The sequence below is a fragment of the Eretmochelys imbricata genome, chromosome 1 (genome assembly GCF_965152235.1).
Source record: "Eretmochelys imbricata isolate rEreImb1 chromosome 1, rEreImb1.hap1, whole genome shotgun sequence".
Taxonomy (NCBI): Eukaryota; Metazoa; Chordata; order Testudines; family Cheloniidae; genus Eretmochelys; species Eretmochelys imbricata.
This window is the reverse complement of record NC_135572.1, coordinates 225,799,874-225,870,737: the sequence shown is the minus strand read 5'-3', so window position 1 is coordinate 225,870,737 and position 70,864 is coordinate 225,799,874. Positions and strand designations below refer to the sequence as shown.

The following is a 70,864-nucleotide window of genomic DNA, read 5'->3' as shown; positions in this document are numbered from 1 at the left end:
CTCAAGGAATCAATTCTGAAGCACTTAGATGAGAGGAAAGTGATCGGGAATAGTCAGCATGGATTCACCAAGGGAAGGTCATGCCTGACTAATCTAATCACCTTCTATGATGAGATTACTGGTTCTGTGGATGAAGGGAAAGCAGTGGATGTATTGTTTCTTGACTTTAGCAAAGCTTTTGACATGGTCTCCCACAGTATTCTTGTCAGCAAGTTAAAGAAGTATGGGCTGGATGAATGCACTATAAGGTGGGTAGAAAGTTGGCTAGATTGTCGGGCTCAACGGGTAGTGATCAATGGCTCCATGTCTAGTTGGCAGCCAGTGTCAAGTGGAGTGCCCCAGGGGTCGGTCCTGGGGCCGGTTTTGTTCAATATCTTCATAAATGATCTGGAGGATGGTGTGGATTGCACTCTCAGCAAATTTGCGGATGATACTAAACTAGGAGGAGTGGTAGATACTCTGGAGGGCAGGGATAGGATACAGAGGGACCTAGACAAATTGGAGGATTGGGCCAAAAGAAATCTGATGAGGTTCAATAAGGATAAGTGCAGGGTCCTGCACTTAGGACGGAAGAACCCAATGCACCGCTACAGACTAGGGACTGAATGGCTAGGCAGCAGTTCTGCGGAAAAGGACCTAGGGGTGACAGTGGACGAGAAGCTGGATATGAGTCAGCAGTGTGCCCTTGTTGCCAAGAAGGCCAATGGCATTTTGGGATGTATGAGTAGGGGCATAGCGAGCAGATCGAGGGACGTGATCGTCCCCCTCTATTCAGCATTGGTGAAGCCTCATCTGGAGTACTGTGTCCAGTTTTGGGCCCCACACTACAAGAAGGATGTGGATAAATTGGAGAGAGTCCAGCGAAGGGCAACAAAAATGATTAGGGGTCTGGAACACATGACTTATGAGGAAAGGCTGAGGGAACTGGGATTGTTTAGTCTGCAGAAGAGTAGAATGAGGAGGGATTTGATAGCTGCTTTCAACTACCTGAGAGGTGGTTCCAGAGAGGATGGTTCTAGACTATTCTCAGTGGTAGAAGAGGACAGGACAAGGAGTAATTGTCTCAAGTTGCAGTGGGGGAGGTTTAGGTTGGATATTAGGAAAAACTTTTTCACTAGGAGGGTGGTGAAACACTGGAATGCGTTACCTAGGGAGGTGGTAGAATCTCCTTCCTTAGAAGTTTTTAAGGATAGGTTTGACAAAGCCCTGGCTGGGATGATTTAATTGGGGATTGGTCCTGCTTTGAGCAGGGGGTTGGACTAGATGACCTCCTGAGGTCCCTTCCAAATCTGATATTCTATGATTCTATGATTCTATGACTATGAACTTATACTTTTGGGAACATTCTAACCAAAGGACTGAGGCCCTTCCAATGATTTGGAAACAACCAGAGACTTAACAAGACAGAAGTTTATTTCATCACTGCTATGAGCCTGATCCAAGAACCTTGGAATTACTGTATGTATTTGCAAAAAGAAAAGGAGTACTTGTGGCACCTTAGAGACTAACCAATTTATTTGAGCATGAGCTTTCGTGAGCTACAGCTCACTTCATCAGATCCATATGTATTTGGTTCCATTAACCACTTTTAACTCTCACTTTTCTTTCTTTTTTTCTTTCTTTCTTTCTTTTTGTAAATAAACCTTTAGATTTTAGATACTAAAAGATTGGCAACAGCATGATTTTTGGTTAGATCTGAGTTATATATTGACCTGGGTGTGTGGCTGGTCCTTTGGGATCAGAAGAACCGTTTGGTTGATGAAAATTGGTTTTAAATAACCACTCATCATTAAGTTTAGTGTTGGTGGTGGTGATACAAGGACTGGAATACCTAAGGAGACTGCTTTTCTGACTTCTTGTTAGCTAGTGTGGTAAAACAGAAGTTTTCTTTTGTTGCTCGTTTGGTATATTTTATGGGAGAATAACCACCAGTTTTGGGGTGTGTCTGCCCTATTTCTCAGCAGTTTGTCCTGAATTTGGTATTCTCGGTTGTGACCCACTGAGGCACGGTGACAACGGGCTGTCATTATTACAGTGGTTTAGGTCTAGAGAGACCCAATCTGTTTTCATTGTCCACTCTGAAATCTTGAGTAACTCCCACCAGCAGCAGCAGCAGGCAGGGCAATGTACAGTCAGTAGCAAGGCTCCTGGTAGTGCACTCTGCTGGGAAAGAGTATATGTTTTTCCTTAAATACACAGTGAGTGAACAGATAACTATTAGGGCTGGTCAAATAAATATTTTTGACAGAAAATTTGGGGTTTTTGACAAAACAAAAATTGTCTCATGGCACTGTTCTCATTTTCTGAAGAAAAAAAACCATTTTCCTAGTTGTAGCATAGTGCCAAATACAGTAGAACCTCAGAGTTACAAACATCAGAATTACAAACTGACCTATCAACCACACACCTCATTTGGAACCAGAAGTATGCAATCAGTAGTAAAGTTTCAAAGCTGTATTAAATCAATGTTCAGTTGTAAATTTTTGAAAGAACAGTCATAACGTTTTGTTCAGAGTTACGAACATTTCAGAGTTATGAACAAGCTCCATTCCCGATGTGTTTGTAACTCTGAGGTTCTACTGTAGATTGGAGTGTATAGTTGTGTCTGTGTATGAACTTTGTAGGGGAGACCAAGCGGCCTTCTCCTCTGGGAGACTTTTAAATCCCTGACTCCACTCCCTTCCGGTTTATTCCAATGGGAAAATAGTGATTGTTCAGGCAGGGATTTATTTTTCTGTCTATCACTGTGGCCGTATCTGAGTGGCTGGCTTGGCAGTAGCCAAAGAGAAAGTGAAACTCCTTCATCAAAGGCAGGGAAATCACTCCAATCTTCCCTTCATTCTGGTGCTGACATTTGAATGTGCAGTTTCTGAGAGCTCCCTCCAGAACATCATCATATTTAGCAGTTTCCAAGCTTCTTGAGGATGTTGGAAGTTTTCTTTGAGTGCACCGTGGCTATCTGGGCACACATCTTAAACTCACCCCTATTAGTCTTTGACCATCGATTGGAGCAGTTGCCCTCACGATGCTGATGTTGTTTAGTTAATACCTCCTTCTTCCCATGTTCCTGTGGCTCTGTAAATTTACAGCGTTACACCCAAGGTTGTTAATAGCAATAATCCTAGAAATTGCCGTTTATCCACTGCTTGGGTACTGCAGAAAGCTCATTTGCATTAACATTTTCTCAGGGCCAAATGGAAACCAATGTGCTAGAGGGGAAAGGCTCCATAGCCCTGCCCCGATTCCACTGAGCCAGTCCGTGCCCCTGATCTGGGGCTGAACAGAAACCAGTGCCACAAAAGTTCAAAGCTCCACAGCACAGTCCGCAAATCTCTTGAGCACCATTTCCCTAAATAGCTTGTTATTTACCTTTGGCCTCTGCAGGTGGTGGTGTCTTCTTGAACTTCATCTCTGCTGCCATTCAGAGACTGTGTGGCTGACACCCATTCTTTATATATTCATATTTATCACATTTAAAACTGATCTTTTAATTCCCTAGAGCCAGAGTACAACACTGGCCACTTTCTGAGTCCTTCCCATCAAAAGTGTCTGCCACCCCTTCTCCTACCTGCAAGAAGAGGAGAGATCGGGTGTGGAAAGCACTTAATATGAGCTGAGAAGCATTTGGAGACAGAGCTACACCCCTTGATACAGCTCACCCTCATCATCCAGATCCCCATCCCCAGATTCCGCTGTGAGGCTGCACCCAATCCTGATGTAGCACAAGGGCCAGGCCTGCCCCAGAAACACTCCAGGGAGCTGCCTCTCCATGCCAGGTGCACCAGCTGTGGGCAGGCAGGATCCAAGTGTGGAGGGGCTTAGTGTGGGGGATCTGGATGTGGGTCAAGAGGGTTCTGTGTGCTGCGAGCAGCTGAGTGGGGTGTCCAGGGAGGATCTGGATGCACAGGGGCTTGTTGGGGGGTTCTGGGTAGGGGCAATGGGATTCTTCAGGGTGATCCAGGTGAACATGTTTGGGGCTCAGCAGGGGGGGTCTGGGTGTGGGGGGCTCAGCAGTTGCTGGGGGAGTGGGGCTTGGTGGGGTGGGGGTCTGGGTGCAGCTGGTTTGGGCTCAAAGGGATGGGGGTCTATCTATGGGGAGCTTGTTGGGGTGGAGATTCAAGTGGGGGGCTCAGCGGATGGATGGTATGGGTGCAGGGGTGGGGTTCCAGATGTAGAGGGGTGGGGCATGGCAAGAGGGTGGGGCTTGGAGGGGAGTCTGGGTTCAGGGGGGTCCAGATGTAGAGGGTGAGTCTCAGCAGGGTGGGGGTTCGGGTGCAGGGGACTTGGTGGGGGGGTTTGGGTATAGGGGGTGAGGCTCGGCAGGAGGATCTAGGTATGCGGGGGGTCTGAAGGCATGGGGGTTGGGCAGATGGGGGAGCAGCTCCCTGTACAGTGATCCCTCCCCCCATGGCTGAGGAGCAATGGGTGAAGAAAGTGGCGGTGGGTGTGGAGCTTGTGTTCACCCGGAAAACCAGGCTGAGGTTTTCTTCTCATATAACAGAAATAACAATAAAATAACAGAAACTTACTAGCTAAGGGTGAAGTTACATCCCACACCCCAGTAAAAATACACACTCATCTCCCTCTCTAGTTTTCTTTGTGCACCTTACCTTGTTTCTTTTTCTGTTTCTCCTTCACTTGCTCTCTTTGAGTGGTTCTGTGGTTATTTCTCTATCTGCCTGTTGTGATTCCACAGCCTTTTCTACATTATGCTTTGCTGACAATGTGTATCAACAGTGAGTGCAATTTACCCAGTGCTGAGCGTAACTTAACCTCAAGTGCAGCCAAAGGCAAGCTATGTCAACACTAGTTGAGACACTATGATTAAACCCTGGCTCCCAGACAAGGGGCAAGATGTGAACTAGCAGATCTTGTCAATTCCCAGGAGCTTCAGTCTAGGCTCAATCTCTCAGGCCTTGTATACACAGGAAAGTTTTACCAGTTATACCAGTATAGATAAACTGGAGCTGGGTAGGAAATGTCTTTCCCACCCAAAACGTGTTTTTGAGATTGACTTTTTTCCCCATCTTGAATCAGAACAAAGAGTCAAACTCTGAAAATTTTTTGCAAACAAATACAAAAAGAAAAGAAAAGAAAAGTTAAGATCAGGTGAATGGAAACATTTTGTTTTGATAATTTTGAAACATTTTAGTGTGATTGACCTTTTTCTTTTCTTTCTTTATTTTTTGTTTTGTTTTTACTAGAGCTGTCAAGCGATTAAAAAACTTAATCATGATTAATCACATGATTAAAAAATGTGATTAATCGTGCGATTAATCGCACTGTTAAACAATAATGGAATACCATTTATTTAAATATTTTTGTATGTTTTCTATGTTTTCAAATATATTGATTTCAGTTACAACACAGAACACAAAGTGTACAGTACTCAATTTATACTTATTTTTTATTACAAATATTTGTGCTATAAAAAACAAAAGAAATAGCATTTTTCAATTCACCTCATACAAGTACTGTAATACAATCTCTTTATCATGAAAGTTGAACTTATAAATGTAGAATTATGTACAAAAAAACTGCATTCAAAAATAAAACTATGTAAAACTTTAGAGCCTACAAGTCCACTCAGTCCTACTTCTTGGTCAGTCAGTCACAGACAAACAAGTTTGTTTACATTTGCAGGAGATAATGCTGCCCGCTTCTTGTTTACAATGTCACCTGAAAGTGAGAACAGGAGTTCACATGGCACTGTTGTAGCTGGCGTCACAAGATATTTACATGCCAGATGTGTTAAAGATTCATATGACCCTTCATGCTTCAACTATCATTCCAGAAGACATGCGTCCACGCTGATGACAGTTCTGCTTGATAATGATCCAAAGCAGTGCAGACTGACTCATGTTCATTTTCATCATCTGAGTCAGATGCCACCAACAGAAGATTCATTTTCTTTTTTGGTGGTTTGGGTTTTGTAGTTTCTGCACTGGAGTGTTGTTTTTTTAAGACTTCTGAAAACATGCTTCACACCTCATTCCGCTCAGATTTTGGAGGGCACTTCAGATTCTTAAACCTTGGGTCGAGTGCTGTAGCTATCTTTAGAAGTCTCACATTGGTACCTTCTTTGTGGTTTGTCAAATCTGCAGTGAAAGTGTTCCTAAAATGAACATGTGCTGAGTCATCATCCGAGACTGCTATAACATGAAATATATGCAGAATGCGGGTAAAACAGAGCAGGAGACATACAATTCTCCCCCAAGGAGATCAGACACAAAATACTTAACGGATTTTTTTTTAACAAGCGGCATCAGCATGGAATCATGTCCTCTGGAATGGTGGCTGAAGCATGAAGGGGCCTATGAATGTTTAGCATATCTGGCACGTAAATACCTTGCAATGCTGCTACAAAAGTGCCATGCGAACACCTGTTCTCACTTTCAGGTGACATTGTAAATAAGAAGCCAGCAGCATTATTTCCTGTAAATATAAACAAACTTGTTTTTCTTAGTGATTGGCTGAACAAGAAGTAGGACTGGGTGGACTTGTAGGCTCTAGAGTTTTACATTGTTTTGTTTTTGAGTGCAGTTATGTAACAATAAAAAAATCTACATTTGTAAGTTGCACTTTTACAATAAAGAGATTGCATTATGGTACTTGTATGAGGTGAACTGAAAAATAGTATTTCTTTTGTTTATCATTTTTACAGTGCAACTATTTGTAATAAAAAATAATAATATAAAGTGAGCACTGTACACTTTGTATTCTATGTTGTCATTGAAATCAATACATTTGAAAATGTAGAAAAACATCCAATATATTTAATAAATTTCAATTGGTGTTCTATTGTTTAACTGTGTGATTACAACTGCTATTAATCACGATTAATTTTTTTGAGTTAATCGTGTGAGTTAACTGTGATTAATCGACAGCCCTAGTTTTTACTACAACTTAACTAAAATTTCATAAAGAAAATTGTTTCAAACTGGAAAACAAAATTTTCATTTAGAAAAATCACATTTTGAATCAGGAGATTTGTCAAAATCAAACCTTTCTCACGAACAGTTTCAGTTTGGACAAATTGGCATTTTCGGACAAAAAAAATGTTTAATTAGAAAATTCCTGACTAGCTTGAAGTAAAACTGCTATAGCTGTACTGGTATAGCTCCCCAAGTGGGCACATGTTCCAGGTTAAGAGTGGTGGTGGTGGTGATGGTTGTTGTTGTTTTTTGGTTTTGGATAAACACCTGTCAAAGTGACATAATCTAAATCAGAAAAAGGCCCTCTTAAACCAGAATAAAGATGTCCCCTCAGGGAGCTATAAGTGCATTTACTGTGCATAAATGCATATAAATGCATATAAGTGCATTCCCATATAGTCAAGCCCTCAGTTGAAAATCTTCCAACTCTTTCTGTACCTCCTCACAGCAGAGAATTTGAGTGTCTAAGAAAAGGGCTGATTCTTTTTCCTCTTTTTTTCTGGTAAGAATGTATTTAAACTGTTGAAGTAAATCAGTGACCATAACTGTAGCAGTTTGTGGTTTTTATGGAGGTCTTAACTGCTCTTCTGCTCACACGCCACTTTTGAATATTTATTGCAGATCATAATTATTAGGAATTGTCAAGGTTCCTCCCCCACTCTGAACTCTAGGGTACAGATGTGGGGACCTGCATGAAAAACCTCATAAACTTATCTTTACCAGCTTAGGTCAAAACTTCCCCAAGGTACAAAATATTCCACCCTTTGTCCTTGGATTGGCCGCTACCACCACCAAACTAATACTGGTTACTGGGGAAGAGCTGTTTGGACACGTCTTTCCCCCCAAAATACTTCCCAAAACCTTGCACCCCACTTCCTGGACAAGGTTTGGTAAAAAGCCTCACCAATTTGCCTAGGTGACTACAGACCCAGACCCTTGGATCTTAAGAACAATGAACAATCCTCCCAACACTCGCACCCCCCGTTTCCTGGGAAATGTTGGATAAAAAGCCTCACCAATTTGCATAGGTGACCACAGACCCAAACCCTTGGATCTGAGAACAATGAAAAAGCATTCAGTTTTCTTACAAGAAGACTTTTAATAAAAATAGAAGTAAATGGAAATAAAGAAATCCCCCCTGTAAAATCAGGATGGTAGATACCTTACAGGGTAATTAGATTCAAAACATAGAGAATCCCTCTAGGCAAAACCTTAAGTTACAAAAAAGATACACAGACAGAAATAGTTATTCTATTCAGCATAGTTCTTTTCTCAGCCATTTAAAGAAATCATAATCTAACATGTACCTAGCTAGATTACTTACTAAAAGTTCTAAGACTCCATTCCTGGTCTATCCCCGGCAAAGACAGAATATAGACAGACACACAGACCCTTTGTTTCTCTCCCTCCTCCCAGCTTTTGAAAGTATCTTGTCTCCTCATTGGTCATTTTGGTCAGGTGCCAGCGAGGTTACCTTTAGCTTCTTAACCCTTTACAGGTGAGAGGAGCTTTCCCCTGGCCAGGAGGGATTTCAAAGGGGTTTACCCTTCCCTTTATATTTATGACAGGAATAATAGACATTCACTGTACTGCTTAGGCCTCATCTACACTGCGAGTACAACCAGGTTAGAGGGCCCAGCTAAAGCAGGAAAATTTCCCAGCACAGTTTAAGCAGTTGGTTTTAATTGTGGCCTTGTCTCCATGAGAAAACTGCACTGATTTAATTAAATGGGTTCAGAGACTGAATGAGTTAAATTGGGGCAACCCCTTTGGTGTGGACACTCCTATTTCTGTATTACACTGTCACATATTGATTTAGCTTTAGGGGATTCCATACTGACTTCAACTCTGTTGATACACGACACTAGTGATAAACCACAATAAAAGCCTCTGCACAAGGGGGTTACCCCAATTTAACTAAACCAGTACCTAAACCCAGTTAGTTAAGTTGGTGCAGTTCCATGCGGAGACAAGCCCTGAGTCCCTGGAGTGATGCAAAAGCTTTGGACTATTTAGCACTGCTCAGGGACATGAGCAAAGCCTCTTCTCTACTGCAGTGATGGAACAGAGTTGTAGTTGAGTTAGGGGGAAACAGGTTGGACCTGGTTATATCTGTAGTATGGACAGGGCCTTATGCCTGGGTTTAAATGTCCCTGCAGTGGAACAGAGGCTGTGCTGTGCTGTGGAACAGAGGCTGCTGTGCTATGCAGAAAATGTAAGTTATTAACTTGACCAGCATTGGGAGGGTTAATAGGAGGCCTCTTTTTCCCAGTGCAAACCCACTGGCCCTGCCCTTTCCAGCTTGCCTCCTGCACAAGACTTCTGGGAGCTTTAGTGACACTACAGCTTTTTTCCAGTTTAAATACTTTTAGCAGTTTATATTTTTTCCAGAATTGATCTTTTCAATGGAAGTTTGGGCCCCAACAGCCCCTCCCTGCCACCATAATTACAGCTCACAGCCCAGCGTGATTCATCCTCTCCCATCAAATCTCTCTGTGAGCTGACCCTAGAGAGAGATGGGCTCAGTCTCCAGCCTCATATCCAGGATGGGGTTTCTTTCCTCAAAGTCTCGTGGATGCATTTTCACAATTTTAATCAACTTTTACAAAATACAGGCCATTTGTGACAGTCTCTACCCTTATGTTCAGGATTATGATAAATTTTGTACAAAGTATGCCTTGTGAGATTATCATTTGAAAACTCATAATCTGCTGAACATTATTGTCTTGTTAAACTATATGTGGCAATATTGTATATAAAATTATAAGATTCTACTGATGGTGTTACTGAGACATGTTGCAGTTCTGGGGGACAGCCACAGACCAGTTCCTCAGAGACAAAAAGTCTAGCGAATGCCTTGTCCAGGTATAAATGAAATCAAATGGACAATCATCTAGTTAAGCGGCCACTCCTCGGCAGGAGAGAGGGAGTGGGAGAAGAAATTTATATTTTGACACAGGAACAGCTTGAAGTTCTGTCCAAACAGACTTTCTGTTTTCTGAACCTCAGCTGAAGATGATTCTTGTGCAAGAGAAGAGCTATAAGAAAGGGGAACAGATGCCCCAAGTTACTTCTTCCTTTCTCTGTGCTCATTGCATCAACATCACCTGAAGGACAAGGAAAATAACACTGGACTGGGGGAGGGATCCTGGCTGAAAGAAATCCAGCCAGTAAGATTGCTAAAACATGTGGTGAGAGAAACATTTTGCTTTGAATTCATTTAGGCTTCTTAAATTAGCTATTAGTTGCGTTTACTTTTATTTTCTTGTAACCAAATCTGACTTTTTGTCTCATTACTTGTAATCACTTAAAATCTATCTTTATGTATCTTATAAATGTGTTTTATTGTTTAATCTAAACCAGTGTGTTTGGATTAAAATGTTTGGGAAACTCTATTTGAGATAACAGGATTTGTGCATATAATTTCCTATTAATAAAATGACAGACTTTGTATGAGATTGCGTTGTCCAGGAGTGAGCTGGGCAGTACAAGTCACACATTTCTGGGGTCAAGTCTGGAACTGGGAGTTTGCTGGTGTTGCCCTGCAATGTAATTCAGGAGTGGCTAGCTATAGCACTCATACAATACAGCTGAAAGTAATTTACATGCTGGAGGCTGTGTGTGAGCAGACCAGGAGTGGTTGCTCTCACAGCAAAGCACTGTAAAAGGCACCCCAGGTTGGAGAATTGAGAGGACACAGCTGTTCAAGAGTCCAGATTGTACCATTGGTAATGTTATGTCTTTTCCCCAGTTTCTGTTTCCATGTGCATACATGACAGTACTATCCTCATTGTTGTGTTTACTGCGTCTCCAGAACCCAGAAGAGAGAGAAGCTCATGTGTTTGAGACGCATCACTAAGAGTGTGGTGGGGGGAGAGAGGCTGAGCTAGTGAGGATGCAACAAGAAGGAGAAATACAGCACTTGGATCAAACAGGGAGATTTCTCTTCCTCCTTTTCACTGTTCCCAAAGCTGAGTTTATAGCCTCTGACCATGTTCCCTGTGTAAATTTTCTCAGTAGTGGGTATAGCTCTCTCTCTCTCTCTCAGACACCCCCCATTACATTATATATTATTATTACTACTATTATTATTAATCATGGCACTAAGTGGAGGATGCTAAATAGTCTTCTCAAGGTGCAGTCTCTTTATACAGAGTCTGATTCAGTGCCACTGGGCTTCCATCTCCCAAGCAGTCAGAATGATACCACAACTCTTTTCTTGACTGCTTGTAACTGTTCCGTTTATCTGAGTGAAAATAAAATGGTGGAAAAATAAAATAATCTCAGATGCAGTCACTGAACAGACAGTAGGAGCCTGGGGTCCTGTAGGGGGTGTGATGGAGCTGGCTGTGTGGCAAAGAAGCCCAGGATTGAATGGTTACAGAGCCTGAATAAGCTGCTCATCTTCAGATGAGTAAGGCATCTGGCATCTGGGGGTGGGGGTGAAGAGGGGAATGGAAACATCCTCTCCAAGGCTGCAGACATAAAGGGTACAAGAAAACATTCTAAGCATTAGAAGCAAGAGGAAAGCGAAGGATAGAGTAGGCCCATTACCCACTGAGGAGGGAAAGACAACAGAAAATACAATAATGATCAAAGCATTAACTGCCTTTTTTGTTTCAGTTTTTGCCAAAAAGGTCAGCAATGATCTGACAACTAACATAGTGAACATCAGTGTAAATGGGGTAGGGTATGAGGCTAAACTAGGGAAAGAACAAGTTAAAAATTACTAGACAAGTTAGATGTCTTCAAGTCAGCAGGGCCTGATGAAATGCATCCTAGAATACTTAAAGACTTGGCTGAAGAGATCTCTGAGCCATTAGTGATTATCTTTGAGAACTTTTGAGGATTGGGGAGACCCCAGAGGACTGGAAAATGGCAAATATAATGGCATCTATAAAAAGGGGAATAAGGACAACCCAGGGAATTATAGACCAGTCAGTTTAACTTTAGTTCCTGAAAAGATAATAGAGCAAATAATCAATTTGTAAGCACCTAGAAGATAAGATGATAAAAAAGAGTCGGCATGGATTTGTCCAGAAAAAATCATGTCAAACCGGCCTAATATCCTTTTTTGACAGGGTAACAAGCCTTTTGGATAGTGGACAAGCAGTAGTTGTGATATATCTCAACTTTAAGAAGGCTTTTGATACTGTTTCACAGGATCTTCTCATAAACAAACTAGAAAAATACAGCCTTGATGAACCTACTATAAGATGGATGCATAACTTGTTGCAAAACCATAATCAGACAGCAGTTATCAATGGTTCACAGTGAAGCTATAAAGGCATGTAAAGTGGGGTCCCACAGGGATCTGTCCTGGGTCTGGTTCTATTCAATATCTTCATCAGTGATTTGGATAATGGCATAGAAAGTACACTTACAGAGTTTGCGGATGATACCAAGCTGGGAGGAGCAAGTGCTTTGGGGACAGAATTAAAATTCAAAATGATCTTGAAAAACTGAAGAAATGGTCTGTAATAAATAAGATCAAATTCAATAGGAGAAATGCAAAGTACTACACTCAGGAAGGAATAAACAGTTGCACACATACATAAAATGGGAAATGACTGCCTAGGAAAGAGTGCTGCATAGAAGAATCTGGGGGTTATAATGGACCACAAACTAAATATAAGTTAACCATATAAGACTGTTGCAAAAAAGGGAACATCATTCTGGGATGTTTTAGCAGAAGTGTTGTAAGCAAGACATGAAGAGTAATTCTTCCACTCTAGTCTGTACTGATAAGACCTCAGCTGGAGTATTGTGTCCAGTTCTGGGCACCCCACTTTGAGAAAGATGTGGACAAATTGGACAAAGTTCAGAGGAGAGCAACAAAAATGATTAAAGATCTAGAACAGGGGTTCTCAAACTGGGGGTTGTGACCCTGCAGGGGGTTGCGAGGTTATTACGTGGGGGTCATGAGCTGTCAGCCTCCACCCCCAAACCTCACTTTGCCTCCAGCATAATAGTGCTTAATATAAAAAAATGTGGTTTTAATTTATAAAGGGGGTCACACTCAGAGGCTTGCTATGTGAAAGGGCTCACCAATACAAATGTTTGAGAACCACTAGAAAACATGACTTATGAGGAAAGATTGAAATAATTAGGTTTGTTCAGTTTGGAGAGAAGACTTAGGGAACACATGATAACAGTCGTCAGTACTGTATGTGAAAGGTTGTTATAAAGTGGAGGGTGATAAATTGTTCTCCTTACGCATTGAGGACAAGACAAGAAGTACTGGGCTTAAATTGCAGCAAGAGAGATTTAGGTTAGACATTAGGAAAACTTCCTAGCTGCCACATTAATTAAGCACTGGAACAAATTGCCTAGGCTAGGCGGGTTGTGGAATCTCTGTCACTGGAAGTTTTAAAGATTAGGGCAGACAAACACCAGATGATGATCTAGATAATACTTAGTCCTGCCTTAGTGCAGGGGAGTGAACTAGATGACCTCTCAAATTCCCTTCAAGTCCTACATTTCTATGATGAATCAGGTGATAATTCATCACTTCCAGACTGAGTTTTTTTTTCTACTACTTCTTCTTCCTCTTTATACTAAAATTTCCCCCCTGAAACCTTTCCCAATCAATTCCTTCCCCACTTTGGTGCTTTCTCCCTCTATATACTTGTAGACGATTAATGCACAATAACCAATTCTGTGCTCAACTACACCCCTCCTCCTTCTGTGCTTGCTCCAGCAGCCTCTCCCTTAGTGTCTCCTCCTCCACTTTCTCCCCTTCTAACCATTTCATTCATGGATCCATTACTGGTCTCATTCTCTTCTCAATCTACACCCTACCCCATAGATGACCTCATCAACCCAAATGGCTTCACATGTTGTCTTTGCTATGTTGGTTCAAAAAATATACCCTCCATTCAATTCCACCTCTCTCCATTTGACCCAGAGCTGCCCCAGTGAAACCCTCTTCTGCTCCCTTCTATATCATTGACAACTATTTCACCATCCTCTCAGCCACTTAGGCTTGCAACCTTTGTGTCATATTTGACCCCTCTGTCTCTCTCTCTTCTTTATCCTCACATCCAGGTGCCCGCCCAACACTGCCAGTCCTTTCCTCCCTCTCTCTCCATCCCTACTGCCAATTCTTCAGCCCATGCCTTGGTCATCTCTCTCTAATCTTGACTGTTGCACCTACCCCTCTGTAACATCTCCAGGTTTCATATTATGCCCTCAAATCCATCCAGCTTGCTGCTGCCATTTCTTCTCCTGATCCCTCCCCACCTGAGTCTCTTCATTGGCTTTTGTTCTTCTTCTGTGTCAGATTCAAAACACTCACCACACCTTCAAGGCCCTTCAGAGCTTTGACCCATCTCATCTATAGTTGCCTCCTACTCCTGTGTTCACCCACTTCAGCTTATCTCATCACTCTTCTGTCCTTCCACAAGCAACTCTGCACCTTTTCTCACTATGCCCTTGATACCTGGAATATCCTCCTCGACCATGTGCTCCTGCCTCAAATCACTCCTGAAAACTCATTCCTTTCAGTCAGTCTTCCACCATTGCCCTCTCTCCTGACTGTCTCTAATTTGTGATATTATGGTGGGGCAGTAATGAAGCCATAGTCGAGGTTGCATCAGAAATTTGTGTTTAATGGGAAAAGAATAGGAATATCTGCTAGATATTTTACTATACAAAAAAACTGGAACACACAAAATAGAGCATAGCAGGCTTTTAATTTTCTATCTAAATGGAATCTGTAAGAGAGTAACTGAATTTAACAATATTTTGGATATAGAAATGGGTGTGTTTTGTTATTGGAGCCCTAGTGTCTCACTTTTGCAAGAGTACACATGAAAGAATCTAGAATAAACTTCCCATACAGATACCCTTCCCGTGTCTATCTATAGTTTACGCAAATACCATTTATATATTTTTCCATTTTGGAATTTCAGAGAAAAATATTTTTTGTTTCATAACTGATGTGTGCTCTGCCAATTTGAAAGCACTGCAGTAAAGATATGACAGTGTGTATTAGCCAGCAACCTATGTTGCTAGACATATCTATCTATATATGTATATCTATACATGGAAGAAGATTCATCATATGCCAGTGACACTGTAGATTCTATGGTGAACATTGACTTCAGCATTGCTAATCTGGAAGTGCCACATTAATTGAGGAGGACACTCTTTACCACTATTTACTACTATAAGCTATTACCAGCAGGACAGTGGGGTGGGAGGAGGTATTGTTTCATATTCTCTGTGTATATATAAAGTCTGCTGCAGTTTCCACGGTATGCATCTGATGAAGTGAGCTGTAGCTCACGAAAGCTCATGCTCAAATAAATTGGTTAGTCTCTAAGGTGCCACAAGTACTCCTTTTCTTTTTGCGAATACAGACTAACACGGCTGTTACTCTGAAACCTGTCTTTACCACATATTGCCCTACTATGTCTTTCATGTGTGACAACACATTTGCCAAGTTGCAGTGACTGCATTTAATTGAATGTCAACATTTCTCCATAGCTGACTACTCACTGCAGCCACTGTGTTCTTGAGTATGTTCGCAAAAAGAAAAGGAGTCCTTGTGGCACCTTAGAGACTAACCAATTTATTTGAGCATGAGCTTTCGTGAGCTACAGCTCACTTCATCAGATGCATCTGATGAAGTGAGCTGTAGCTCACGAAAGCTCATGCTCAAATAAATTGGTTAGTCTCTAAGGTGCCACAAGGACTCCTTTTCTTTTTGCGAATACAGACTAACACGGCTGTTACTCTGAAACTTGAGTATGTTGGCATTGTTCTTTGTAAGGCAATGTATTTACTTTTTATTTTTGATGTCCAGTTTACACAGCTGCTTTTAAAAAATAGGAAAATTCACACAGAAAAATCTTTGTTTTTTGTTAATTATGATTGTACTGTTTTACTTTAATAACAATTTCTTCACATGGTGAAAAGCTAGAAAATAAACCCTTTCAGGTCAACAACCGTACTTCTGTTTCTCTACTGACACCAACAGAAAACTTTACAACTCTTACCAATTCCTATCCTCCTTCCACCGCACATTGTTCACACCCATGGCTTCATAAACTACCAGTCAGCCTTAACTCCAACATGCATATAAGAAAGATGCATATGTTAAGTGTGCTTTTAACATATGCCTTTGCATTGAGATTTTCTTTGACGAAAAGAGAATTTTTAACTGGTGTGTCCTTCTTGTACAAACTGTCATACCCCCTGAACTCCGACATACACACATGGGAGAGTTTTTTCCCCTACCTACTGAATCCGAAGAGAAGTGTATCTTACTAGGATGGATTGAACTTTGAAAAAAAAGTCTCGTTAAAACAGTAACTCTTGGAATATTTTTTTCACATTTCTTTCTATATAATCTGACTTGCTCTAATGCCCAAAATATAACTATGTTGTATAAAATCTATTTTGGAGACTCATCAGCTGTAAGGTTTTGATGACTGCACTTGGCAACAAGGTATGTGAGCAATTTACATATCGATACAAATCATAGCTTTGTTTAGTGACAGTTAAGGCTGCATCAAGACATACCCCACCCATCATCTTAGAACCTCAAAAACATGGAAATAAGTTAACAGCAAGGTTTCCTGCGTTTCTTTCCTCTTTCATGTTGTCTGTAACATACTCCAGTACTCCATAAGGCTTTTGCTTCCATCGCAAACAGATACTGAAAGCAATACGTACCCCAGCTTCATCAAACTTGCATCCAACACAAAACCTTAACAGTGATCACAGCAACATTAAGGCAGAATAACTTCCCAAATGCATGGACTGTCCAAAAGTCAGAAGGGGTGATCTGTTGATACATGAAGGTCTGAGGTTACTGTTAAAGTTTAATGACACATTTTATTTTATTTTATTTTATTTTGGGCCTTAGAGGAAATCAGATTATCACCACAGACTTAGATGAAATATTTAGGCCCGTAGGGTGAAATGCTGGTTTTACTAAACTGAATGGCAAGATTCTTATTGACTTCAATAGGCCCTGGATTTCACCCTTATTGTTTCTGGGGGAACATTCTTAAAAGAAGGAGCTACACTTTTAAGTTATTGCTCTTTTTAGAGTTCTCAGAAAAAAGAAAACACTTTTAACATCTATCTTCCTCTTGTGTATAGAGTTGGGCAAAGTATTTCAAATGAAATTTTTTCACCAAAAAAAAAAAAAAAATGTAGATTTGGGCCAACCAAAACATTTAGTGAATTTGTGTCAAATCCACCAGATTGTTTTGGTCAAAAAGAAAACAAATTCTGAAAAAAATGAAACTTTTCATTACAATATTTTCCAAATGGAAGAGTTTGATTTTTCAAATAAAAACAACTTTTTGTTTTCAGTTTTACTTCAATTTTATTTTAGACATGTTTAAAAAAACCTCAAACACAAAATGAAATGTATCATTTTCGGTCAATTGAATTGTTTTATACAACTCTCCTTGTATGTGTGTTGGAGTTAAGGCTGTATAAATTACAAGAATTAGATGTTAAAAAGTAATTTTTTTAGAGAGGATAAAAAAGAAGAAGCAAATAAATAAATTAAAAAAAAAAAGAGAGAGAGAATGAATTTTCAGCCCTAGGGAAATGCCAATATGTTGACATTTCTTTTTATCCTGACTCAGGATGAATAGTCAAAATATTGAAACTTTGAGGAACAAAAAGTTCTGAAATATTTTGATTCAGAAATACCAAAGATTTCATTTTGACATTTTCAATTGAAACTGTTTTTTCGTAGATTTCAAGGCCAGAAGGGACTTTTGTGATCATCTAGTCCGACCTCTTGTATCACACTGTCCATAGAACTTCCCCAAACATATGTCCTTTAGAGAAACATCCAATCTTCATTTAAAAATGGTCAGTAATGGGGAATCCACCAGAACCCTTGGTAAATTGTTCCACTGGTTAATTATCCTCACTGTTAAAAATATATGCCTTATTTACACTCTGAGTTTGTCTAGTTTCATCTTCCAGCCTTGTTATACTTTTGTCTGCTAGATTGTAGAGCCCATTATTAAATGTTTGTTCCTCATGAAGATACTTATAGAATGTAATCAAGTCATTCCTTAACCTGCTAATTGTTAAGCTAAATAGGTTGAGCTCCTTGAGTCCGTCACTATAAGGCATGTTTTCCAATTCTTTAATCATTCTCTTGGCTCTTCTCTGAATCCCTTCAATTTATCAACATCTTTGTTGACACTGGAACTGGACACAGTATTTCAGCAGCAGTCTCACCAGTGCTAAATATGGAGGTAAAATCACCTCTCTACTCCTATTCGAGTCCCCTGTTTATGCACCCCAGGATTGCATTAGCTTTTTTGGCCACAGTGTTGTACTGAGGGCACATTTTCAAATCTTTTTCAGAGTCACTGCATCCCAGGATAGAGTCCCCCATTCTTTGTTCCTAGATGTATACATGTACATTTAGCCTTACTGAAACACATATTTGCTTGTGCCCAGTTTACCAAGCAATCCAGATTGCTCTGAATCAGTGACTTGTCCTCTTCATTATTTATCACTCCCCGCAATTTTTGTGTCATCTGCAAACTTGATCGGTGATGATTTTATGTTTTCTTCCAGATCATTAATAAAAATTTTAAATAGCATAGCACCAAGAACTGATCCTGCAGGATCCCACTGGAAAAACACCTGTTCAATGATCCCTTTTTGAGACCTATCATTTAGCCAGTTTTTAATTAATTTAATATGTGCCATATTAATTATATTGTTCAAGTTTATTAATCAAAATGTCATGCAGTACCAAGTTAAATGCCTCCCAAAATGTATGTATATTACATCAACGGTATTACCTTTATCACCTAAACTTGTAATCTCACAAGAAGTAATATCTAGTTTGACAGTTTCTATTTTCCATAAACTCATGTTGCTTGGCATTAACTTTATAATCCACCTTTCATAGGCTCTGACTCCGTGGGTGCTCTGAGGCTGTAGCACCCATGGGAAAACAACACTGGGTGCTCAGCAGTCACCAGCGGCCCCGCCGATCAGCTCCTCCCCCTCTCTCCCAGCACCTCCTGCCCATTGCAGATCAGCTGTATAGCAGCGTGCAGGAGGTGCTGGGGGGAGGGGGTGGGAAGAGGTGGGGTGGGGTCTTGGGGAAAGAGGTGGAGTGGGGGCGAGGCCTGTGGCAGAGCTGGAATCGAGCATCCCTGGGAAAATTAGGAAGTTATCAGCTGCTCCATTATTTTGCCTGGAATTGAAGTCGGACTGACAGGCATATAATTAGACAGGTCATCCCATTTACACTTTTAAAATATTGGCACAACATTAGCTTTCTTCCAGTCTTCTGAAACTTCCCTGGCATTTCACTGACTTATTGAAAGTCATCATTAACGGTCCAGCAAGTTTCTCTGCCAACTCTTCTAAGACTCTTGGATGCAAGTTATCTGGCTCTGCTGATTTTACAATGTCCAATTTTAGTAGCTGCTGTTTAACATTCACCTGAGATATTAGTGGAATGGAAAGAGTTGTCATAGGATATGGCTGCATCATCTGTTTTTCCCTCAAAATACAGAACAGAAATGTTCAATAAACAGTCTGTTCTGCATTATTTTGATAACTACCATTTCCATCTAGTAAAGGTACAATATCATTGTTAGGATTCCCAATATATTTAAACTGCTTATAGTCCTTAACTCTGCTGGCCATAAATTTCTCCTTGTGTCCCTTTGCTTCTGTTATCAATTTTCTATAATTCCTAGTGTTAGAAGTGTTAGTGATTCCGGCCTATAGATTTGCCTGAGATAGAATTTTGGGTCTAGTTTGCCAGTTTGATTTTTTGATACACTTACATCCTTACTAATATGTGTGAACAACGATACTGTGTGTTGCTTCTGCCCAGCCAGATGGGTTTGTTAATATAATGAGAAAGATAAGGGATAGAGCAAAAGTGTTAATGGGTATGGTGGGAGTATAATATATGAGCGCACACTTGAAGACTGCCTTGACTCCTATCTCAAGGCAAGATCAAGCAACCAGTCGGGAGAGGCAAGGGGGATGGGAGGGGAAGGTATAAGAAACACTCAGGCCAAAGAAATACCTGTCCCAAACCAAAACACAACCTCATTCCTTACCCCTCCCATGGGATACAAAAAAGGTGGGATGAAGCCCCCAGATGCACAACCCCCCAAAGTGGAACGTGACCATAAATTGTAAGAGGTGGAACCAAGGGTGTGAACTACAGGTATATTTATGCCTGTTAAGGGGGGGCGGTGGGGTGGGGGGAAGGACACTGGGGGGTCAGAGCTATGGATATGCTTGCTTGAAACTAACCCCAATAAACATCGCATTGCCTGCACTTCGGACTTCCCATCTTCTGCTTTCTGTCTGCGTGACAAGAACCGGGGGTGGGGGGGGGGAGGGGAAGAGGGGTGAAGGGAAAGCCCCCAACACCTAGTTTCTGATATATATATATATATATATATATATATATATATATATTCATTACTTGCAACTTCCACTTTCTTTTGCTTGTTTTATATTATTTTTTATAGCTGCCTTCACTTCCCCTCCAAACCAGGTAAATATTTTAACCAATATGACTTTCTTCCTCAAGTGTAGTATTGTGGCTTTTCAGGCATCTAATAAAGTGTTGTTAAACAATACACAATTTGCAGTTACATTTTCCTGATTAAGTTCTTCCTCCCTGTGCATATGGCTCATAATTGCTTTGTGAAATTGGTTCTTTTAGCACCATATATATATATATATGTATTACTGGTTTTGACTTTATTCTGTTTGCATATTATGAATCTGATCAAGTCATGATCATTTGTATCTAAATTACCATTAATCTTTAATGCTGTGATCAATTCTTCATCGGTCAAGAAAATTTTTTTTATATAGAATTCCCTCATAGTGGATGCAAAACTGTTTGAGTTAGGAAATTGTCATCTATAATATTTAGATATTCCAAGACTTAGTCTTGGCAGCATGAGACCTCTAGCATATGTCACTCAAGTTGAAGTCTACCTGATCATGCAGCTTTTTCCACCCCCCCTACAGTGAGAGCTGCTTAAGGAGATGGTTACAGGATGACCTGTGTTCGTCACCAGCTGGGAGCAATTAACCACTCAGACTTCAAATAGCAGAGCTGATCATTGCAGTCTTTAACAAGGCACCAGCAAACAGAAAACTAAATGTTTAGCCATTGCTCAAATCAAAACCTTTTGATTTTCCCGATGGAAAATTCTCCCAAAATAGACTATCCTTAGTATCTGAGAGAGAACAGCACCCGCTACTGAGCCTCCAGCACCACTCCCTCCAGCTCTCGCTGTGTTACTGCCTGTTTACCCATCCACATAAGGAAGGGCTCAACTAGTTGGTTTGTGTGATCTCACTTGATTACCAGCCCCACCCAAGGTGAGTATCTCTTCAGTCTACACAGGAGTTTAAATCAGAGTCCAGGTCCCAGAAAGGAAGGGAATTGCATGTGGTGGAGAGTCATTTCTGCCCACTTTCATTCATACTGACCTGTCCCTGCCTGACCCTCTGAGACACAAGTTTTTTCCTTCAGATACCGGAGCAGCCAAGACAGTTTCTCGTGCTCTTTGTGCCGTGTCCTAGTGTCCCAACGCCAGGTAACTACAGACACGGAGAGGAAGAAAACCAGAATTATAGCACTAGCCATTGGGAGAGGGGAACTGGATCTGGAGGGAGAGGACAGACTCTTGGTCTGTCTCTTGCCAAGTGCCCCACAGGAAAGCGCATCCTCACATCTTGTGCCTCATTGTGCAGTATAATCCCAGACTGGATGAAAGGGTGATTCTACCCGATCTTCGCAGTGACCAGATCATGCCCTGAAACAGGTTGGCTAGTACCTCTATCCATGCTAGCAGCAGCACCAATGTTGCTGCTCCACATAAATGTATCCCGTTCCTCTTTAAACCCTGGTATTGTATCTGACTCAATGACCCCCTGCAGCAGTGAGTTCCACCGGCTGTCAACATACCATGTGAATGTGCATTTCCCTTTCCTGGTTCTGAATATACCAGCCACTCATTTCACTGGGAACCTCTTTATTTTTGTAAGTTAGGGCTGAGGGAAAAAGCAGGACAAATCCTTTCATAACACCCCCCACAGGGGGAGGGACCAATCCCCCAGAGAGCCATACAATCCCTGCTTATTGCATTTTATTTGCTTTTCTTTCCAATCCAGCTGAATAAGCAGCAGCCAGAACCCACCGAGGATGCTGGAGATGAAACAGACACTGAGGATCAGGATGGAGATCACGGGAACAACCCAGGTGCTCAGCCAGGGGCAGCCTCCCCTCTTCTCTGCAGGGGCTGAAATACACCAGGCAGCAATCACACAGACCAGAGCCAAAGGAGCAGGAGGGTCTGTTTCTAGCACAGTGCCTGGAGGCACTTGATAGGTTTTCCTCTTGTGTGCTCACAGGAGCCATCTCTTCTTCTCCCCCATTACTCTTTTGTCTTTCCTTTTCTTCTACCTCTCTCCTCTTCTCTCTCCTCACTGTCTGTTCCTTCACTGCTTCTATTCCATTTCTTCCTTTTCCAAAATTCATTTTTGCTCCCCTTCTTTGCTTTGGCTTTTCTCTCCTCACTCCCCTGCCAATTTCCTTCCCATCTCACCCCCAGTTCTTGTCCCTCTCTCCTTCCCTTCCCTCTCCACACCTCTATCTCATGCTCTCTCTCCTTGGATCACACATTTCTGTAAGGCTCTTCTATTGTTCTGACTTCTCTATCGGTCTTTGGCCATTCCCTTTTCCAGCCGTCATTACCACCATCCATCCCCCAGCAGAGCAGAGTTAATATCCCCCTTACCATCTGTAGTTCCGGGGCTGGTTTCCCCTGTTGGGCTCATGGCCTCTCCCAGATCAGTGACTTCAGGTTTCACATGTAGTCACCAGCACGGGGATGCTGAGCTGAGGAGGAGGTGGCCAGACACAAACAGGGAGCATGTAAAGTCTCTGCTGGGACTGGCAAGCAGCACTGGAGTTTGAGGAACCCCACTGAGTGGGCACAAGGGGAAGCTGAGGTTTTGCTGCCTCTTGCATTACTTCTTATCACATGGGAAAAATATTGAGAGGTGAGCATAAAATGAAACTAAAATGAGCCAAAAATAAACCTCAAAGGTATAGAGAGAAGGAGTTAGTGTAGAGTAGCTGGTGCACTGTAAAGTCACACTATAGCTTGGTATGCACTAACTTCTCCATGTGGACAACGACTAAATGTGTCTGGACTGCTGGAGGTGCTGGAGTGTATTGAAGAATGACTATTATACACCTGGTAGTGGGACCTCGTAGGCTGCTGAGCCAACAGTCTCCTCCTGCTGGCCATGAATCTCTGTGTGGAGCCCTGAATTGGAATACAAGGAGGACCACAGGGCAGGACTGAGGGGCATTGGCAGAGCTGGGGCCCAGGCTATGGGAGGATGAGCGAGAGCCGTGCTCCCCAATATGAATGAGGGAGACTGGTTAAGATTTCATCCCGGAACATTGGGGAACTTGAACTTTGCAGAAGGTTGAGCTTGGTGCCCAGGAGTAAGCCAGCTTAGGTTCTGTTATGTGACTTTATTAAGATACAGTAAAGACATAAATAGATATAGCCATGAAGTGTCCATACATGAAAGGTAACTTCACAGTATTAAGAGAAAAAAAGGAGAGAACCATCTACAAGGCATCAGACATTCATCCTCTAAATCCATTAACAGGATGGACACCCCTTCAAGGCAAGTGGTGGAAACTGTATTGCTCAATGACAGGCTTCAGAGTAGCAGCCGTGTTAGTCTGTATCCGCAAAAAGAAAAGGAGGACTTGTGACACCTTAGAGATTAACAAATTTATTAGAGCATAAGCTTTCGTGAGCTGTTTAAACTGTTGACAAGAATCAGTGACCATAATTCTTACAGTTTGGGGTTTTTAAAAGAGGTTTTACAGCCCTTCTGCTCACACAGCAGTATGAGTATCAGACAATAATAAATATTATAATAGCTATTCACTGTACTGCTTAGGCTTTGTCTACACTGCCAATACAGCCAGATTAGAGGGCCCAGATAAAACAGGAATGTCTCCCAACAGAGTGTCAGCAGGGCTCGATCTTGTTGATTTCAATTGTGGGCTTGTCTCCATGAGAAAACAGCACCAGTTTAACTAAATGAGATTAGACGCTTGTAGGCATATATGTGTGTATGGCCATCCCTCATTGTCAATCTCCCAGGGAGGCCACTCATCTTTTCCATCACACACCTAGAACAGCAGTCTGTAAAAGGGGGAAGTTAACTGTCTCTAGGGCTCAAATCCTTAGACAGTAGAGAGTACTGAATAGTCTATAAGCCTAGGCCCGGAGGCAGGGCAGGGCACCAAACAGATTGGAGGTTCAGACATGAGGCCAGGCAGAGCAGTAAATAGTCTATGAGCTCAGGCAGGGCAGGGCACCAAATAGTCTAGGGCCTCAGGAGGGTTTCTCTGACCCATGTGGTGGGGCAGAGCATCAGACAGTCTATTGCCTGATGCACTGGCTCAGGCAGACAGCAGACAACCACAGGCCTCTTGGCCTATGGTGGGGAGGCTGCCACCCCCAGGGTGGGGTTGCAGAGGGACCTAGGCCCACCCAACTCCACCAGCCCCAACAGTGGCAGCATGTTCCACTACTGGGTCAGCAGGGATCCAGCCGCAGCACGCTGACCTTGGTTCAGGCAGCAACACGCCAGACTGGAGTCAGCTGTTCCTGGGTCACTTCTTCTCCTCCCCTCCGGGTGTACCTGAAACCCAGGGTCAACCTTCATCTCCTCAGTGCTGGCTGGGTCTGGCAGCTCAGAAGAGTTCTCAGGACAGCAGATCTCTGCTCCTGACCCAGCAGCAGGGTGGAAGCACCTGTCTCCCTCAACAGCTCCAGCCCAACTGGACGACAGGGCCTGCCTTTTATACTTCCTGTTCCGGTGTCACCCCTCTGCTTCCAGTGTGGTGGGTGTGACCTTCCTAGTTCCACCCACCAGCAGGTGTTTGGCCGTCCCTTCCTGTCAATCTCCGAGGGAGGCCATGTCTCTTTCCTACAACATTGACTGGCTTAAACTGGTGCAACCCCCTCCTTGTGAACACTCTTATTTCTGTATAAAGGAGCCCTACAGTAATTTAGGTTAGGTGATTTCTCACTGACTTGATATAAAGCATCAGTCCTAAACCTAAAAGCCTCCACACAGGAGAGTTGCACCAATGGAACTTTAAACTGTTTGTAAACCTATGTAGTTCAGTCAGCCCAATTCCATGTATAGACAAGCCCTTGTCCCTGAGTGACGTTAAAGTGTTGGACCATTCAAGGATTTTAGCATTGCTCAGGGACATGGACAAAGCCCCATCTCAGTTACAAGGGGGAATTGAGTTGTAGCAGAGTCAAGGGGAAAGAAGGTCAGACCAAGTTAATTTTGCAGCATGGACAGGACCTTATTCTTGGTAAGTTGTTACCTTGACCAGGACTGGGAAGGTTAATATGAACAGGAAACCCCCTTTCAACATTTCCCAGGGCAAACCCACTGGTCTTGCCTTTCCCAGCCCGCCTCCTCCACCAGTCTCCTGGGAGCTTCAATGACATCGCAGGCAGAGCTCATTGCACTTTGGCTTTTTCCAGTTAGATATTTTCAGCAGTTTTCAGATTTCTCCAAAATTGATCTAGTGCAGTGGTTCCCAGACTTGTTCCACCGCTTGTGCAGGGAAAGCCCCTGGTGGGCCAGGCCGGTTTGTTTACCTGCTACGTCCGCTGGTTCGGCCAATCACGGCTCCCAGTGGCCGCGGTTTGCTGTTCCAGGCCAACGGGAGCTGCTGGAAGCGGCGCGGGCCAAGGGATGTACTGGCTACCACTGAACCTGCTGACACGGCAGGTAAACAAACTGGCCCGGCCTGCCAGGGGCTTTCCCTGCACAAGCGGCGGAACAAGTCTGGGAACCACTAGTTCCATCTAGTGAGAGAGTTTGGGCCCCAACGTCATCATCCACCACCTAAGCCCAATGTCATGATAGCCCAGGGCTGATCCAAACTCTCCCACCAGATCTCTCTGGGAGCTGACCCAAGCGAGAGATAGGCGGACTCTCCAGATTCCCATCTAGGATGGGGGTTCTTCCTCAAAATCTAAGCACTGCAGTCTCACAAATTCGATGAAATGTATCGGAACAAGGGACGTTATTCCAATTCCTGTTAACAAATTCATTTTGTTCTCCTGACACATACATGACAGCACAGTTCTCATTGGTGTGATGACTGGGTTCCCCAGGTCTCCAGAATCTGTAAAAGAGAGAAGCTCGTGTGTTAGAGATGCATCATTATAAACATTGCAGGGGAAAGAGTTGTAGCTGGCGATGATAAGAGGAGCAGGAGAATTACAACACTTGAATCAGCCACAAACACTCCTCTTCTTCAGTTCTCTAAAATTCATTCATAGCCTGTATCCATATTCCCTTTGTAAATCTTCTCTCTATTAGACCAGATATAGTTAGTTCCAGTCGTGGGTAAGGTGCTCACACACACACACACACACACTACTTTGTATACTAACCCTGGAACTATGTGGAGGGTGGTAAGTGGTCTCCATCCCAGGAAATACTCACGCTGCAGTATTGTTATATGGAGTCCCATCCACCCAGCGCCACTGTCTTTTCTTCTCCTGATCAGTCAGACCAATACAGTAATTCCTTCGTTGGTGGCCTGTAACTGTTCCATTTGCCCAAGTGAAGATGAAATCCTGGATAAAAATAAAATAAAATTTCCACCAGGTGCAGTCCCTGGGCAGACAGTAGGAGACGGGGGTCCCTGTGGGGTGTGGTGGTGCTGGATGTGATGGATGAGGAAGCCCAGGATTGAATGAACACAGAGCCCAAACATCCTCTTCAGGGCTACACTCTGAGTGCCCAGAGGAGCCTGAGTCTCAGCAAGTTACCTGCTCAGCTCTTGTGTTGATCACCACCAGGTGGGAGCCCATCTCTGTGCAGTTCCTCTCACTGTCATCCCAGGTCATCAAGTCTTTCGAGAAGTAGTAGCAGCTGGCCTGAAAGGGCTCCCAGCCCTTGGGGCAGCACATCCAGACTTGCTCTGTGAGGGGAGAGAAGAATGAAACATGGAAAATAAAAATGGAAAGGACTCGTTAGGTGACACCCAGTTCAGTCCCCAGGGCCAGTACAGGGTAGGTCCATCCAGTTCATCTTCATTCCACACATATCTCAAGCAATGGGGACTAACAGAGGCCTTCATGGTGAGGAAATGATTCACGACCATCAGCCTGAATTATTTTTTCTCCTACTTGGTCTTTTTTATACCTAATTCTTCCCCCTAAATCCCTCCTGGTCAGTTCTTTCCCTCATTGTGCTTGCCCCCTGGAGGCACTGGTAGACCATTAACACACACTAACTAGTTCTGTGCTGGACTGTTTCCCTTCCTGCTTATGTGCTTGCTGTGGCAGCCTCTCCCTTAGTGTCTCCTCCTTCACCTTCTCCCCCTCTGTCCTTTTCCTTCAGAGTTCCTCACTCTTCTCACTCCACACCCCACCCCTAGATGACCTCATCCACTTCAATGGCTTCATGTGTTGTCTCTGCTATGACGTTTTCTCTCACCCTTACGAACCATTCATTCCCACCTCTCTCCATTCGATTCATGAGCTCCCCTAGAGAAAACCTCCTCTGCTCCCATCTATATCATAAATAACAATTTCAGTATCCCCCACTTAGACCTGTAATCTTTGTATATACAGTATTTAACTCCTCTGTCTCTCCCTCCTTTATCCCCAAATCCATCCTGCTGCTCAACACTGCCAGTCCTTTTCTCTCTCCATTGCTACTGCCAAATCCTCATTCCAAGCTGTGGCCATCTCTCTGTAATCTTGACTGCTGCACCTACCCCTCTCTGGCCTCCCCAAGTTTCATACTGTGTCCCTTATATATAATATTGCTGCCATTTCATCTCCCTATCCTTTCCCACTTGAGTCTCCACATTGGCTTTGTTATTCTGCTGGGTCAGATTCAAACCCCTCACCCTCACCTTCAGGGGCCTCCACAACTCTGCCCCTATCTCCATCTCATCTATAGTCGCTTTCTACTCCTACATTCAGCCACTTCAGCTTATCTCATCACTCTCCTGGTCTTCTTCCACAAATATCTCTGCACCTTTTGTCGCTGTGTCCTCGAAACCTAGACTATCCTACTTGACCTCCATGGGCTCCTGCCGCAAATCACTCCTCAAAACTCATTCCTTTTAGTCAGTCTTCCACCGTTGCTCTCTCTTCCGACAGCCTCTAATTTGTCATGTTATGGTGGAGTGGTAATAAAGCCATAGTTAAGGATGCACCAGAGATTTGTGTCTAATGGAGAATAATGGGGACCCTGCTGATTCTAATGTCAACACCGACTTCAGCATTACCAATTTGAAAGTGCCCATTTAAACTATGAGGCCATCCTTTACTACGTATTGCCATATGTCTTTTATGTGTGACAGCACATTTGCCAAGCTGCAGTGGCTTCATTTAATCAAACTCGACATTTCACCATGTAAGAACACTCACTGCAGTCACTGTGTTCTTCACTACATTGGCATTGTTATTTGCAACGTTCTGCATTATTTGCTTTTTTAGTTTTCATGTCCAGTTATAACAGTTTCTTTTAAAACTAGGAAAATTCACACAGAAAAATCTTTCTTTAATGTTAATTATTGTTGCTTTGTTCTACTTCAAGAACATTTTCCTCAAAGGCTGAAAATCTACAGCACAAACAGTTCAGGTCAACAACCACACTTCTGTTTCTCTACTGACACCAAGAGAAAACTTTACAACTCTTACCTATTACTGTCCTCCTTCCACAACACATTGGTCACACCAACAGCTTCAAAAACTGTCATGTAAGCCTTAACTCCGACATACACACAAGAAAAACACATAAGTTCCACAGATTCATAGACTTTAAGGCCATTAGATCATCTACTCTGACCTCCTGCCTCCTGTATGTCACAGGCCCTAGAATTTCATCATTACTCCTGTATCGAGCAAGACGAATTGTGTTTGACTTCTTAAGAGCTCAACTTTTAATTAATTGAGAGGCAAAACTATACATTTTGAATGGACAATCTGTACCTCTACCGCCAATGAGGACATGATCCCTATTGCAACCTCTTGCCTTCTTCACAAGATCTTGTTTGGCCACTATTACTCACATTGAGTTGCCTAGTAGACAGAACCCTGGACTGGAGTTCTAGGTTCTGTTCCCAGTTCTGCCACTGGCCTTCTGGGAGACCCTGTGTAAAACCCTTGCCTCAGTTTCCCCATTTACAATTTGAGGACAATGATACTGCCCACCTTCACAAAGTGCTTTGAAACCTACTGATAAAAAAGGACTATACAAGAGCTAGGCAGAAGTAGTGGTACCTTATTCCACTGGAAAGCTGACTGAAGTGAATGGGACTATTTCTGAAGTAAGGTGCAACTGGCTATGAATAAAGGGGCAGACCTGGCCCTCTGTCTGACTGTCAGCTGGACTGCTCTGTTGATAAATGAACGTATAAGGTCACTGTTTACTGACTCACTTTATCTCATAGTTTGGGCATTAGAGCAGACCAGATTGTAGTCACAGACTTAGAAAATAAAATATTTAAACACTTAGCATGAAATCCTGGTTCCAATAAAGTCAGAGGCAAATCTCATATTGACTTCAATAGGGTCATGATTTCACCCTGATTATTTTTATGGAGATATATGTTTAAAGTATAACTCCTTTTAAGATATGGTTCTCTTTTGGGATTTCTTAGGGAAAAAAGAAAACATTTTTAACTTTTGTCTCCCTCTTGTAAGTAGAGATGCGTGAAAGTTTTTGAATGCAACTTTCGTTCACCAAAAAATGAAGATTTGGGTCAAAGGAAACATTTTGAGAATTTGCGTCAAATTAACTTCTTGTTTTAAATTTTACATCAGTTTTCTTTTAAGAAATCTTTAAAAACTCAAAACCAAAATGAAATGTTTCATTTCTGGTCAATCAGTTCTGGGTCAGTTTTTTTTGACCCAAGATGAATTTCTTCCAACTTTTTTGATGTGCCAAGTAAATCAAAAACTCAGTTATTCACACAGCTCTCCTTGTATATAAGTTTGAGCTAAGGCTGTGTAAATTACAAAAAGGAGACATTTGTTAAGTTATTCTTTAAAGTGGAGCAAAAAAGAGAATTATTGTCCCAAGGGAAAAAACAATATTTTGACATTTGTATTCATCCTCAATCGGGATGAAAAGTTGAAATATTGAAACTTTAAGGAACAAAACGTTCTGAAAAAATTTGACTCAGAAATACCAAACATTTCATTTTGACAGTTTCAATTGAAACTAAATGTTTACCCATTCCCCAAACCAAAACCTTTAATTTTGATTTTCCCAGATGGAAAATTCTCCCAAAATAGACCTTCATCACAGTCTCAGCAAAAACAGCACCTGCCACTGAGCCTCCAGCACCACTCCCTCCAGCTCTCGCTGTGTTACTGCCTGTTTACCCATCCACGTAAGTCAGGGCTCAACTGGCTGGTTTGTGTGATCTCACTTGATTACCAGCCCCACCCAAGGTGAGGATCTCTTCAGTCTACACAGGAGTTTAAATCAGAGTCCAGGTCCCAGAAAGGAAGGGAATTGCACGTGGTGGAGAGTCATTTCTGCCCACTTTCATTCATACTGACCTGTCCCTGCCTGACCCTCTGAGACACAAGATTTTTCCTTCAGATACCGGAGCAGCCAAGACAGTTTCTCTTGCTCTTCGTGCTGTGTCTTAGTGTCCCAACGCCAGGTAACTACAGATACGGAGAGGAAGAAAACCAGAATTATAGCACTAGCCATTGGAAGAGGGGAACCGGATCTGGAGGGAGAGGACAGACTCTTGGTCTGTCTCTTGCCAAGTGCCCCACCGGAAGGTGCATCCTCACATCTTGTGCCTCATTGTGCAGTATAATCCCAGACTGGACGAAAGGGGGATTCTACCCGATCTTCGCAGTGACCAGATCATGCCCTGAAACAGGTTGGCTAGTACCTCTATCCATGCTAGCAGCAGCACCAATGTTGCTGCTCCACATAAATGTATCCCGTTCCTCTTTAAACCCTGGTATTGTATCTGACTCAATGACCCCCTGCAGCAGTGAGTTCCACCGGCTGTCAACATACCATGTGAATGTGCATTTCCCTTTCCTGGTTCTGAATATACCAGCCACTCATTTCACTGGGAACCTCTTTATTTTTGTAAGTTAGGGCTGAGGGAAAAAGCAGGACAAATCCTTTCATAACATCCCCCACAGGGGGAGGGACCAATCCCCCAGAGAGCCATACAATCCCTGCTTATTGCATTTTATTTGCTTTTCTTTCCAATCCAGCTGAATAAGCAGCAGCCAGAACCCACCGAGGATGCTGGAGATGAAACAGACACTGAGGATCAGGATAGAGATCACGGGAACAACCCAGGTGCTCAGCCAGGGGCAGCCTCCCCTCTTCTCTGCAGGGGCTGAAATACACCAGGCAGCAATCACACAGACCAGAGCCAAAGGAGCAGGAGGGTCTGTTTCTAGCACAGTGCCTGGAGGCACTTGATAGGTTTTCCTCTTGTGTGCTCACAGGAGCCATCTCTTCTTCTCCCCCATTACTCTTTTGTCTTTCCTTTTCTTCTACCTCTCTCCTCTTCTCTCTCCTCACTGTCTGTTCCTTCACTGCTTCTATTCCATTTCTTCCTTTTCCAAAATTCATTCTTGCTCCCCTTCTTTGCTTTGGCTTTTCTCTCCTCACTCCCCTGCCAATTTCCTTCCCATCTCACCCCCAGTTCTTGTCCCTCTCTCCTTCCCTTCCCTCTCCACACCTCTATCTCATGCTCTCTCTTCTTGGATCACCCATTTCTGTAAGGCTCTTCTATTGTTCTGACTTCTCCATCGGTCTTTGGCCATTCCCTTTTCCAGCCGTCATTACCACCATCCATCCCCCAGCAGAGCAGAGATAAAATCCCCCTTACCATCTGTAGTTCCGGGGCTGGTTTCCCCTGTTGGGCTCATGGCCTCTCCCAGTCAGTGACTTTGGGTTTCACATGTAATCACGAGCACAGGAATTAGGTGTTTTTGGAGGTGGCCAGACACAAACAAAGAGCATATAAATTCTCTGCTGGGACTGGCAAGCAGCACTGGAGTTTGAGGAACCCCACTGAGTGGGCAGAAAGGGAAGCTGAGGGTTTGCTGCCTTCTTATCAGGGGGAAAAATACTGAGAGAGGAACATGAAGTGAAACTAGAATGAGCAAACATGGACCTCACAAAGGTATAGAGAGAAGGAACCTCCCTCCTCTGCACCCCACAGAACCTCATGGTCCCCCCTGCCCCAAAGTCAGTGGGACCCCCCCTGCGCGGATCTCCTCAGTGGCTGGGGCAAGCCATCTCTGACTCAATTTTCCGCTAGACCCCACCTATAGCTCTCTAGTCCAGGATTGGCTTTTGAGACGCAGATAGGGACACACATCCTCTCCTATGGGTCCTTTAGGGTTTCCCCGGGGTAGATAATGCCACCCTGGGCTCTATTGCTCACCCTACCCCTTATGCCCTGAGATGAGAATCCTTCTTGATGGGTGTCCCCTGAGCAGGCACTGGCAGTGAAAGCACTGGCATCTTGACTCCCATGGCACTGCTGTACTGGGTTGGGTGGTGCTTGGAGGAGATGAGGGTGAGATGCAGGGGACCCAGGACCCAGGGAAGACATAGGGCCTCCAACTGGGTGACCTAGACATCCATTCGATCCCATGTGGGGCTCCTGAGAGCTGGAGTTCAGCCCCACAACCTTTTTTGAGGACTGGGGGGAACAAGCCTCCCTAGCTGAAGGAACAGTTAGGGAGGGAGCCCTGAATGAAACACAGCCCCATTAGATGTCCCAGGAGTAAGTCTTTGCACAATAGCTTAATACACTTTAAAAGTGCATCAAGCTAAACTTCCCGAGTGCACTCTTGGTGCACAGTAAGAGTGTCCACACAGGGAGTTAGTGCAGAGTAGCTAGTGCACTTTAAAGTCACACTATAGCTTAGGTTTCAGAGTAACAGCCGTGTTAGTCTGTATTCGCAAAAAGAAAAGGAGGACTTGTGGCACCTTAGAGACTAACCAATTTATTTGAGCATGAGCTTTCATGAGCTACAGCTCACTTCATCGCTCACGAAAGCAGTAGCTCACGAAAGCTCATGCTCAAATAAATTGGTTAGTCTCTAAGGTGCCACAAGTCCTCCTTTTCTTTTTATTATAGCTTAGTGCGCACTAACTTCCCCATGTGGACAAGGTGTAAATGTGTCAGGGATGCTGGAGGTGCCTGGCGTGTACTGAAGAATGACTATGAAACAGCGGGTAGTGGGACCACCTAGGGAGCTGTACCAACAGTCTCCTCCTACTGGCCATGAACGGGACTGCCCTGCTTACCTCCCTCAACTGCTGAATCCACTTGCTCCCCTCCTGTACCCTGGGAGAGTTACATGTGACTCAGCCAGTTTAGACCTTTGAACTCCATCTGGAATGAGGAACTGGTTCCTACTCCCCCTCAGTGCTCCAACATGACTGATCAGCTCATGCCTCCTTATATCGGATGTCTGTAGGGTGGCCATATTTTCCCAAAGGGAAAACGGGACACTGCACAGGGCTGGTTTAAGGCCCCCCTCCCGTCCAGTTTGCTCTTGCCAACTGATGATCAGTCGGCAAAAGCAAAGGACAAATGCCCAGTTTTGCCAAAAAATTCAGGACGCCCAGGACAGGGCTTAAAAAAGGCACTGTCCAAGCCAAAACAGGACATATGGCCACCCTAGGTGTCCCTTATACAGTATGAGTGTTACTTAGGAGGTATGAGCATTTCCTGGGTCTTTTTAATTGGTGCATCGTTTGAGACAGTGGTTGGCTCTGAATACATAGGGTCTGTTTGCAATAAACCCTTACACTATCTATCTAATCCATCCATCTACCATCCTTAAATACTATGAGACTGAAAGAAATAGGAGCCCTGTGTGTAGCCCTGGGAGTAGGTGCCAGGGGATGGATCACTTGATGATTACCTGTTCTGTTCATTCCCTCTGGGGCACCTGGCATTGGCCACTGTCAGAAGACAAGATACAGGGCTATGGACCTTTGGTTTGATCCAGTATGGCCGTTCTTATGATAGGATGAAGCTGTGTGGGAAGCCTTTGGTTGAAACAGCAGATTCTGCTGCAGGGCAGGACTGAGGAGCATTGGCAGAGCTGTGTGGAGAACCCAGGACTGGAACAGCAAGAGGGTTGCAGGGGAGGACTGAGGGGCATTGGCAGAGCTGTGCGGGGAGCCCAGGGCTGGAATATCAGTGGGCTGCAGGGCAGGATTGAGGGGCATTGGCAGATCTGGGGCCCAGGTCATGGGAGGACAAGCAAGGGCCATGCTGCACAATACAAATGAGGGAGACTGAGTAAGATTTCATCCCAGCACATTGGGGAACTCGAACTTTGCATGAGGTTGAGCTTGGTGCCCAGGAATCAACCAGCTTAGGTTCTGTGTATTAAGATGTGACTTTATTAAGATAAAAATGTCAATAGATACAGCCTCAAAGTCACCATGTATGAAAGGAAACTTTATAGTATTCAGAGAAAAAAAGTTAAGACCCCACCAGGAGAGAACCATCTACACAGCATCAGACATTTGTCCTCTAAATCCATTAACAGGACTGAGACCTCTTCAAAGGAAGTGGTGGAAACCCCATTGCGCAAGTCATTCAAAGCAGGATGAGATAAGGAAGTGGAGAATGTGCTGCAGGAACCAACCCTGCCCTGTCTCCCCGGTAGATGAGAACTAGAAGATCTTTTCAATGTCTTGGAGGTACAGTCTTAGGATCAGGGTGTTGGGTGAAATTCTGCCCTCTTTCTGCACCTCAGCACAGCAGAGTATTTATGGCTCTTACACAATCGTTGATTGTTTTGTTCCAGTAAGAATATGTTTAAACTGTCGACAAGAATTAGTGGCCATAATTCTACAGTTTGTGGTTTTTACAGTGGTTTTCCAGCTCTTCTGCTCACACGCCACTTGTGAATATTTATCACAGACAGTAATTACTAGGAATACTAGCTATTCACTAAAAGAAAAGCAGGACTTGTGGCGCCTTAGAGACTAACAAATTTATTTGAGCATAAGCTTTTGTGAGCTACAGCTCACTTCATCGGATGCCTTGAAGCGAGCTGTAGCTCATGAAAGCTTATGCTCAAATAAATTTGTTAGTCTCTAAGATGCCACAAGTACTCCTTTTCTTTTTGCGAATACAGACTAACACGGCTGCTACTCTGAAACCTAGCTATTCACTGCACTACTTAGGCCTTGTTTACACTGCAGGTAAAGCCAGATTAAAGGGCCCAGATAAAACAGGCACCTCTCCCAACACAGTGTCAGCAGGGCTCAGTTTTGTTGATTTCATCTGCGGGCTTGTCTCCATGAGAAAACTGCACCAATTTAACTAAATGAGTTTAGATGCTGATGGAGTTAAATTGGTGTCCATGTGGACACTCTTATTTCTGTATTAAAGAGCCCTATATTAATTTAGGTTAGGTGATTTCTCACTAACTTGATATAAAGCATCAGTCCTAAACCACAATAAAAGCCTCTACACAAGGGAGTTGCACCAATGTAACTAAACTGGTTTGTAAACCCATGTACTATAGTTCAGTCAGTCCAATTCCATGTGTAGACAAGCCTCTGTCCCTTAGCGATGCTAAAACATTGGACCATTCAAGGCTTTTAGCATTGCTCAGGGACATGGACAAAGAGAGCTGAAATCACTAAAGAGCTGAAGTTACTATAAGAGTATGTCTACACTACGAAATTAGGTCAAATTTATAGAAGTCGGTTCTTTAGAAATCCTTTTTTCTTGTTGATTGTGTGTGTCCCCACACAAAATTCTCTAAGTGCATTAAATGCATTAACTCGGCGGAGTGCTTCCACAGTACTGAGGCTAGCGTCGACTTCCAGAGTGTTGCACTGTGGGTAGCTATCCCCACAGTTCCCACAGTCTCTGCCACCCATTGGAATTCTGGGTTGAGATCCCAATGCCTAATGGGGCAAAATCATTGTCGCAGGTGGTTCTGGGTACATGTCGTCAGGCCCTCCCTCCGTGAAAGCAACGGCAGACAATTGTTTCGTGCCTTTTTTCCTGAGTTACCTGTGCAGACGCCATACTACGGCAAGCATGGAGCCCGCTCAGCTCACCGTCACCGTATGTCTCTTGGGGGCTGGCAGACGCGGTACTGCATTGCTACACAGCAGCAACCCATTGCCTTGTGGCAGCAGACGGTGCAATAGGCCTGATAACCATCGTCATCATGTCTGAGGTGCTCCTGGCTGCCTCGGTAAGGTCGGTCAGAAGTGCCTGGGCAGACATGGGCGCAGGGACTAAAATAGGAGTGACTTGACCAGGTCATTCTCTTTAGTCCTGCCGGCAGTCCTATTGTACCGTCTTATGGCAAGCAGGCAGGAGTTGAGGATGGCTAGTAGTCCTATTGCACCATCTTCTGCCGAGCAGCCAGGAGATGAGGATGGCTAGCAGTCCTACTGCACCGTCTGCTGCCAGCCAAAGATGTAAAAGATAGATGGAGTGGATCAAAACAAGAAATAGACCAGATTTATTTTGTATTCATTTGCTCCCCTCTCCCTCCCTTCATGAAATCAACGGCTGACAATTGTTTCAGTGAGGTCTGTCAGGGGCACCTTGAAAAGTTTAACAGAGATTCAGTCCTGCCTGAAATACTGGGGGGAGGGACAGCTCAGCGGGTTGAGCATTGTGTTGAGCATTGGCCTGCTAAACCCAGGGTTTTGAGTTCAATCCTTGAGGGGGCCATTCTGTGTGACAGTTGTTTTTGTTTCTCCTTGATGTAAAGCCACCCCCTTTGTTGATTTCAATTCTCTGTAAGCCAACCCTGTAAGCCATGTCGTCAGTCGCCCTTCCCTCCATCAGAGCAACGGCAGACAATCGTTACGTGCCTTTTTTCTGTGCAGACGTCAAACCACGGCAAGCATGGAGCCCACTCAGATCACTTTGGCAATTAGGAGCACATTAAACACCACACGCATTATCCAGCAGTATATGCAGAACCAGAACCTGGCAAAGTGAAACCGGGTGAGTAGGTGACATCAGCATGGTGACCAGAGTGATGAGGACATGGACACAGACTTCTCTCAAAGCACGGGCCCTGGCAATGTGGTGCTAATGGGCATGGTGCTAATGGGGCAGGTTCATGCGGTGGAACGCCGATTCTGGGCCCGGGAAACAAGCACAGACTGGTGGAACTGCATAGTGTTGCAGGTCTGGGACGATTCCCAGTGGCTGTGAAAATTTCACATGCGTAAGGGCACTTTCATGGAACTTTGTGACTTGCTTTCCCCTGCCCTGAGGCGCAAGAATACTAAGATGAGAGCAGCTCTCACAGTTGAGAAACAAGTGGCAATAGCCCTGTGGAAGCTTGCAATGCCAGAAAGCTACCGGTCTGTCGGGAATCAATTTGGAGTGGGCAAATCTACTGTTGGGGCTGCTGTGATGCAAGTAGCCAATGCAATCAAAGATCTGCTGATATCAAGGGTAGTGAGTCTGGGAAATGTGCAGGTCATAGTGGATGGCTTTGCTGCAATGGGATTCCCTAACTGTGGTGGGGCCATAGACGGAACCCATATCCCTATCTTGGCACTGGAGCACCAAGCCGGCGAGAACATAAACCGCAAGGGGTACTTTTCAATAGTGCTGCAAGCACTGGTGAATCACAAGGGGCGTTTCACCAACATCAACGTAGGATGGCCAGGAAAGGTACATGACGCTCGCATCTTCAGGAACTCTGGTCTGTTTCAAAAGCTGCAGGAAGGGACTTTATTCCCAGACCAGAAAATAACCATTGGGGATGTTGAAATGCCTATAGTTACCCTTGGGGACCCAGCCTACCCCTTAATGCCATGGCTCATGAAGCCGTACACAGGCAGCCTGGACAGTAGTCAGGAGCTGTTCAACTACAGGCTGAGCAAGTGCAGAATGGTGGTAGAATGTGCATTTGGATGTTTAAAAGCACGCTGGCGCAGTTTACTGACTTGGTTAGACCTCAGCGAAACCAATATTCCCACTGTTATTACTGCTTGCTGTGCACTCCACAATATCTGTGAGAATAAGGGGGAGACGTTTATGGCAGGGTGGGAGGTTGAGGCAAATCACCTGGCCGCTGGTTACGCGCAGCCAGACACCAGGGCGGTTAGAAGAGCACAGGAGGGCGCGGTACGCATCAGAGAAGCTTTGAAAACCAGCTTCATGACTGGCCAGGCTACCGTGCGAAAGTTCTGTTTGTTTCTCCTTGACGAACCCCCCACCCTTGGTTCACTCTACTTCCCTGTAAGCTAACCACCTTCCCCTCCTCCCTTCGATCACCGCTTGCAGAGGCAATAAAGTCATTGTTGCTTCACATTCGTGCATTCTTTATTAATTCATCTCACAAATAGGGGGATAACTGCCAAGGTAGCCCGGGAGGGGTGGTGGAGGAGGGAAGCACCGGGAGGGGTGGTGGAGGAGGGAAGGACAAGGCCACACTGCACTTCAAAACTTATTGAATGCCAGCCTTCTGTTGCTTGGGCAATCCTCTGGGGTGGAGTGGCTGGGTGGCTGGAAGCCCCCCCACCGCGCTCTTGGACGTCTGGGTGAGGAGGCTATGGAACTTGGGAAGATGGGTGGTTGGTTACACAGGGCCTGTGACGGCGGTCTGTGCTCCTGCTACCTTTCATGCAGCTCAACCATATGCTGGAGCATATTAGTTTGATCTTCCAGCAGCCTGAGCATTGAATCCTGCCTCCTCTCATCACGCTGCTGCCACTTTTCAGCTTCAGCCCTCTCTTCAGCCCGCCACTTACTCTCTTCAGCCCGCCACCTCTCCTCCCGGTCATTTTGTGCTTTCCTGCACTCTGACATTATCTGCCTCCATGCATTTGTTTGTGCTCTGTCATTGTGGGACGACAGCATGAGCTCAGAGAACATTTCATTGCGAGTGCGTTTTTTTCACCTTCTAATCTTCGCTAGCCTCTGGGAAGGAGAAGATCCTGTGATCCTTGAAACACATGCAGCTGGTGGAGAAAAAAAAAGGGACAGTGGTATTTAAAGAGACACATTTTATAGAACAATGGGTAAACTCATTCACAGTAAACCTTGCTGTTAACATTACATACATAGCACTTGTGCTTTCGTTACAAGGTCGCATTTTGCCTCCCCACACCACATGGCTAGCCCCTCCTCTCTCCCCGTGTCTAACAGTGGGGAACATTTCTGTTCAGCCACAGGCAAACAGCCCAGCAGGAATGGACACCTTTGAATGTCCTCTTAAGAAAAGCACCCTATTTCAACCAGGTGACCATGAATGATATCACTCTCCTGAGGATAACACAGAGAGATAAAGAATGGATGTTGTTTGAATGCCAGCAAACATACACTGCAATGCTTTGTTTTGCAATGATTCCTGAGTACGTGCTACTGGCCAGACATAGTAAAGTGTCCTACCATGGTGGACGGAATAAGGTTGCCCTCTCCAGAAACCTTTTGCAATGGATTTGGGAGTACATCCAGGAGAGCTTTATGGAGATGTCCCTGAAGGATTTCTGCTCCATCCCCAGACATGTTAACAGACTTTTCCAGTAGCTGTACTGGCCGTGAATGCCAGGGCAAATGAATCATTAAACATGCTTGCTTTTAAACCATGTATACTGTTTAAAAAGGTACACTCACCAGAGGTCCCTTCTCCGCCTGGCGGGTCTGGGAGGCAGCCTTGGGTGGGTTCAGGGGGTACTGGCTGCAGGTCCAGTGTGAGAAACAGTTCTTGGCTGTTGGGAAAACTGGTTTCTTCATTTGCTTGTTTAGAGCCATCTACAACCTCCTCCTCATCATCTTCCTCGTCCCCAAAATGGGCTTCCATGTTGCCTCCATCTCCATTGAAGGAGTGAAACAACACGGTTGGGGTAGTGGTGGCTGAACACCCTAAAATGGCATGCAGCTCATCATAGAAGCGGCATGTTTTGGGCTCTGACCCAAAGCGGCCGTTTGCCTCTCTGGTTTTCTGGTAGGCTTGCCTTAGCTTCTTAAGTTTCACGCGGCACTGCTTTGGGTCCCTGTTATGGCCTCTGTCCTTCATTCCCTGGGAGATTTTGACAAATGTTTTGGCATTTCAAAAACTGGAACATAGTTCTGATAGCACGGATTCCTCTCCCCATACAGCGATCAGATCCCGTACCTCCCATTTGGTCCATGCTGGAGCTCTTTTGCGATTCTGGGACTCTGTCATGGTCACCTCTGCTCATGAGCTCTGCTGATGAGCTCTGCATGGTCACCTCTGCTGATGAGCTCTGCACTCACCTGCAGCTTGCCACGCTGGCCAAACAGGAAATGAAATTCAAAAGTTCGTGGGCCTTTTCCTGTCTACCTGGCCAGTGCATCTGAGTTGAGAGTGCTGTCCAGAGCGGTCACAATGGAGCACTCTGGGATAGCTCCCAGAGACCAATACCATCTAATTGCAACCACAGTACTCCAAATTTGACCTGGCAAGGCTGATTTCAGCACTAATCCCCTTGTCGGGGGTGGAGTAAGGAAATCGATTTTAAGAGTCCTTTAAGTAAAAAAAAAAGGCTTTGTCGTGTGAATGTGTGCAGGGTTAAATTGATTTAATGCTGCTAATTTCAACCTCAACTCCTAGTGTAGACCAGGGCTAAGAGCTAAATCACTGAGAGCTGTGTTAAGTGGCGGGGCGGGGGCTGAAGACATATTGGTGAGCGGCTAGCAGGACAGCTGGCAGAGAGGAGTGGCTGATGGTGAAGACTGCAGTAGAACCCCATTGAGAGGTGTGGCACTCGGCTGTCGACCTGAGCAGCGGAGCATGTAAGATGCCCCCCGTACCTCCCTCCACTTCCACCCAGGCTGGGAGGTATACTCTGCAGATGAACTTCTGAACTCTGGGGGGTTGCACTGACCAAGGACAGAAACTGGGGAGGGGAGTGTGTGACTATTGGGTTGCTGGACTCAAGACCCTGAGGGGAAAAGGACACTGCCAAACTTACTTGGGGGTGGGTCTTTTGCTCATGGTTAGTGTTATGAATCCTGTTTGTGGTGTTTCCCCAACATAATGCTGCATTGTTTCCCTCCTGTATTAAAAGGCTTTTGCTGCACTCAGACTCTGTGCTTGCGTGAGGGGAAGTATTGCCTCTTCGAGGCACCCACGGGGGTGGTATGTAATTGTCCCAGGTCACTGGGTGGGGGCTTGAGCTGGTTTTGCATTGTGTTATTGAAACGGAACCCCTAGATACTGAACCCGGCCCTTGTTGCTGCCAACTCTGATGGGCAGAAGGGTTACATTTTTGGGGGCTCATCTGGGATTTCTGGGTCAGCACCCCTCGCAAGCACCTGTTGAGTGATCCACTACATTGGGAAACAATTGTGTTTATATTTTGAGGAAATTACTCTTTGTATAATGGCTAATATGTCAGGTTTGTTGGGCCCTGGCTCAGCAGCCTCTAGCTCAGGGGCCGCAGCCTTGGCCGATGATTGGGCAAAAGCAGTGGGGCAAACACTGGAAAAGGTTATGCTGTCCCATGCTGCGTCAAAACTCTTGTCATAAGTTAAGGTTATTTGCTGGGGAAGAGGAGTTTGAACCCTGGTTAGAGCATACCACTGAAATGCTGCAGGAGTGGGCCGTACCAGATGTAGAAAAGCCAAGATGTCTAATAGAGAGCCTTAGGGGCCCAGCATTAGATGTGATCTGCACCCTGAAGCTCATTGACCCTGGGGTCAGAGTGAAGGACTGCCTAGAGGCCCTTGATCACACCTTTGGTAGCGTAGAGGGCCCTGAAGACAGCTTCTGGAAGTTCCTTAATTCCCGATAGCAAAGGGGCAAGAAGGCTTCAGCCTACATACAGAGACTGGAGAGACTGCTTCAGAGAGCTGTCATGAGGGTAGCAGTGACTGCTGAGCAGATGGATTGGACTAGACTGGCTCAAATCATGAGAGGAACTCAGTATCAGAACCCGATTCTACTTCATCTCCGGTTAAGAGAACGACAGGAACATCCCCCAAGTTACTCCCAGCTGATAAAAGAGGCCAGAGAGGAGGAAGAAAGGCAGGCTGCCAGCGGGTTTTGGGAAGCCCAAACATTGGAGCCAGCCAGCACAACACCACTGCAAACGGCCAGTATACTGATGGTGAGCACCAGAAAGGAACTTGCCCAGCAAATGCAGGTCCTGGCAGAATGGATAGCTGAGCTGCAAAGCACCATTGACTGAGCTAAGACTTCCAGGGCTAAGGAGCCTCAGACTATGGTGATGGAGAAGTCAGCATTTAGAGCCATCGTTCCATTCAGGCAAAGGGGGAAAAGACAGTTCTTCTGCTACCGATGCGGTCAGGATGGGCACAGTGCTGCCAAGTGCCGTAATGAAAAAAATCCCTCCTTAGTGTATGGAAAGCTGAGGATCAGTTGGGAGAGATCCTGTAACTGCCAGAGGGCCTGGGGACGGGGACCACCCAGGCCTGCAGGGTTTAAAGATTTCCCCAGAAAAGACTGTCCAGCTGGGATCCTGGCAGGACTGATAGGGCCTTGAGCAAACGTCACAGTGAGGATTGAAGGGGCAGAGTGTAAAGCAGTGCTTGACACTGGATCTCAGGTGACTATTATATTTCAGTCATTCTACCAGCAGATGCTTAGGCACCTGCCTATATAGCCACTGACTGGCCTTGGTCTGTGTGGCCTCAGCATGGATGAATACCCCTATCAAGGGTATGTCATAGTGCACCTGGAATTGCCAGAGGAGGTTGCTGGGGTAAGAGAAGACGTAGACACAGCTTCCTTAACATGCCCTGACCCTAAAGGGACCTCTGACGTGTCTGTGCTGATAGGGACCAACTCCAGTCTCTTCAAGGTAGTCGCGGATTACTGCAGACAATGGGCTGGGGACCAGTACCTGAATACCCTGATGATCCATAAGTTTTGTGCTGAAGCCTATAGGAAAATTGAGAGTGCTATAAAGGAGACATCTGAGCTACCGATTGGGGCACTGAAGTACGAGGGCACAAGCCCCTTAATAGTGCCTCCAAAGACAGAGCAAGAAGTGCTTGTCATGAGTACCAGGCTGAAAGGCACTAAAGGGGCATTAGCAATGGTAGAGCAGCTGGTTGAAGGAGAGCTCCCTGAAGGAGTGCTGGTCCCCAGTGGAGTCATAACCCTACCTGCTGAAGCCCAGGAAAAGGTGATTATACTGATTGCTAATGAAACAAGTTGTGATGTTGTTGTGAAGCAAGGACAAAAGATAGCAGACCTCTTTGAGCCTGAATCAATTGTAAAACTTCAGTGTGAAACTCAAGTTCCGACAATAGACCCAGCAAAATTTGACTTTGGAGATTCACCAGTGTCCGAGGAGTGGAAAGATCACCTGAGGAAGAAATGTTGTGAAAAATCCAAGGTGTTCTCACTGCATGAGTGGGATGTGGGATGTGCAAAAGGAGTAGAGCACAACATCAGACTACATGACACTTGACCTTTCAGGGAGAGATCTAGGAGGATTGCTCTCTCTGAGATGGAAGATGTGCGACACCATCTTCAGTATCTGGCTGCGAATGGCATCATTACCGAGTCCCACAGCCCATACGCCTCACCATTGTGATGGTCTGTAAAAAAATGGGAAAATCTGGATGTGTATCTACTGCTTCACCCTAAACAGCCGTACTGTGGTTAACCAGTACACTATGCCTCGAGTCCAAGATGCCTTAGACTGTTTTCTGGGAAGCCAGTGGTTCTCTGTGTTGGATCTTCAAAGTGGATACTACCGGATCCCTCTGGGAGAAGAAGATAAGGAGAAGACAGCCTTCATCTGCCCATTAGGGTTTTATCAGTTCGAACGCATGCCCAAGGGATTTCTGGAGCACCTGCCACATTTCAACATCTTATGAAGAAAGTTGTGGGAGACATGAATTTACTGCAAGTGTTAGTTTATTTGGATGACCTGATTGTGTTTGGAAGAATGTTGGAGGAGCATGAAAAAAGACTTCTTAAAGTGCTTGATAGGTTGGAGGATTATGGTTTAAAGCTTTCAATTGACAAATGCCAGTTCTGCAGAACCTCAGTGAAGTATGTGGGTCACATCGTGTCCCAAGAGGGTGTGAGTACTGATCCCCTTAAAATAGAAGCACTCACTACCTGGCCATGTCCAAGTAGCTACAAAGAACTCAAGACCTTTCTTAGATTTAGTGGCTACTACTGCAAATTTGTGAAAAACTATGCTATGATTGTAAAACCTCTGAATAATCTTACCGGGGATACCAGTCCAGCAAGAACAAATCTAAGACCAAGAATAAGGGGAGGTCCCCAAAGCCTCCTGTGCAGAGACACTATGGCCCCTTCAAACCATCTGGGACATGGTGGGATGAGAGACGTGAAAGGGCTTTTTGAGAAATCATTACTTGCCTAACTCATGCTCCAGTCCTAGTCTTTGTTGACCCCAGCAAACCGTTTATTTTACATACTGATGTCAGCTTGGAGTGTCTGGGAGCAGTCCTGTACCAGGAAGTGGAAGGCAAATGTAAACCTGTAGCCTTTGCCAGCCGAGGACTGTCTGATAGTGAAACTCGCTATCCCACCCAAAAGCTGGAGTTCTTGGTCTTGAAATGGGCCATCACTGAAAAATTTTTGGGGACTACTTGTATGATGCTCAGTTCCAAGTGTGGACAGACAACAATCCACTGACTTATGTTTTAATAAGTGCTAAGCTGGATGCTACAGGGCAGAGATGGGTGGCCGCCTTGGTTAGCTATGACTTCAGCATTCAATACCGATCAGGAAGAAGCAACGTAGATGCGGATGCATTGTCCAGGCGTCCGCAGGCACAGGAAGTTTCTGTGATACACATGGATGGAGTAAGAGCTATTTGCAGTGTGAGTCGTCGAGAGCCAGAGGCCCATGAAAGCCTTCATGGATGTTTTGCAGAAGCTCTGGAAAGCGTGCCTTCTGCCTCAGTGAACTATATTGTGTTGGACCAATCTCCATTGCCCATGCTCAATGAGGCTGACTGTCAAAAAGCTCAGCTGCAAAATATTGACATTTGTGATACACTACTTGCCAAAAGGGAGGGGTGAAGCCCAGCTGCGGTTGTCCCACCTAACCCTGAGGGTGAACTACTATTAAAAGAATGGACCAAACTAAACTGATTCAGGGAGTGCTACACTGAGTGACCATGGACCCTTTACAAAAGCGACGAGCACAACTAGTGCTGCCAAAAAAGTACAGAGCCCTGGCCATGAGGGCCCTGCATGATGACTTTGGACATTTAGGGATGGAGTAGGTTCTATTGGCCCCGGATGGCTAAAGATGTTCGCAGAAAATGTGAAACTTGCGCTCGATGTGTTCAAAGAAAAACTCTGCCCACAAGGGCTGCATATCTGAAGAACATTACCAGCAACAAACCTCTGGAGCTGGTACACATTGATTTCTTGTCTTTAGAAGTAGACAAGGGGAATGTCGGGAACATTCTAGTAGTGACAAACCATTTTACATGGTATGCGCAGGCATATCCCACACGTGATCAGAGGGTCACCACTGTTGCTTGAGTATTGTGGGAGAAATATTTCTCAGTTTATGAATTCCTGGCTCAGATACACTCTGACCAGGGGAGGGACTTTGAAAGTCACCTTCTGAAGGAGGTGCTGAGGATAGCAGGAATTAAAAAGTCTAGGGCAATACCTTATCACCCGCAAGGCGATTCTCAACTAGAGAGGTTCAATCGAACCCTGTTAAATATGTTGGGGACTTTGCGACCAGAGCAAAAGGCAACCTGGAGCCAGCATGTCACATTTCTGGTGCATGCCTACAACGCCACAAAGAACGATGCTACGGAAGTCACTCCATATCTCTTGATGTTTGGGTGAGAACCAAGATTACCCATACATTTGTGCTTTGGTGTATCAGAGGATGGAGATATCTATAAAACTCATCAGCAATATGTATCTTGACTAAAAAAAAAAGCTGCGGGATGGTTATCACTTAGCTACTGCAGCTCGAAAGAACTCAGACCGCAACAAACATCAATATGATGCTAGGGTGCGTTTGCAGGAGCTCCAGCCGGGGGACAGAGTCCTGCTGCGAAATTTGGTATTGCTGGCTAACACAAAATAGCTGATAGATGGAAAGCAATACCTTACCTGGTGATGGAAAAGCTGGAAGATCTGCCTGTTTACAAGATCAAATGTAAAGTGGGTCCATGGAAAGATGGTGCATAGAAACCCTTTGCTCCCTGTGGGGGAATTGGTAGGCACTCCTTATGAGATGGGCCACAACAGGGCAGCCGGGCAGAACAAAAGTGCTAGACCAAAGCCACCCATCTAACATGGACAGCGGGTCCCCTGCAGCTAACCTACCCCTATTCAGCACATCTGAGAGTGAGTCTCAGGAGGAAGACACGACCATGGTTTATCCTGAAATGGAGACAAGATTTCAGTCTCGATCAGCTAAACCAAGAGAGAGCTCCCCCTTCCACGGTGGAAGTATTTAGGCCTGTTACTGGCACCCCTGTGCCGCCGATGGGATCCCCCTGTGATGACACACACAGGTTATTGGACAGTGGAGACATACAGCTGAAGGGTGCCCTGGGCACCTTGGACTTTCCATTGTTAGACCCAGAGATGCAGGGGCCTATGCCAGTAGCTGAGGGACCCTCAAAGGAAACCTCTCTATCCTTTGCTCAAGAAGATGTCCCCCCTACCCCTGCAACAAAGATTCTCAGTAGACGGGGCAGGGTAATAAGACCAGTAAAACGATTAACTTATAATGCACCTGGGGTGACTAGTAAGGAGCAATATGTTTAGCACACAGGCTTGTGGAAGCCATAGTGGGCTTCCTGAGGCCCTTTGGAGGGAACCAATGAGTTGGTATAATAGGGAGTGTGATTTGTCGGGACGACAAATTCTCATCTTGGGGGAGGATGTAAGCATAGTCGAAATGAGCTCTACCCTAACATCTGGTGGTGAGCTGTGGAAAAGGACTTCAGGGGCTGATCTTGTTTGCCTGGGCACACCCATCCTGCCTAACATGATGGAATGCCTGCCCAAATTGTCACTTTGGCTGCTGTGGGATCCCCAGTCTCTTTGTTATTGGGGCAGGAGTAATAAAGCATTGTTATCCTGGTTATGTGAATCAAGGACAGTAGAACTGTACTTGGCATTTTATGATGGAGGGACTTGCCCTCAACTAAGTAGCACTCGCTAGGCAAGGGACATGGGTTCCAAAGCCCAGTGAACTGAGAGAGGCTGGGGGCAGGAATGTGTACCTGGCAGTGTGGGCCCCTTCTAAGGGCCCTAAACACTACTCTGACCCCTTCTCTCTCCACCGTGTAATAACAGAGCTAATTTTGGCTCCATTAGGAGTCTTGTTACGTGCTGCAGAGCTGAAATCACTGATACCTTGGTCTAAGCATTAGACCTCCTTTGGGCTAGAGGTTCTGAGTGTGCCAGCACTGGGGCTCCCCTGCTAACAGCTGAAATCACTAAAAAGCTGAAATCACTAGAGAGCTGAAGTTACTAAGAGCTAAAATCACTGAGAGTTGTGTTAAGTGTGTGTGTGGGGGGGGGGGTCTGAAGACATATTGGTGAGCGGCTAGCAGGATGGTTGGTGGAGAGAAGCGGATAGCAGAGAGGCAAGGCTAGCAGGGTGGCTAGCGGAGAGGAGCGGAGAGTGGAGTGGAGTGGATAGCACAGCAGTTGGCGGAGAGGAGCAGACAGCAGGACAGCTAGCAGAGAGGTGCGGAGAGCGGAGTGGAACAGATAGCAGGGCGGCAGATAGAGAGGCGCCGCTGGTGGTGAAGACTGAAGCAGAACCCCATGGAGAGGTGTGGCAATTGGCTGTCGACCCGATCAGCAGAGCATGTAAGATGCTCCCCATACCTCCCTCCACTTCCACCCAGGCTGGGAGGTAAACTCTGTAGATGAACTTCTGAACTCTGGGGGGGCTGCACTGACCCAAGACAGAAACTGTGGGGCGGTGGGGTGACTGTTGGGTTGCTGGACTTAAGACCCTGAGGGGAAAAGGACACTGCCAAACTTACTTGGGGGTGGGTCTTTTGCTCAAGGTTGCTGTTATGAATCCTTTTTGTGGTGTTTCCCCAACATAATGCTGCATTGTTTCCCTCCTTTATTAAAAGGCTTTTGCTACACTCAGACTCTGTGCTTGCGAGAGGGAAAGTATTGCCTCTTTGAGGCACCCAGGGGTGTGGTATGTAATTGTCCCAGGTCCCTGGGTGGGGGCTCAAGCCGGTTTTCCATTGTGTTGTTGAAACAGAGCCCCTAGATTCTGAACCCGGCCCTTGCTGCTGCCAACTCTGACGGGTAGAAGGGTTACATAAGTTGTTACCTTGACCAACACTGGGAGGGCTAATATGAACAGGAAACCTCCTTTCAAGATTTCCCAGGGCAAACCCACTGGTCCTGCCTTTCCCAGCCTGCCTCCTCCACCAGTCTCCTGGGAGCTTCAATGACATCACAGGAAGAGATCATTGCACTTTGGCTTTTTCCACTTTAGATATTTTCAGCAGTTTTCAGATTTTTCCAAAATTGATCTAGTGCAGTGGTTCCCAGACTTGTTCCACCGCTTGTGCAGGGAAAGCCCCTGGTGGGCCGGGCCGGTTTGTTTACCTGCTACGTCCGCTGGTTCGGCCGATCGCGGCTCCCAGTGGCCGCGGTTCGCTGTTCCAGGCCAACGGGAGCTGCTGGAAGCGGCGCGGGCCAAGGGATGTACTGGTCACCACTGAACCTGCGGACATGGCAGGTAAACAAACTGGCCCAGCCTGCCAGGGGCTTTCCCTGCACAAGCGGAGGAACAAGTCTGGGAACCACTAGTTCCATCTATTGAGAGAGTTTGGGCCCCAACATCATCCTCCACCGCCTAAGCCCAATGTCATGATAGCCCAGGGCTGATCAAAACCCTCCCACCAGATCTCTCTGGGAGCTGACCCAAGCGAGAGATAGGGGGACTCTCCAGTCTCACATCCAGGATGGGGGTTCTTCCTCAAAATCTAAGTGCTGCAGTCTCACAGATTCGATGAAATGTATTGGAACAAGGGACGTTATTCCAATTCCTGTTACCGTATGCATTTTGTTCTGCCGACACATACATGACAACACAGTTCTCTTTGGTGTGATGACTGGGTTCCCCAGGCCTCCAGAACCTGTAAAAGAGAGAAGCTCGTGTGTTAGAGATGCATCATTATAAACATTGCAGGGGAAAGAGTTGTAGCTGGCGATGATAAGAGGAGAAGGAGAATTGCAACAGTTGAATCAGCCACAAACACTCCTCTTCTTCAGTACACTGTTCTCTAAAATTCATTCATAGCCTCTATCCATGTTCCCTTTGTAAATCTTCTCTCTATTAGACCAGATATAGTTAGTTCCAGTCGTGGGTAAGGTGCTCACACACACACACACACACACTACTTTGTATACTAACCCTGGAACTATGTGGAGGATGGTAAGTGGTCTCCATCCCAGGAAATACTCACGCTGCAGTATTGTTATATGGAGTCCCATCCACCCAGCGCCACTGTCTTTTCTTCTCCTGATCAGTCAGACCAATACAGTAATTCCTTCGTTGGTGGCCTGTAACTGTTCCATTTACCCGAGTGAAGATGAAATCCTGGATTAAAATAAAATAAAATTTCCACCAGGTGCAGTCTCTGGGCAGACAGTAGGAGACGGGGGTCCCTGTGGGGTGTGGTGGTGCTGGATGTGATGGATGAGGAAGCCCAGGACTGAATGAACACAGAGCCCAAACATCCTCTTCAGGGCTACACTCTGAGTGCCCAGAGGAGCCTGAGTCTCAGCAAGTTACCTGCTCAGCTCTTGTGTTGATCACCACCAGGTGGGAGCCCATCCCTGTGCAGTTCCTCTCACTGTCATCCCAGGTCATCAAGTCTTTCGAGAAGTAGTAGCAGCTGGCCTGAAAGGGCTTCCAGCCCATGGGACAGCACGTCCGGACTCGCCCTGTGGGAGAAAAGGAGAATGAATCACAGAAAATAAAAATGGAAAGGACTTGGTAGGTGATACCCAGTTCAGACCCCAGGGCAGTTCCATCCAGTCCATCTTCATTCCACACATATCTGAAGCAATGGGGACTAACAGAGACCTTCATGGTGAGGAAATGATTCACGACCAGCAGCCTGAATTATTTTTTCTCCTACTTGGTCTTTTTTATACCTAATTCTTCCCCCTAAATCCCTCCTGGTCAGTTCTTTCCCTCACTGTGCTTGCCCCTTGGAGGCACTGGTAGACTATTAACGCACACTAACTAGTTCTGTGCTGGATTGTTTCCCTTCCTGCTTCTGCGCTTGCTCTGGCAGACTCTCCGTTAGTGTCTCCTCCTTCACCTTCTTCCCCTCTGTCCACTTCCTTCCTCAATGGTCTTCTATTCTACCTCTGCACCCTATCCTTGCCTGACCTCATCCACTCTAATCGCTTCATGTGTTGTCTCTTCTGTGAAGACTCTCACCCTTACCAGCCATTTGATCCCACCGCTATCCATTTGACCCCTGAGCTCTGCCTGTCCTTTCTTCCCTCTCTCCATCCCTACTGCCAGTTCCTCAGGCCATCTCTCTCTAATCTTGTCTACGGCTCCAACCCCTGCCCCTGGTCTCCTCAAGTTTCATATTGTGTCCCTCAAGTCCATCCAGCTTGCTGCTGCCATTCCATCCCCCGACCCCTCCCACTTAAGTGTCTTCATTGGCTTTCTGCTTGTGTCAGATTCAAACGCCTCACCTCACCTTCAAGGCCCTCCACAGCTCTGCCCTGTCTCCATCTCATCTATAGTGGCTTCCTACTCCTGCATTCAGCCACTTCAGTTTATCTCAGTACTCTCCTGACCGTTTCCCATAAGCTACACTGCAACTTTTCTCACTATGTCCTCAATGCCTGGAATAACCTCCTTGACCCCATGTGCTCCTACCTCAAATCGCTCCTCAAAACTCATTCCTTTCAGTCAGTCTTCCATCACTGCCCTCTCTCCTGACATCCTCTAATTTGTAGTATTATGGTGGAGTGGTAACAAAGGCATACTTAAGGTTGCCTCAGAGAATTGTGCTATGTGGGAAAAGAATGGGAATATTTGCAAAATGGTTTACTACAGGAAAAACCTGTAACACACAAAATAGGGGTGCAGAAGGGCTTTTTATTTTGGAATTTGTAGGAGAGTAATGTACTTTAAAATATTTCAGATATAGGAATGTTTTGTTATTGGATGCCTGGTGTCTCCCCTTTCAAAATAGTCTTTTGCAAGAGTACAGATGGAGCATTTACATTAAACTTCCTGCATAAAGACACTTCCTGTGTATATCTATGAATGGATACACTTCTGTGTATATCTATAGTTTACACAAACACCACTTTATAGTTTTCCATTTTGGAATTTCAGAGAAAAATATTTTTTGCTTCATAACTGATGTGAGCTGCAGCAAATTGGAAGCACTGCAGTGAAGATATGAACATATCTACTAACCAGCAGTGACTTATGTCACTTATGTCACAGCACTACTAGGCAGTGACTTATGTTTGTACCTGATGTTAGGAGAATGTGAAGCAAATAGGGTAAAGACCGAACAATAATAATCTTGCTTCTGGCCTTGCTTTTAATTTAAACAGGCTGAATAAGCAAGAAAGAGAATGTAAGTGAAAGCACAAGGCTGCCCCACGCAAAGTGAAAGCCTTGCCTTTCAGTAACAAGAGAAGACAAGGGGACTGAATCCAGCAAGGGGTTGCTATGGTAACCAAGCAGCTGGAAGGTGGGAAGGTGTAAGGAAGAGACACGGAGTCTGCGAGAGAGTGACCATGGCCAAAAGTAACCCCGCTCCTTACCCCTCCCATCAGGTACGAAAGAGGTGCTATTATCACCCTCAGACTCAAGACCCCCCAGAACGGAACATGACCATATATTGGAAGGGGTGGGCTCAGGGGAGGGGCACTACAAGTATAATTAAGAAGAGGGGGGAGAAGAGGGAACTCCGTCGGCGTGCAGACCTAGGGCTTAGAAGAAGAAGGGGTTCTATCGGTGTATAGAACTGTAGTTTGGGGAGAGGAAGAGGACAGCTCTATTGGCGTATAGAGATAGCCCGACTGGTGTGAAGGGCTTCAGAATGTGCTTGCTTGTTTAGCCCCAAGAAACCCATCACATTGCCTGCAGATTGGACTCTGGACTGTTATTTTCCAGCGAACCATGTCTGGGAACAGAGAGGGAGGAGGGAGCTGGACCCCTGCCAACACATGGATGCAAATTCATCAGATTCCAATGACCCTATTGATTCTAATGTCAACACTGACTTCAGCATTGCCTGTTTGAAAGCACCATATTAACTAGTGAGGATATTCTTTACTACATATTATCCTCCATCTTTTATGTGTGACAGCAGATTTGCCAAGTTGCAGTGGCTGCATTTAATCAAATACATTTCTTCATAGCCGAACCTTTACTGCAGCTGCTGTGTTCTTCACTATCTTGGCATCACTCTTTGCAAATGGCATGTTTTGATGCCATTTTCCTCAAATGTTGAAAAGTTAGAAAATAAATAGGTGATATCAACAGGCACACTTCTTCTGCCTGCACCTACAGAGAACTTAGCACATCTTACCTATTACCATCTGTGACAAAGTGGGAATGTTCTTAATGTTTTCTCTGAATACTGTGTGGGTGCCTCAGTTTCCCCTATGCATTTCTTAAGTATCTAGGTGGTGGGATAAGGTGCGTGATTGTTGCAGAGCCCTAGAGGGCCAGTGTGATGCTGTCTGCACAGAGAATGGCCGACACCCTGTCTCCTGGTAACTGATGGCCTGGGCCCCTCCTCCTCCACAAGGTGCCAACTGAAGGTGTTGGAGAACAAAGCGATCAGGTGGCCTCCTGGCCCGGGGAAAGAGACAGAGAGGAAAGAGACAGAGGCCAGAGGAGGGGCTGGAGGGAGTTTCAGTTTAGAGCTGGCTGGGGAAATGGAGGGAGGCCCAGAACTGGGTTCTGGGCTCCCTAACCACCCCCATGATGGACCTGACTGAGGAATCCTATTCTCTGTACCTATAAGCTCTGTTTTAGACCATGTTCCTGTCATCTAATAAACCTTCTGTTTTACTTGCTGGCTGAGAGTCATGTCTGACTGTGGAGTTGGGGTGCAGGGCCCTCTGGTTTCCCCAGGAGCCCTGACTGTGCGAATTCACTGTGGGAAGTGCACGGTGTGAAAAGGGGATGCTGAATGCTCCAAGGTCAGACCCAGGAAGGTCGAAGCTGTGTAAGCTTCTTGCCCCTGGAGACAGTCTGCTCACAGAGAGGAGGCATTCTCCCCCAGAGTCCTGACTGGCTTCGTATGGAGTAGTTCCAGAGCATCACCCAGGACTCAGTGACACCGTCTGCCATCTACAACATATTGATTACACCCAATGCATCATAAACTACCATACAGTTCTGTATTAACTCTGGTATACGTTGGAGGACACATTTTAAAAAGATCTGTCTTTGTAAGACTCGCTTCCTTTTCAGGATTTCTTTGAAGAAAAGTGAATAACTTTTAACCTGTGTCTCCATCTTGTATAAGTTACCATACAGCCTGAATCCTGACAGATGTTCCAAAAGGAGACATATGTTGAAAGTTTTTCTTTTTTTCTAAAATATCCAGAAAGAGACCCCACATCTTAAATGACTGAGTTATACTTTTATCATATGTCTCCATAGGAACAGTAAGTCTCTAAATATTTTATCATGTAGATCTTTGACCATACTCTCACTTCCTCAGACGCCCACAATTGAAATTGAAATGTGTTGTACACAATTTATGTTGTACACTCACCAGATGCATTATTACTACACTCAGCAAGTACATATGTTAGCAATTTACCAGAAACAAAAGCTTTGTTTAGTGACAGGTAAGACAGCATCCAGACACCCCATTCACCAGCCCAGAATCTAAAAAGCATGGAAATAGCAAGTTATGGGAAACTCTCAGTCATCTCAGCAACCTGAAGGCAGAGTAATTTCCCAAATGCATGGACTGTGTCAGTCAGATATGTCAATCTGTTAATACACTAGCATATGAGGTCACTGATAAAGTTTTGTGCTAGCATGTGAGTTAGATGAAGTTGGGGTATGTGTTGCTTTTCTGTGCCTGTTGGAGATGGCAGCAAAAGCCTTTTGCAGTGTTGGGGCTGTTATCCATGAAACATGAAAATAGCAAACAGTTCATGAGAGTTCCCCCTTAACTTCTGACTTCCATGCTTTTAAGATTGTGCTTTGGTGGGGTTTACCTCAATGCAACCTTAACTGTCACTAAACAAAGCTTTTCTTTGTATTAACATGTATGGTGCTCACATATGCTGTTGCTGACTGTAGTAGTAAAAGCCTTACATTTGAGGAGTGTACAAAATATACTTTATATCCCACATTTTATTTTATATTTCAGACCTTACAGGAAGTCAGAGTATATTCAAAGATCTACATGAGAAAATATTTCAAGACTTAGGGTGAGATCCTGATCCCAGTGAAGCTGAGGGTAAAACTCCAATTCACTTCAATGGGATCAGGATTTTACACTTGGGGTACATCTATACTGCCCTACAGAGTTAACCTGGGCTTTTACCTGGATTTTAGACCAACCCAGGCCCCCACCCGCCACCATCCACACAGAAAAACCTCTGATCTGGGTTTGGCAGAGCTTTAAATCTGGGCCAGTGTATCTGGCTGTGCAGTGGGGTTTAGAATCCAGGTTCCACACTCAGTAGGCCTGGAACCTGTCCACTTTTCATTGAGGACACAGGCAAAATGTGTTGATAATCCTCCAATACCTTCCTACAGTTCCCCCAGAAGGAAAAAACAAATTCTCCTGAAATTGACCCAGTTGACTGGGGAAGTGTCCTAGAGCATCTCAGCACACACAACCATGGGATATGGCCCCAGAGAAACATGGATAAGTGCAGACACTGTGATGACACAATAACTTGGGTTTGGCTATACAGATTCAGACTAGGCTCACACCCAGGCTAGGTTCACCCCTAGACTGGCTGACCTGGATGCGCAGATTCAGGTGCTGAGCACCCAGGCTACCTGCATGAAGCTTCTTACTGTTTTTGTGTACAATCATGCTGAAGTATAACTCCTTCTTTTAAGATATGGTTCTCTTTTTGGATTTCTTTGGGGGGAAATAACTTTTTAACATATGTCTTCTTGTAAGTGTGTCCAAGTTCAAGTTACACAGCAGTGGCTACAAGAAAGAGACGTATGGTAAAAGTTATTCTCTCAAAAACAGAGAAGTTCCATCCCACAGAAAATGCTGATATTTTGACATCTGTTTCCATCCCAAATCAGGATGAAAAATCGACATATCAAAACTTTTTGTGGAATGAAAAGTTTTGAAAAGATGTGATTTGGAAATTTCAAAATGTTTTGTTTCAGTATTTTTGACTGAAATGAAACGTTTTGACATCCCCAAATCAAAAATTTTCATTTCAATTTTCCTGATGGAAAATTCCACCAAAATCTATCTTTTCTCATGGAAAATGTTTATTTAGATGAAACTTCATTTTCTGTTTGGAAAATATTTAGTTTGAAATTTTTCAGTCAGCCTTATTATTCTCTTCTATTCAAAGAAATCCCCAAACAAAAGCATATGTTAAAAGAAGAATATATACATTTAACATAAGTGTCCTTGTATGTATGTCAGAGTTAAGGCTGATGGTAGTGTATGAAGACTTGGGTGGGAATAAAGTGTTGTGAAAGGAGGACAGTAATAGGTAAGAATCGGTAAGCTTTTTTACCTGTGTGGGTAGAGAAACAGAACTGTGGTTGTTGATCTGAACCATTTATTTTCTAACTTTTCAGGGTTTGAGGAAAATGTTCTTAAAAGTAGAACAGAACAACTTTAACATTACATGACATTTGTTCTGTGAGAAATTATCTCAAACAATGAAACATAAAAAACTAGAACTAATGAGAGAAGCACTTAACATTAAATCCACCTCATGATCTTTCATTGGTATGAAGTTCATCTACATCTACTCCCTCCACTGCTCTTTATTTATTGTCTTCCCTAAGGTTTAAGACAGATATGTACTTGGGGTGGCTAGCCGCTTCTACTGCTTTTGCTGCCACAGCTACATTTCTATTTATAGTGCACTAGCTCAGTCAAAGCTAGCATGGGTATGATTCCTCAAGCTGGAAATTACAGCCCTGGCTCCAGTATATCACCATATTTGGGGTCGGGGAGGAATTTTCTTCCAGGGCAGATTGGAAGAGGCCCTGGAAGTTTTTCGCCTTCCTCTGTAGCATGGGGCAAGGGTCACTTGCTGGAGGATTCTCTGCTTCTTGAAGTCTTTAAACCATGGTTTGAGGACTTCAATAGCTCAGACATAGGTGAGAGGTTATCGCAGGAGTGGGTGGGTGAGATTCTGTGGCCTGCGTTGTGCAGGAGTTCAGACTAGATGATCAGTTCTGACCTTAATAAATAATAATATCTATGATATATATACTCTTAGCCAGTGAGCTTCTTAGAGCAAGGACCTATCACTTGATTGGTTTTCAAGCATCGTGTGCACCTAAGGTGTTGTATAAATAAAAGATGCACATCTCTAGGTAGTTATCACTTATCCAACCAATGGGAAGCCTATGTAGTGGTAACAAAAGAAGTGGGTAAATTAACTTAACCTAAACCCTATATTCCCCAAATGAGAAGTGGGTAAACTCAATTTACCTGCATTTACCCTCAACTACAATACTGTGCCTATGCGTTTATCTTATTCTTTCCTCAAAAGTCAATCTCTCCACACCCCTTACGTTATTTGCTGTTAATTTAGGTCTGAATGTTAATCAGGCCCCAGCCCCAGAAAACTGACTCTGGGGTCTTTTCTTCTCTTTTAGTGTTATTGACCTTTCCCATCAGGTTCTTCTTCAACACAGTTTCTCTTCCTGAGATACTGCCTCACCATCTCGTACTCTTCACAGCTTTGATTTGTCCTTAGGCCAACCTGGGTAACTGTAAAGGAGAGAGAGAGAGAGAGAGAGAGAGAGAGAAAAGAGTGGATAGAATATTTCCCTCCTTCTTGCCATCTCTTCCATACATCGTGACTTCTCCTGGTGTTCACCAGGGACTGCTTCGCTTTTGTTTGTTTTCTTGTCACAAATGCCATCGCAAACCTCCCCAGGGAGTAGAATAGGGCAGCTCTCTTGGGTTCCCTCTGTTATCCTGGAGGCCCAAGTGCACACTGTCATAGGGAAAAATTACCCTGGTCTAGTTGAGGAATAGAAATTATTGATGGGGTAGGAGGCTGTCTACCCAGGTGCCAGCTCAGGACAGGGCTGCAGCCTAGTTCACTCATATGTTAATAGAAATCAAAAAAGTGTTAAAAGATATTGTGGTGTAATCAGGCCCATTCACTTGTGTGTTAGTCTAGTTCAAAGGAGATTGCAATGGTATTGACTTCACTTATCTATAACCTGTTGATTTAGGATGACCAGGTGTTTGGTCTTTGACTGGAACACCCAGTCGAAAAAGGATCCTGGTGGCTCCGGTCAGCATGGCTGACCAGGGCGTTGACTGTCCAGCTGGCGGTGCCATGCAGCAGGGCTGGCAGGCTTTCTGCTAGCCACTGCATCACAGCTCCCGCCGGGGGAAGCAGCCAGGATGCCCAGCTCCTAGGCTTAGGGATGTCAGGGGGGTCCGTATGCAGGTGCAGCTCCCATTGGGCAGGGCAGGGCAGGGGACAAACTAGCGAGCCTAGCAGTCGGCTGTTGAGGGGTTGTGGTGCGCGTCTCTCCTGCTGCTGCTGGCCCACTTTTTTTCCTCACGCTCCTTCTGTGGCTGGACTCGAGCTGCAGTGTGTGCCCTGCGGTGAACCGCGGTCTGTCACCCCATTGCCGGCACCCAGGGGTTAGAGGTAAGTATCCCTGTCTCCGAGTGCTGGGAATGGGGCTGCTCCCCCACATCCCCCTCACTGCATCCCTCCCCCCCCCAACCTCCCTGGGTCCTGATCCCCCCATCATTGCATCCCTCCCTGTCCCAATGCCCCTGCACCCCCATCCCCCTCACTGCATCGCTCCCCCCAACCTACCCTGCCCCCCACCCCCCGTCATTGCATCCCTCCCTGTCCCAACCCCTGCATACTCCCATCCCTCTCACTGCATCGTTCCCCACCCCAACCTACCCTGCCCCCCACCCCTACCCACCCCAGTCCTGTACCCCTTACAGCACTCTCTCACCCATTCTCTCCACCTCCCAGAACCGCCCCCCCATGTCCCCCACCCCCCACAGCCCTGCACCCCATTCACCTCCAGACACTGCTGCACTCCCATTATGATCCTATACACTCCTGTGCCCGCCACATACTCAAGCACCTGTAGCCTTCTGTCTCCCCCTGCATCCCCATTCACCCCCCATACCCCTTTCTCTCTCCTTCACTACCCCTTCTCACCCCCACGCTGCTCTCGTCCTTGATCTCTTTCCCTCCTCATTCTCTCACCTCCAGCCCCCGCCCTCCCAGCTAGGTGTCTCTGTGTGTGCATGCATGCATTGTGTGTGTGTAAGAGACTGTGTGTCTTTGTGAAGGGAGGTGTGTGTATTGTTGCATGTGTGTATACCGGTGTGAATAAAATTTGCAGCCTAACTCTTTGACTTTTATTCCTTTTGCTGGCTTGCACACAAAAAAATTGATGACATAAAATATGTGTGTATTAATTTCACAACAAGTTTTTAAAAGAGAAGGGAACGCTAAAAGAAATGTATTATTTCTTAAAAAGTGAATGTTGTTGACTAGTAATTGCAGAAGAGCCAATGTATCATACATTTCTCCTCACCTTTGTCTAGCTACATACAAACTCTTTGTTGCAGACTCTCTGTTTTTATGTGTATGTCCACCACCTACCACCCTGGAGCCCTGATCTGAGTTGGGGTCTCTAGGCACTAAACAACAATTGTAATAATAAATAATGTGGAAGTATATGTGTTAGTGCTTGCTAGATGTGTACACATGAATACACGTGTGTATCTGCATGTACGTGTGGGAGTCAGTTTCTACAGATTTATTTATATAGGTATCTGGACAGGTGTGCATTTCTGTGGTTGTGCTCTATGGATTTATATTTGGGCTTCAGGAGTGGGCCTTTAATAGACCCATTGCAGCTGTGATAATGTGTGGTCCTAATTCCACACATAAAATTACAATAACTTTAGTGAACAAAAAACATGGAGCTGGTTACGAAAAATGGGAAGAGGGGAGGGAAGGAATCCTGAAAATCTTTGTGAAATTTCATTTTTTAAAAAATTATCCTTTTTGACTATTTTGTGGCCAGCTAGCGACCTGTAACAAATAAAACCTGAACTTAGCATAATACATCTGTCAAAACAATAAATATGCCTGTTTGGGCCTTGCAGTGCAAATGAGCATGTGAGTGAGGGTGGGGGAGATCAAGCAACAGAGGGAGGGGGGATGGAGTAAGCAGGGGCGGGGCCTCAGGAAGAGGTGGGTCAGAGGGCGGGGCAAGGGTGTTTGGTTTTCTGGAATTAGAAAGTTGGCAACCCTAATTACATTATGTATAACCCTGTAAATTAGTTAACCTTAAATCAAAAGTGTGTGTTAGTATTAAGATGAGAATGTACTTCATGAAAACTAATGAAGGATTGTTATTGACTATTATATTATCTTTTGCATTATGTATATCCTTGTAATTAAATTACCCATCAAACGTGATAGGAGCCTTGGAAATATAAATGAAGAAAGTTGCTAACTTCAAACAAAGGCCATTGTGTTCCACAATGGAAATTCACAGACTCAGTTTGCATTTCTGACTCATTATAACCCACATGGTTAGAAAAACTGTTAGCTTGTCTTCTGTGAGAAGAAGATATAAATATGGATTCAAAGAACATCCTGTATCTCTGACTATTTGGGCTCTGGTAGGAAAGTGTACGAGATGTAAAATGGAGATCCTCAGACACAAGCTGGGTACCCCTGAAAAGACTTTTCGGAAACTGGCAGGTTATTACATCAACTGCTATCATTTGGATTTACAAACTTTGTAAATGTATTTTACTTATTTTAACCTCTCAGTAACTCTCATTTCTTTTTCTTAGCTGATAAATCTTTAGTTAGTGTACTAGAGAATTGGCTGCCAGCATAGTCTTTGGTATAAGATCTGGAACACCAATTGACCTGGGGGTAAGTGGCTGGTCCTTTGGGACTGGGAGCAACCTGATGTGGTGTGATTTTTGGTTTATATGACCGTTATCACTAAGTCCAGTTTGTCAGGGTGGTAAGATTGACTGGAGAGCCTAAGGGGAATGCCCGTGACTCCATGGTAAGACTGGTGTAGTGATTCAGGAGCTCACATTTATTACTGGCTTGGTGAAATTTAATGATAGAATATATCACCAGTTAGGAGTGTCTGCCCTGTTTTCTGACAGCCTGACCTGAGATTGTCACTCACACTTGTGTGCCACTCCAAACAGCATGACATGGGGAAAAACTTATGAGGTCACAGCTTGTCCATCCAATCCCCCATCCTCCCTTGGCAGGTCCGTGCAGGACTGTTCCTTACAGTATAATCTCCAGGTTTGTCAGACCCAGGTGATGGGGTTTCCTTTTCCCTTCTTTTCAGAAGACTCTTCCACAGTCTAACCGGCCTCCTCACAGTTAGGAAATGTTTCCTGATCTCCAGCCTGCATTGACCATCTTTTGTCCCTAGTTGTGCCCCTCCCTCCTTAAATAATCAGTCCATTTATACTCACCAATGAGGGCGATGAGGAAAGAGATAGCCAACAGCAGCAAGAGTGCAGCAATCAGCCATGGGAGCCACTGGGTGTGCTTCTGGGGTGCACTCTGGGATATTCTCTTCTCTAGGTGTGCTAAGGGTGAAGAAACTCCCAGCCCCAGGACGGTTAGTTCTTCTCATATCAGCCCCTGTCTGTTAGGGTTCTGCAACGAACTTAAAACTTTCCTGAAGAGCCCATACTCTGGACAAGACTAGACAATCATGAGCAGCTGCTGCTGTTGCTGCCCTCTAATGACCCTTATTCAGGAGTTTAACATGTTATTAGGGATGGGAATAAATTGGAACATTGGGTCTGACTCCTGACCTCTCCAAACTCTGCAGAAGATCAGATTTAGATCCAAACTCTATGTCTCCAGCCCATGTAATGAGCAAATATTCAGATTCCGGTATTAGGGAGTGAGGGCCTAGCAGGAGGTTACGGGTTCAAGGGAGCTTTTCACATCTCATCAGAGCAAGCCCAGTGCTGCTAAAGTTCATGTTGCTCTTCAGGTGTCATTTGTCTCAGATGATCGGAGCAAGGAGTCTTTGAGGAGTTCTTAGGCTACCCTGCACTCCCTCTTAACGTGATTCTAGCTCCTATTCCCCTCTCCCATGATTTTGGATGCGGTGGGTGGTAATGTAACATGTAGGCTGACCAGATGTCCTGATTTTATAGGGACAGTCCTGATATTTGGGGCTTTTTCTTATATAGGCTCCTATTACCCACCCCCCCCACCCTCTGTCCTGATTTTTCACACTTGCTATCTGGTCACCCTAGTAACATGTAATGCATCAGCAAGTGGACTGAAGGGAGGGGGATAGATGGTAGCAGTAGGTGGGAAGGGAGTGTTAAGGAGAAGGCACTAATTAGTGTCCTAGCAGCCCCTTCCATATCTGCTGAATCCAAGCCAGGCATTGAGGAGACTCTGTGTGGTGACATTAGGTATCCCAGGCTGTTAGTCTGGGAGCTCAGGGTCTAGCAGGTTCACTAGAAAATCCCCTTTATATTCATTGTTCCCAAGTCCCGTCTTCTTCGCTACCATAAGGGACCCCACAGATGCCAGAAGGGTGAGAGAGGTGGGAGGGGGTAGCTCTCACACTGAAAGGGAAGGAATGGAGGGCACTCCCTGAGGGACTGGCTGCCCCAGGTGGCAATAAGCAGGAACACTTTGGGAATATGGGAGTGTGGGGAGAAAAGGGACGTCACTTTAGGCAGTTGTGCTATTCACAATTGCAGGAGAGAGGTAAAGGAAGTTGAGTTCTGCTGCTGAGGGAAGGTCCCTTGAGTGGCTATAATTATTATTAGAACCAGAAAGACCCAGTTTCCACCCGAAGGCTGAAAGGCTCCAGAGCACATTCCCTAATCCCACTGAGCTAGCCGGTGCCTCTGACTTGGGGCTGCGTGGGAACCAGTGTCACAAAAATGAACCGCTCCATAGCCCATCCCCCAAATAGCTTGTTATTTACCTGTGGCCTCTGCAGGTGGTGGTGCATTCTTAAACTTCACCTCGGCGTAGGTGATCTCCGACGCCATTCAGAGACTGTGTGGCCTGTGTTCTTTATATATTTATAGTTCCATCACATTTAAAAATTGATCTTTTAATTCCCTAGAGCCAGAGGTTTCAGAGTAGCAGCCGTGTTAGTCTGTATCTGCAAAAAGAACAGGAGGACTTGTGGCACCTTAGAGACTAACCAATTTATTTGAGCATAAGCTTTCGTGAGCTACAGCTCACTTCATTGGATGGTGACACTTGCCAGTCACTTCCCCTCAGGAAGCTCTGCTACCTCCTCCCACACCAGTGAGAGGAGGAGAGGCTGGGAGTGGAAAGCCCCTAAGAGGAGCTGAAAGATGTTTGGAGACAGAGATACACCCTGGACAGCTCTTGGGCTTCTTCACCCAGAAACCAGGACTCAGGTTTCCAGAAACCCATGAAAAAAGAAGGGAAAACAGGAAGCTCATGGCTGAAAAGGAAGTTGCATTCTCACCCCTAACAAAAATGCACACTTATCTCCCAGCCAGCACAATCTCTTTTTCTTTCTCTTTGCACGTTTCCTTTTTCAATTTTTCTTGCTCTCTTCTCTGAGTCTTTCCTTCTTTCATTGTTTTGCCGGTTGTGACTGCACACCCTCAGCTACATGAACAAAATCACCCTTTGCTGACAATGTGTAACGTCTGCCATAACCTCAAGTGCAGCCAAGGACAAGTGGTCAGCACTGGTTGAGACACTATGGTTAAGCCCTGCCTCTCAGACAAAGGGCAAGATGTGAACTAGTAGTTTCTCTCCATCCCCAGGAGTTACAGTCTAGGCTCAGTCTCTCAGGGCTTATCTACATAGGAAAGTTTTACCAGTTATACTTGTATAATTATAAATAAACCGTTGGTATTGCCCCAGTACAATTCCCCATGAGTATACCCTTATTCTAGCCTAAGGGTAGCGGTTTTGGGGGGGGTTGCAGGGGTTAAGCTTAAATCCCTTACAAAAAGAGATAAGATAAACTAGAGAAAGACGCCCTTAAACCAGAATAAGAGTGTTCCCACAGGGAATTATACCAATGTAATACAGCACTTTAAATTCACCTCCCACCTTATTCTGGTATAATTTACCGTGGAGACAGGCCCTCCTTTGAAAAATTCCTGTGCCCTCTTCCTGTGCCTCCTCACATCAAAGTATTTGAGTCTCTAACACAAGGGGGCTGAGTCTTTTTCCTCTCCCCTTCTGGTAAGTATGTCTGTAAAATAGCATGAGTCAGTGGTCATAACTGTAACAGTTTGTGGTTTTTACAGAGGTTTTACAGTCCCTGCTGCTCACACAGCACTTGTGAATATTTATCCCAGACAATAATGATGAGAAATAATAACTATTCACTGTACTGCTTTGCCCTCGTCTACATGGCAAGTACAACCAGGCTAGAAGCTCCAGTCACAACGGCAACTCCTAATAGAGTTTCAGCAGGGCTCCATCTTAATTGGAGGCTTGTCTCCAGGAGAAAACTGCACTGGTTTAAATAAATGGGGTTTAGATGCCAGTTTAGTTAATGTGGTGCAACGCCCTGGGTGCTGACACTCCTATTTCTATATGAAAGTGTCACACTGATTTAGCTTAGGACAATTCCTTACTGACTGGCATGCCATTGACTGACGGCCCTTGTCATAAACCACAATAAAAGCCTCTACACAAGGGGGTTGCACCAATTTAACTGAGTTACTCTAAGACTTCATGTGGGCCTCTCTAAAAAGCAATTGTAAAAATGGCCCCTCCATGCCCTACAGACCTGCTCCCTGAGTGAGTTCCCAGTCAACCTACTGAATTTACATGTTTGTTGCCTTTTACTCCTGTTAGTCCTGCAGAGAACAGTACAGCTCAAAGAGAGAAGTAGAGTCTGTTCCTGCCTGTGCATCATCATCAGAGTTCTTATTTGCTATGCAATTCTGCCCTAAGTTACACACCCAGGAGACACAATGAGGGTTGTGCAGGCATCCTTGAAGGCAGAATTTGCCCTGCAGAATCTTAATAGCAGTGATGATGAGTGAAGAAGAAAGAGCCCAGCTTAATTCTCAGAGCCTAGGGGGATTTGCAGGGATGGACATTAGAAAATATATCTATCTATATCTTTATTTGGACTCATTAAGAGACAATGAAGATCTATGAATCCTTGTGACAGGGTGTGCCAGGTCCTTTGATGCCCACTGATAGAGCCATCCCTGACCTGCCACACCCTGTCCCAGAAAAGAATCAGTGAAGGTGGGTTCTCCAGACCTGCCTAGAAAGGCTGTAGGGAAGCAGCCAATCAGAGCCCTAAATGCTCAGTTAAAAGGAGCTGCAGGGGCTAAGCAGGTCAGATGCTGGCTGGGCCTGGAAGGGTGAGAAAACCTGTGAGAGACCCTGCTCAGAGAACTTCAGCCCTGAGGTAAGGGTGAAGAGGAAGGGGCCCTGAGGTAAGGGTGAAGAGGAAGGGGCCATGTGGGAAGTGGCCCAGGGAATAGCAGCAGCAGCAGCAGCAGCAGCAGCAACTATGAAAGGAAGTCACATGTGGCTGCTAATTGTAGGGTCCCTGGGTTGGGATCTGGAGGGGCTGGGTCCCCCTCTGGCAGAGTGGCCAAAGCCCTGAGAAGGGGAAAAGCTTTGTGTAGTAGCACAAGGCTGGGATTTAAAGGGCTGTAGGCTGGGGCCGAAGACCCTGCAGAGGGCTAACCATTTGTTGAACTTTGTTACGCTGGGGACTGAAGTGAATGGGTGACTTGGCTGGGGACATCACAGGACTGCTAAAGGCAAAGAGTCTCCAGGGAGACAACCTGGGGGCACTGCTCCATACCAGGGCAGGGGTGGACTTAAAGTTAGCCCAGAAGGGGCTGAGAACTGAGCCCAGAGACAGGGCTGTAGATACCAACCAGGGCACAGTGATAGGCCCTGTTGGACTTTTGTTACCCTGGAAGGGGTTTTTTTACATGGTTTGACTGTGTGCCTGGACCAGAGACCCACCTGATAATGTTAACAGCTGACAGAGTGGGTGTGAACTTGCACATAATTGACAGGAGGCACTGATAAGGTGAGTGTCCCCCATCACAATGCTGAAGAACATGGGACCCCACAATGCCCTTTTTATAGCACAGTCCCCAGAGAAGGGAGGGAGAAGGAGGCACATTGCTATTAAGAGTAGCTTGTTGTTTTGCAATATGTATCCTTTACCTCATACTCTGCAAAGGAAACAGGCTGAGACTGATCCCATTAGATCTCACTAGCTAGGGGCTAGGCCAGGTTACAAGTAAGATAGGAGACTACCAAGGAAGAACCAAGTTGCTGCAGAGAATGCTGTGGGTGGATCCATAGGGGGTGCTTATCTCCCTGTGTCAGTACTGGCCCCAGTGTGAGACAAAAGGTAGATTGTATTGAAGAATGACTAATGAACACACATTAGTGGGATCTGTTAGGGGGAGCTACCAGCAGTCTCTGACCTGCTGGCCATAGGGAGAGCACCATGGACACTTCCCTTTCCTATCTAACCTACTTGCTTCCCTCCTGTACCCTGGGAAATACCAGGAATAGAGTTGCATGTGACTAACAGCCAATCTAGACCCTTAAACTCCAGTCTCATTCCCTTGGTCTCTAGGCATTGGTACCATTTACCCTGGGAGTTCACAACTAAGCCTGGGATGCAGTTTAAGCTCTTCATGAGCTTTACCCCTTGACATTAAAGAGGAATTGGGTTGGTTTTGGTTCAGCCCTTCTGCCTAGATTCCAAACCTAATGACACCTGCTGCTTCTCTCTGCAGCCTGAACTGATTTCAAGCCAGCCACCAACATGGGTGGTAGGGATGCTCCCTTGTAGACCTGCTAGCTGAGGGAGTCCACCATTTCCCTTACACTGGGTGTATGCCCTAAACAAGGAGTGTTACTTAGCACAAACTGAGGAAGCATGAGTATTTATAATTTCTTTTCACTTGGTACGTTGTGTGAGATAGAAATTGGATTCTGATTCCAAAGAGCTTCTCTATCTAATTTCTGATGAAATGCAGTGAGGACTGGAAGGAGGAGCACCATGTGTAGGGATTGGGGAGCACTAGCCAAGATGTAAGGGAACTCATTGACTGGACTAGCAGGTTGTCCTGGAGGTCAGGAGTGAGGTGCATCAGCAGATCTGTGAGGGGATCTCAGGACTGGAATAGCAGGGAGATGACTATTTAAAGAGTGAGATGTAATGGCAGAGCTGGGATCAAGGGCATGGAAGTAGTGAATGAAAGCAGTGCTTCCCTGCATGAATGAAGACCTACTGCATGTAAGATTTCATCACAGCATACTGAGGCTCTCTGCATTTGTGAGAGATTAGGGCTTGGTTCCTAGGAATTAACTGAATTAGTCTGTATTTTCCAACAAAAATTACTTTAGTCAGATAAAGACATTAATAGGCAGCCCTGAAGTGAGCTGAGAGCTATGCTACCCAGGCTTTGTGATTCACAAAGGGCAAGAGGTCATCTCGGTACTCTGGGGGTCTCTTCAGGGCTGGTTGCCCAGGAAATGGGCTTCCTGGAATGAACTGAGTCAGTCTGTTTACATCTTCACTTTATTAAGATAAACACCATAAAAGACACAGCCCTGAAATGAGCAGGGAATTCATGAAGGGGCATTGTACACAGTGAGAATAAGGAGTGAGCAAAAAGAGGGCAGCACCAGTGAGAACTTTATACAGAGCATCAGACAGTCTGCCTCAAAACCTAACAACAAAGAGATGGAGGCCTGTGGCCTCCTCAGAGGCAGGGGCGGAAGCTCAGTTGCTGCTGCTAGTCAAAACTAGAATTTCTCCAGATGGAGACTGTACCACAGGGAACGAGCCAGCACTGGCTCCTGGGCAGTGGCAGCCATCCCTAGACTGGTTTTTGTTTCTGTCTTTGACTGAAGCTCCCGTACTTTGAAAACCCGTCCTTTTTCTACAGCTCCTCACAGCGGGACATTTGAGTCTAACACCAGACCCAGGTATTTTTGGTTTACATCTTATACCCCAGCTGGCTTAGAATTACAAGTGTGGTGTGGGGAAGCAGTTACAATGTGGTTTCTCTTGTGTAGATCCTTTCCTAGGTCCTGAGCCTTACTTGCCTAAGGCTTTGGCTCCATCTACACCACAAAATGGAACTGAGTTCTAGATGGGTTAGAGGATACCAGTTTTGACCTACTAGTATTTCTAATATATACACTAGTAGATACAGTCCTGAAATAATCAGAATTCTTGGAGAGGAGTTGCATGCAGTAAGAGCAAGGAGTAAGCAGAAAGAGATGGCACACCAGTAGGTGACACACTTCCCCTGAGTTTAAATTTGTCTGCTTCATTATAAGACTGAATAGCATCTTTCCTGTCAAGTGCAAGGCAAATCCCCTGGCCCTCCCCCTTCCCAACCTACCATCTCCACCGGACTTGTTGGCTGATAGCACTGGCAGCTTTTATGACATCACAAGCAGGGCTCAGCTGACATGTGGCATTTTTCCACTTCAAACATTTTCAGCCGCTTTTTTAATTATTATTTTGGTGAGTTCAGGCCACTGAGTGCAGGAACCTCTACCACAGTCCCCACCAAACCCACATAATTGCAGCTCAGGGCTAACCTGACCCCTCCAATCAAATCTTTGTGAGCTGCTCTTAGCGAGGGACAGGTCCTCTCTCCACTCTGACATCCAGGATGCTTTTTTAAACAAATATTTGTTGCTGCAGTTTTACAAGGTTGATGAATTGCTGTGTAATGGATTACAAATTGGAATAATCTCCCTCTAGGAGTATGTTTCCCCTTACATCCATGACAACACACTTCTCCTTGTCAAGGTTATTAGGTTCCCTATCTTTCCAGAACCTGTAGGAGAGACTTATTGTGAGTGTCACAGAGGAAACAGTTGTAGCTGAGGATGGAGAAGCAGGGAAAATTACCTTTTTTGTTGTGGTTGTTTTTTTGTTTAATCCTGCTGACAGATTCCCTTTCCTCCCTTTATACTGCTCCCTAAAATGGAGTTATAGCCTCTGATCATAGTTCCCCAACAAATCTACCTTTTGCTGGACCAGAAACATTTAGCTCCAGTAGGTGACAGACGTCTCCCTCTTAACTCCCACCCCATTCCCTAGTATGTTAATCTGCTGGGCTAAAGGCAGGATGGTAAATAGTCTCCATCCCATGAGATATTTACACTGCAGTCTGGTTACTGGAGTCTGATCCACCCAGCACCACTGGCATTTCTCCTCCTGATGAGTCAGACCAATATAGTAAATTTCACCTTGGGTGCCTGTATGAGTTCCTTTTGGAACTTTCCAACTGGAAAGGAAACCCTAGATGAAAAATAAATTTAAATCTCACCAGATGCCATCACTGAGTGACAGTAGAATAGCAGAGTTCTTGTAAGGTGAGTCTGGTGCTGGTGGTGATGACTTTGAGGAAGATCAGGATGGAATGAACATGGAGATTGAATTTCCCGCTCAAATTCAAGAGCAGGGATAAGTGTGTGGAGGTCTCCTCCAGAGCTGGGCACTGAATTCCCACTGGAGACCAATCCCCGGCGAGTTACCTGCTCATCTCTCATGTTGATCACCACCAGATAGGAACCCATCCCTGTGCAGTTCCTCTTGCTGTCACCCTAATTTATGGTGTCTTTAGAGAAGTAGTAGCAGCTGGTGTGAAAAGGCTTCCAGCCCAAGAGACAGCATGTCCATACTCCTCCTCTGAGGGGAGAGACAGCCAAGAAGAATGAATCATTACACACAGAATCTCTTAGCAACATCTTTGCCATTCTCTGTGGACAATGCAGGGTTGCTCTCATACATCTGAGGGACTGCACACCCTCTATTTCAGTTGAAGTTGGTGGGAGCTGAAGGTGCTCAGGATCTTCCAGGATTGGGCTTAGCCCTCAGTGAGGGAAAAGTTCCATAACATGTTTAAAGAAAACTGGCTCATAACTTAGTTATAAGTGATTAGAGATTTCTCTAGGAAGTAGTGTCCTTTATGAAAAGACTGCATTCCATTCCCCCTGAACTGGAGTCAAATTGGAGCCAGTATCCTGGAGAGGAAATGCTGTGTATCTCCTCCCCCAGTCTGTTTGGGTCACCTGGACCCCAGAAGCTGGGGCTGGATTGGGACTGATGCCCTAGAACTGAGAGGCTCAAAATCCTATTATCTGATCCCTAAAATCATCCAATCTCCATGACAGAGTTGGATTCAAACTGGTGCCCTGATGCGGCTCTATGCATTTTTCCTCTGAGCATCTCACACCCTACCATTGCTAGCTCACATCCAGGATCCACTGGACACTTAACACCCATACCACCCAATTTTTTCCACTGCCAGAACCTTCCCTCATATTCCAGACATATTCTTCCAAAGAGGCCATATTCCTTGCTGCCCATTTCTAATCTTGTCCATCCACTCCTCCATCCCCCTTCACCAGCCACAGAAGGATTGCTCCTCCAATGTATTCTCCAGAGCCTTCTCCAGGCCCAAATGTTTGGGCTCCCACCCTGTTCTCAGGGAGACTTTTCAACATTTGAACAGACCCCCTCAGTAGTAGGAACTGTTTCCTGATTATCCAGCAGTGTTTTTCCTTTACTCATTTTATCCGCTTTAATCCCAGTTCTCCTTCCACAGGCACCCTCCCCAAACAATTACCCTCCCTCCTTAGATAACCAGCCCTTATATACTTACCAGTGAGGGGAGAGAGACTCAGCAATGCAACAGTGCTGAGACTAACTTTGGGAGCCAGGGGGTGGGTTTCTGTAGTGCACTCTGGTGTGCTCTCCTGTGTGGGTGCTATGGGTGAAGAGAACCTATAAAACAGTCAGTTCTACTTAAACCAGCTCTGCCTACTAGGGACATGCAACTGAATGAAAAACTGAAGAGATCAAATATCAACCCTTATTCAGGAGTTAACATGTTCATAGTGATAAGCCCAGACTGGAACACTGGATTCAGACTTCTCAATTCTAGGGTCAGTCACATTCAGATCTGAGCTCCTCAGCTCTGGCCCATCGAATAAGCGAGCCTTCAAATCCCAAGTATTTGGAAGTGAGGCCCCCAACATAGGGCTAAGAGTTTAAGCAAGCTCTTCATGTCTCACCAGAGTATGCCCAGAGTTAAAAATATTCCAGTCGCACTTTGAGATCTACTGGAGACAAGCCTTTTATAAAAGCTAGGTGGTATTGTCTTGGATGATCTAAATGAAACTTTTTCTAGAGCATTCCCAGGGAATGAACTCCCCACAGGACATTTTATAGTTCCTGTTTCCTCCATGTGTTTTGACCTAATGCGTGACGGTGGGTTAGGCAGTGCACCAGCAGATGGAACAAGGAGAGGGGGAAGGAAGGAGGGAAAGGAATGCAGTGGAGACCCTTGACTTGATAGTGCGTCCTTCCACCACTGTTTCCTCCACATCAGGATTTAGGGAAAGCTGATGTGGTGACACCAGGCAGCACAGCTCCATTACCCAGGTTGGGACCTAGAGAATCAGGGAGAACCACAGGAGTGTCTGAATGTGTCCAGCTGCCTCACTGAAGAATCCAGTTTAGATTCAACACAGCGGAGTCCTATCTCTTCCCTACAGTGAGGGACACCACAGATATCAGGGAGGTGAGAGAGGGGAATGGGTCACACACTGAGAGAGAAGGGGAGGAGAATATTCACTAGGGGACTGGCTGCTCCAG

At 45.2% G+C, this 70,864-nt stretch overlaps 2 protein-coding genes and 1 long non-coding RNA gene across 6 annotated transcripts; all 3 read right to left on the bottom strand.

Moving 5' to 3' along the window:
* Positions 1 to 16,506: 16,506 nt before the first annotated feature.
* On the bottom strand, positions 16,507 to 22,809 carry LOC144259216 (uncharacterized). The gene is made up of 3 exons (XR_013344831.1): positions 22,724 to 22,809; positions 21,414 to 21,524; positions 16,507 to 16,728 (listed from the first exon to the last, which is right to left on the bottom strand). It is a non-coding gene; the product is annotated as an uncharacterized LOC144259216 (long non-coding RNA).
* A 725-nt stretch (positions 22,810 to 23,534) lies between these two features.
* Positions 23,535 to 32,035, bottom strand: LOC144259214 (C-type lectin domain family 4 member E-like). Of its 3 annotated transcripts, XM_077807401.1 has the most exons (7): positions 31,894 to 32,035; positions 30,584 to 30,694; positions 26,828 to 26,979; positions 26,499 to 26,632; positions 26,122 to 26,175; positions 24,587 to 24,662; positions 23,535 to 23,688 (listed from the first exon to the last, which is right to left on the bottom strand). In XM_077807401.1, the coding sequence occupies exons 1-6, from the start codon at positions 31,931 to 31,933 to the stop codon at positions 24,593 to 24,595; spliced, it is 561 nt and encodes a 186-aa protein (XP_077663527.1). In that variant the 5' UTR covers positions 31,934 to 32,035; the 3' UTR covers positions 23,535 to 23,688; positions 24,587 to 24,592. The 3 variants fall into 3 exon arrangements, with proteins under 3 accessions (XP_077663527.1, XP_077663526.1, XP_077663525.1); XM_077807400.1 differs by having other exon boundaries at positions 23,535 to 24,662; XM_077807399.1 differs by having other exon boundaries at positions 23,535 to 26,175.
* A 6,908-nt stretch (positions 32,036 to 38,943) lies between these two features.
* On the bottom strand, positions 38,944 to 62,259 carry LOC144269241 (C-type lectin domain family 4 member D-like). Of its 2 annotated transcripts, XR_013346893.1 has the most exons (7): positions 62,168 to 62,259; positions 56,826 to 56,930; positions 49,772 to 49,923; positions 49,443 to 49,576; positions 49,030 to 49,112; positions 39,652 to 40,057; positions 38,944 to 38,996 (listed from the first exon to the last, which is right to left on the bottom strand). XR_013346893.1 is itself a non-coding variant. In XM_077824763.1 (6 exons), exons 1-6 carry the CDS (start codon positions 62,232 to 62,234, stop codon positions 48,953 to 48,955), a joined length of 750 nt encoding a protein of 249 aa, XP_077680889.1. In that variant the 3' UTR covers positions 48,815 to 48,952. The 2 variants fall into 2 exon arrangements, 1 of the variants encoding a protein (XP_077680889.1); XM_077824763.1 differs by lacking the exons at positions 38,944 to 38,996; positions 39,652 to 40,057 and adding an exon at positions 60,678 to 60,809 and having other exon boundaries at positions 48,815 to 49,112; positions 62,168 to 62,234.
* Positions 62,260 to 70,864: the final 8,605 nt, after the last annotated feature.

What these genes read in the sequence shown, in the direction of transcription:
- LOC144259214 (XM_077807399.1), bottom strand. Translation starts at nt 31,933, where the DNA reads ATGAGCCCAACAGGGGAAACCAGCCCCGGAACTACAGATG. An exon ending in CAGCCCCGGAACTACAGATG is followed by an intron (nt 30,695 to 31,893) that starts GTAAGGGGGATT and finishes CCGTATCTGTAG; the next exon opens with TTACCTGGCGTTGGGACACT. An exon ending in AGAGGGTCAGGCAGGGACAG is followed by an intron (nt 26,980 to 30,583) that starts GTCAGTATGAAT and finishes CTCCCCTCACAG; the next exon opens with AGCAAGTCTGGATGTGCTGC.
- LOC144269241 (XM_077824763.1), bottom strand. Translation starts at nt 62,234, where the DNA reads ATGGCGTCGGAGATCACCTACGCCGAGGTGAAGTTTAAGAATGCACCA. An exon ending in ACCACCTGCAGAGGCCACAG is followed by an intron (nt 60,810 to 62,167) that starts GTAAATAACAAG and finishes TGGGGCTGGGAG; the next exon opens with TTTCTTCACCCTTAGCACAC. An exon ending in TCAACACAAGAGCTGAGCAG is followed by an intron (nt 49,577 to 49,771) that starts GTAACTTGCTGA and finishes ATTTTAATCCAG; the next exon opens with GATTTCATCTTCACTCGGGT.